The sequence below is a fragment of the Bubalus bubalis genome, chromosome 5 (genome assembly GCF_019923935.1).
Source record: "Bubalus bubalis isolate 160015118507 breed Murrah chromosome 5, NDDB_SH_1, whole genome shotgun sequence".
NCBI lineage: Eukaryota > Metazoa > Chordata > Mammalia > Artiodactyla > Bovidae > Bubalus > Bubalus bubalis.
Window position 1 is genome coordinate 118,333,484 of NC_059161.1, and position 72,089 is coordinate 118,405,572.

General features: G+C 42.1%; 1 pseudogene; it reads right to left on the bottom strand.

Annotated features, from left to right (window-relative positions):
* Nucleotides 1-29,892: 29,892 nt before the first annotated feature.
* Nucleotides 29,893-39,500, bottom strand: LOC123465817 (annotated as a pseudogene).
* Between the last annotated feature and the right edge of the window lie 32,589 nt (nucleotides 39,501-72,089).

Here is a 72,089-nt window from a genome sequence, read left to right on the forward strand (position 1 = left end):
ATCCATGATACAGAATGCTCGGGGCTGGTGCACTGGGATGTCCCAGAGGGATGGGATGGGAAGGGAGGTGGGAAGGGGGTTTAGGATGGAGAACACATTTTAAATGAGGGTCTGTCTTGATTTTAAAAGGAACATCTGTGTAGTTGCTCTGTATTGAATTGTGTCTACCCCCAAACTCAAGGGCGTTCCTGGTGGCTCAGACTGTAATTTGCCTGCAATGCAGAAGAACTTAGTTCAATCCTTAGGTCAGTAGATCCACTGGAGAAGGGAATGGCTACCCACTCCAGTATTCTTGCCTGGAAAATTCCATGGACGGGGAGCCTGGCAGGCTACAGTCCATGGTTGCAAAGAGTAAGACACGATCAAGCAACCAACACACCAAATTCAAATGCTGTGTCCCTAACTCCTGATATGATGGCATTAGGAGGAGGGGCCTTTGGGAGGTGATTATCTTGAGATGGAGTCTTGATGGTGGGGCCCTCATGATGGGATTAGAGGTTTTAGAAGAGCCACCAGAGAGCTTCATCTATTTCTCTCTTTTCCCCTCTCTGATCCTCCCTCTCCTTCCCTCTAAGTCTCTCATTCTTTCTCTCTACCCCAGAGACATTGAGGATACAGCAAGATAGAACTGTCTGCTAGCCAAGAACAGTCCAATATTGAAGAACACTCTTCAGTAGAACACTCCACTAGGAACTCAGTTGACCAGTACCTTAATCTTGGACCTGTAGCCTCCAGTCTATGACAGCCTGGGCTAACTAACAGATTAGAGTTGTATTAATGGTTCTTGATGCCAAGTCTTGAAATACAGGGTTCACAATATTATTCTTTTATATTTTTGTTATCTTTGTTTTTTTTTTTATTTTTTTAAATTTTATATTATTTTTAAACTTTACATAATTGTATTAGTTTTGCCAAATATCAAAATGAATCCGCCACAGGTATACATGTATTCCCCATCCTGAACCCTCCTCCCTCCCCATACCATCCCTCTGGGTTGTCCCAGTGCACTGGCCCCAAGCATCCAGTATCATGCATCGAACCTGGATTGGCAACTCATTTCGTACATGATATTTTACATGTTTCAATGCCATTCTCTCAAATCTTCCCACCCTCTCCCTCTCCCACAGAGTCCAAAAGACTGTTCTATACATCAGTGTCTCTTTTACTGTCTCGTACACAGGGTTATTGTTACCATCTTTCTAAATTCCATATATATGCGTTAATATACTGTATTGGTGTTTTTCTTTCTGGCTTACTTCACTCTGTAAAATAGGCTCCAGTTTCATCCACCTCATTAGAACTGATTCAAATGTGTTCTTTTTAATGGCTGAGTAGTACTCCATTGTGTATATGTACCACAGCTTTCTTATCCATTCATCTGCTGATGGGCATCTAGGTTGCTTCCATGTCCTGGCTATTATAAACAGTGCTGCGATGAACATTGGGGTACATGTGTCTCTTTCCCTTCTGGTTTCCTCAGTGTGTATGCCCAGCAGTGGGATTGCTGGATCATAAGGCAGTTCTATTTCCAGTTCTTTAAGGAATCTCCACACTGTTCTCCAGAGTGGCTGTACTAGTTTGCATTCCCACCAACAGTGTAAGAGGGTTCCCTTTTCTCCACACCCTCTCCAGCATTTATTACTTGTAGACTTTTGGATCGCAGCCATTCTGACTGGTGTGAAATGGTACCTCATAGTGGTTTTGATTTGCATTTCTCTGATAATGAGTGATGTTGAGCATCTTTTCATGTGTTTGTTAGCCATCTGTATGTCTTCTTTGGAGAAATGTCTATTTAGTTCTTTGGCCTATTTTTTGATTTGGTCATTTATTTTTCTGGAGTTGAGCTGTAGGGGTTGCTTGTATATTTTTGAGATTAGTTGTTTGTCAGCTGCTTCATTTGCTATTATTTTCTCCCATTCTGAAGGCTGCCTTTTCACCTTGCTAATAGTTTCCTTTGATGTGCAGAAGCTTTTAAGGTTAATTAGGTCCCATTTGTTTATTTTTGCTTTTATTCCCAATACTTTGGGAGGTGGGTCATAGAGGATCCTGCTGTGATGTATGTCAGAGAGTGTTTTGCCTATGTTCTCCTCTAGTAGTTTTATAGTTTCTGGTCTTACGTTTAGATCTTTAATCCATTTTGAGTTTATTTTTGTGTATGGTGTTAGAAAGTGTTCTAGTTTCATTCTTTTACAAGTGATTGACCAGATTTCCCAGTTGCCGGGAGCTGGCGAGAGACATTCCACTCATGACAAAGGTCATGAGGAAGGAGGCTCGGCATACGCAAAGGCAGGATCGAGCCTAGGAAGTCCCCCCGGATATTCTCGAGCATCTACCCCCAAAAACCAGAGTCTGCCTACTTTATTGCTTTGTGCTCTCACCTCTGACTTTACTGGGGGCTGTCCCCTACCACGATCTCGCTCTCTCTGTCAAAGAGTTAACTTACAGCTCCAATTAATAAAGTTCCTGGGCAATTAGGAGTGTTTAAATCCAAACCCCTCAGATGGCTCTCTAACTCGCCTGACAAGTTTACCCGGACACCTACAGCTATGCATATGATTGTTTACAGTCTCCCAGCCTCGAGAGGCATGGGAAGCTTAAGATATTCAAATAGCTTAGAGCCTCTCAGAGAGTTAGAAACTGTCAGAATGAAACTAGTAAAAGATTTCATTGATGAGCCAATGCTTGTTGCCAAGTTTCCACATCCCCTGTATTGTATCCTTGAATGTGTATTAATTAATATAGTTGCTATGTAGAAAAAATAAGTAGTGGCCTTGGTGTTAGTAACTTTAGACCCTTAAGGTAATAAATTCTTTCCTTTGTTGTAAAGCCATTACACATCCGCCCTATAGGAATGTAATTTTATCTTTGAAAGATGGCGCCAAACCTTAAAATAATTACTCTTAGAGAAAATAAGTCTTTGTTGATAAGTCCTTGTCAAGAGTCATAAAATGTTAATAGGCCTTCTGGCCAGAAGATGATGTAAATCACCTAAACCATTTGTATAAGATAAATTTACAGAAAAGAAACCCTGGTTTTTGATAAGGATCAAAAACTGCTGACTTTGCATCCCCTATTATCCTCTATGTGTAACTTAGTGTATAAAAGCCCCTGTTGAAAATAAAGCTACGGGCCTTGCTCACCAACGCTTGGTCTCCCCATGTCATTCTTCCCCTAAACCTTCAGCTGAGTATCCATCTGGAGCGCGGATATCCTCTGTGACCACTTATTTGCCTGGGCTTCTAAGACCCACTCGAGAAGGTGTCTAAGGTGGGGCACCTTCCACTATTTGAGAGGGCGCCTGTGGCCTCTGTGGTCAGAGCTAACCTGGTGTCACGGGTTATATTGATTTTCCGCGTAAACCAAGCTACTCAGCTTCTTTTCTCCACTGAATTTTACTACTGAGCTATCCTCATTCTATTATTCTTTATATCTCTGAATAAATAAATAAATAGGTCGCCTACTCCGTCTCCCCTTCGAATACCCTGGATCAGCCGGGGCTGGACCTCGGCACCCAGCACCACTTGTTAAAGAGATTGTCTTTAATCCATTGTATATTCTTGCCTCCTTTGTCAAATAAGGTGTCCATATGTGCGTGGATTTATCTCTGGGCTTTCTATTTTGTTCCATTGATCTATATTTCTGTCTTTGTGCCAGTACCATACTGTCTTGATAACTGTGGCTTTGTAGTAGAGCCTGAAGTCAGGTAGGTTGATTCCTCCAGTTCCATTCTTCTTTCTCAAGATAGCTTTGGCTATTCGAGGTTTTTTGTATTTCCATACAAATTGTGAAATTGTTTGTTCTAGCTCTGTGAAGAATACTGTTGGTAGCTTGATAGGGATTGCATTGAATCTATAAATTGCTTAGGGTAGTATAATCATTTTCACTATATTGATTCTTCCAATCCATGAACGTGGTATATTTCCTCCATCTATTGGTGTCGTCTTTGATTTCTTTCACCAGTGTTTTATAGTTTCCTATATATAGGTCTTTAGTTTCTTTAGGTAGATATATTCCTAAGTATTTTATTCTTTCCGTTGCAATGGTGAATGGAATTGTTTCCTTAATTTCTCTTTCTGTTTTCTCATTATTAGTGTATAGGAATGCAAGGGATTTCTGTGTGTTGATTTTATATCCTACAACTTTACTATAGTCATTGATTAGTTCTAGTAATTTTCTGGAGGAGTCTTTAGGGTTTTCTATGTAGAGGATCATGTCATCTGCAAATAGTGAGAGTTTTACTTCTTCTTTTCCAATTTGGATTCCTTTTATTTCTTTTTCTGCTCTGATTGCTGTGGCCAAAACTTCCAAAACTATGTTGAATAGTAATGGTGAAAGTGGGCACCCTTGTCTTGTTCCTGACTTTAGAGGAAATGCTTTCAATTTTTCACCACTGAGGATAATGTTTGCTGTGGGTTTGTCATATATAGCTTTTATTATGTTGAGGTATGTTCCTTCTATTCCTGCTTTCTGGAGAGTTTTCATCATAAATGGATGTTGAATTTTGTCAAAGGCTTTCTCTGCATCTATTGAGATAATCATATGGTTTTTATTTTTCAATTTGTTAATGTGGTGTATTACATTGATCGATTTGCAGATATTGAAGAATCCTTGCATCCCTGGGATAAAGCCCACTTGGTCATGGTGTATGATCTTTTTAATGTGTTGTTGGATTCTCATTGCTAGAATTTTGTCAAGGATTTTTGCATCTATGTTCATCAGTGATATTGGCCTGTAGTTTTCTTTTTTTGTGGCATCTTTGGCAGGTTTTGGTATTAGGGTGATGGTGGCCTCATAGAATGAGTTTGGAAGTTTACCTTCCTCTGCAATTGTCTGGAAGAGTTTGAGCAGGATAGGTGTTAGCTCCTCTCTAAATTTTTGGTAGAATTCAGCTGTGAAGCCATCTGGACCTGGGCTTTTGTTTGCTGGAAGATTTCTGATTACAGTTTCAATTTCCGTGCTTGTGATGGGTCTGTTAAGATTTTCTATTTCTTCCTGGTCGAGTTTTGGAAAGTTGTACTCTTCTAAGAATTTGTCCATTTCTTCCACGTTGTCGATCTTATTGGCATATAATTGTTGATAGTAGTCTCTTACGATCCTTTGTATTTCTGTGTTGTCTGTTGTGATCTTTCCATTTTCATTTCTAATTTTATTGATTTGATTTTTCTCCCTTTGTTTCTTGATGAGTCTGGCTAATGGTTTGTCAATTTTATTTATCCTTTCAAAGAACCAGCTTTTAGCTTTGTTGATTTTTGCTATGATCTCTTTTGTTTCTTTTGCATTTATTTCTGCTCTAATTTTTAAGATTTCTTTCCTTCTACTAACCCTGGGGTTCTTCATTTCTTCCTTTTCTAGTTGCTTTAGGTGTAGAGTTAGGTTATTTATTTGACTTTTTTCTTGTTTCTTGAGGTGTGCCTGTATTGCTATGAACTTTCCCCTTAGGACTGCTTTTACCGTGTCCCACAGGTTTTGGGTTGTTGTGTTTTCATTTTCATTCATTTATATGCAAATTTTGATTTCTTTTTTGATTTCTTCTGTGATTTGTTGGTTATTCAGCAGCGTGTTGTTCAGCCTCCATATGTTGGAATTTTTAATAGTTTTTCTCCTGTAATTGAGATCTAATCTTACTGCACTGTGGTCAGAAAAGATGCTTGGAATGATTTCTATTTTTTTGAATTTACCAAGGCTAGCTTTATGGCCCAGGATGTGATCTATCCTGGAGAAGGTTCCATGTGCGCTTGAGAAAAAGGTGAAATTCATTGTTTTGGGATGAAATGTCCTATAGATATCAGTTAGGTCTAACTGGTCTATTGTATCATTTAAAGTTTGTGTTTTCTTGTTAATTTTCTGTTTAGTTGATCTATCCATAGGTGTGAGTGGGGTATTAAAGTCTCCCACTATTATTGTGTTATTGTTAATTTCTCCTTTCATACTTGTTAGCATTTGTCTTACACACTGCGGTGCTCCCGTGTTGGGTGCATATATATTTATAATTGTTATATCTTCTTCTTGGATTGATGCTTTGATCATTATGTAGTGACCGTCTTTGTCTCTTTTCACAGCCTTTGTTTTAAAGTCTATTTTATCTGATATGAGTATTGCTACTCCTGCTTTCTTTTGGTCCCTATTTGCATGGAAAATCTTTTTCCAGCCCTTCACTTTCAGTCTGTATGTGTCCCCTGTTTTGAGGTGGGTCTCTTGTAGACAACATATGTAGGGGTCTTGTTTTTGTATCCATTCAGCCAGTCTTTGTCTTTTGGTTGGGGCATTCAACGCATATATGTTTAAGGTAATTACTGATAAGTATGATCCCGTTGCCATTTACTTTATTGTTTTGGGTTTGAATTTATACACCGTTTTTGTGTTTCCTGTCTAGAGAATATCCTTTAGTATTTGTTGGAGAGCTGGTTTGGTGGTGCAGAATTCTCTCAGCTTTTGCTTGTCTGAAAAGCTTTTGATTTCTCCTTCATACTTGAATGAGATCCTTGCTGGGTACAATAATCTGGGCTGTAGGTTATTTTCTTTCATCACTTTAAGTATGTCTTGCCATTCCCTCCTGGCTTGAAGAGTTTCTATTGAAAGATCAACTGTTATCCTTATGGGAATTCCCTTGTGTGTTATTGTTGTTTTTCCTTTGCTGCTTTTAATATTTGTTCTTTGTGTTTGATCTTTGTTAATTTGATTAATATGTGTCTTGGAGTGTTTCGTCTTGGGTTTATCCTGTTTGGGACTCTCTGGGTTTCTTGGACTTGGGTGATTATTTCCTTCCCAATTTTAGGGAAGTTTTCAACTATTATCTTCTCAAGTATTTTCTCATGGTCTTTCTTTTTGTCTTCTTCTGGGACCCCTATGATTCGAATGTTGTAGTGTTTAGTATTGTCCTGGAGGTCTCTGAGATTGTCCTCATTTCTTTTTATTTGCTTTTCTTTTATCCTCTCTGATTCATTTATTTCTACCATTCTATCTTTTAATTCACTAATCCTATCTTCTGCCTCTGTTATTCTACTATTTGTTGCCTCCAGAGTGTTTTTAATTTCATTTATTGCATTATTCATTATATATTGACTCTTCTTCTAGGTCCTTGTTAAACCTTTCTTGCATCTTCTCAATCCTTGTCTCCAGGCTATTTATCTGTGATTCCATTTGGATTTCAAGATTTTGGATCAATTTCACTATCATTATTCGGGATTCTTTATCAGGTAGATTCCCTATCTCTTCCTCTTTTGTTTGGTTTGGTGGGCATTTATCCTGTTCCTTTATCTGCTGGGTATTCCTCTATCTCTTCATCTTGTTTATATTGCTGCGTTTGGGGTGTCCTTTCTGTATTCTGGCAGTTGGTGTCCTTTCTGTATTCTGGCAGTTGGTGGAGTTCTCTTTATTGTGGCTTTTCCTCGCTGTGTGTGGGTTTGTACAGGTGGCTTGTCAAGGTTTCCTGGTTAGGGAAGCTTGTGTCGGTGTTCTAGTGGGTGGAGCTGTATTTCTTCTCTCTGGAGTGCAATGAAATGTCCAGTAATGAGTTATGAGATGTCTATGGTTTTGAGGTGACTTTGGGCAGCCTGTATCTTGGAGCTCAGGGCTGTGTTCCTTTGTTGCTGGAGAATTTGCTTGGTATGTCTTGCCCTGGAACTTGTTGGCCCTTGTGTGGTGCTTGGTTTCAGTGTCTGTATGGAGGCGTTTGATGAGCTCCTGTCAATTAATGTTCTTTGGATTCAGGAGTACCCTGGAGTCAGGGTTTGGACTTAAGCCTCCTGCTTCCAGTTATCGGTCTTATTTTTATGGTAGTTTCAAAACTTCTCCTTCTATACAGTACCATTGATGAAACATCTACGTTAAAGATGAAAAGTTTCTCTACTGTGAGGGTCACTCAGAGAGGTTCACAGAGTTACATGGAGAAGAGAAGAGGGAGGAGGGAGTTAGAGGTGACCCAAATGAGATGAGGTGGAATCAATAGAGGAGAGAGTGGGCTAGCCAGTAATCACTTTCTTATGTGTACTCCACAACTGGACCGCTCAGAGATGTTCACGGAGTTATACAGAGAATAGAAAAGGGAGGAAGGAGACAGAGGTGGCCAGGAGGCTAAAAGGGGGGAATGAAAAGGAGGGAGACAGATCCAGCCAGTAATCAGTTCCCTAAGTGTTCTCCACCGTCTGGAACACACAGAAATTCACAGAGTTGGGTAAAGTAGAGAGAGGTTAGGGAGGAGACACAGGCGACCTGGTGGAGAAAAGGAGAGTCCAAAGAGAGAGAGAGCAGTCAAGCCAGTAATCTCGCTCCCTAGTGAAAAATGGGTCCTGAAGATTGGGTTCTTAAAGGTACAAAATTGGTAACAAATACATAAAAGCAAAAATTAAAAATCTAGAGTAGAGTTTGGAATTTCAAAAATACAATGTTAAAAAAAAGAAGAAAAACAAAGAGAGAAAACAAACAAACAAACAAAAACAAACAATGTCACAAAAATTATAAAGAAAATACAGGTACAAAATTGATATCAAATACCAAAAAGCATAAATTAAAAATCTAGAGTAGAGTTTGGAATTTCAGATATACTATGTTATATAAAAGAAGAAGAGAAAGAAACAGAGAAAAAAAAAGTCACAGAAATTATAAAAAAAAACTAAAGGTACAAAATTGATAACATATACCAAAAACCTAAAATTAAAAATCTAGAGTAGAGTCTGGAATTTCAAAAATACAATGTTAAAGAAAAGAAGAAAGAAAAAAAAAACAAGGTCAAAAAATTATAAAATATATATATATGAAGTTTGCTGAAGAAGAAAAAAATAGGGGTTTTTTTTTTTTCAAAGTAATAGGTTATAAAAGTGAAAATTAAAGGAACAATAGAGGACTTAAAATTTTTTAAAAAAAAATTAAAAAAGAAAAAAAAAAGAAAGAAAGAATGATCGTAAAAATAGTAAAAATATACCTAGGACTTTCTCTGGTTTTGTTGTGAGTATTGTGGGTTCAGTTCATTTTTGGCTACAATCTTGGTCCTACTTATATTTCTCAAGATCTATAGGCCCCTTCCTTTGTAGTCCGTAGTAACCACAGGGTTTTAATCTATTGCCTGTAGCTTCCAAGGTGTTTCCCTCTGTTATAGCTTCTTCTGTTTGCTGGTCTCTTCAGTGTCTGGTTTCCGCCCTAACACAAAGGGGACGGTGGAGGACACTTTTTTTTTTAATTTTTTTTATTTAAGCTCACTTGTTCAGTTGTGCTGTGGGGAGGGAGGGAGGGATGCTGCAAACAAATAACACTGGCGTGTGCTTGCAGTGCCTCAGCCACACTGGGTCTGCCCCCGCTCACGGCGCGTGTAGCCTCCCTGCCCACACTGCTCGGGTTCTAGGTTGTTCTGCTGGGAACAATCCGAGGCCGACCTTGGGCTGCATGCACCTCCCAGGTCCAAGCCACTCAGGTTCAGGCACTCGGGTAGTCCTCAGAGGTGCAGACTCAGTTGGGCCTGCGTTTTGTGCTTTTCCCAGGTCCAAGCAGCTCAGGTGATGAGGTGTTTGGCAAGTGCCAATGCTGCTACTTATCGCCTCCCTGCCACTCGGTTATCTGGGTGTAAAACCGGCGCACCTTCTCAGGCAGATATTGACTGTCCAGACCCCCAAGAAGTTTTAGTTAGCAAAGAAGCCTGCTTACAGTTTTATAGATAATGTCTCTCTGGGGCTGGGATTGCTCCCTTCCGGCTCTGGCTGCCTGTCACCAGAGGGGGAAGGTCTGCAGCCGGCTATCTCTGTTCAGTCCTTTGTTCCATGCGCGGGCCTGGCGGTGTCTTAGGTTAGGGCTGGCTTTTCGCGTGGTAGATATCCCACAGTCTGGTTTGCTAGCCCAAATTATTTCACTCAGATAGCTCTCAGGATATTCAGGCCAGATTCTTACTCTAAGCGATGCAGCCCATGCGGTGCCTCCCTGTCCAACCCCCGCTTGCTAATGGCGTGTGCAGGTGTCCGCGCTGCTTCTCTGCTGGGGGAGTTACTGTAGGGCTTGCAATCTGTGAGTTTTAATTGTGTATTTATTTTTTCCTCCATGTTATGTTGCCCTCTGTGCTTCCAAAGCTCGGCACAGATTCGGCAGTGAGAAGGTTTCCTGGTGTTTGGAAACTTCTCTCTTTTTAAGTCTCCCTTCCCGGGACGGAACTCCATCCCTCCCTCTTTTGTCTCTTTTTTTAATCTTTTATATTTTTTCCTACCTCCTTTAGAAGAGTTGGGCTGCTTTTCTGCGTGCCTGATGTCCTCTGCCGGCATTCAGAAGTTGTTTTGTGGAATTTACTCGACGTTTAAATGCTCTTTTGATGAATTTGTGGGGGAGAAAGTGTTCTCCCCGTCCTACTCCTCTGCCATCTTGGCTCCTCCCCAGGGACATCTTTAGAAAGAATGAACTGGGCATTACTTTCCCTAGTTTTCTCCTCTTTAGTGCCATCTGCAGGTGAGGGATAGGCCTGTGTAGGGAGGGAGCCATGGCGTGGGGCTTTGGGGATATTTGTAAGGGAAGGGAGGAGGAGTTCACTAGCCAGGAACCAACATGTGGGAAGATTGCTCAGGATCCAGGAGGGAAGGAAGACATACTGGGGAAAGAATGGTACCTGCCAGAGGTCTAGACCCACCTGGGTCTTCCAGTAAACCTTGCTAGAGTTCCTGTCCTTTCTGCTGGAATTCTTGCTCTAGATGCAGAGGGGACAGAGCTGGCCAGAGGAAGAGTCACACTCAGGGGCTTTTTGATTCTAGCTAACTGTGGGCATCATCCCAAGCTGGACAGCAACATGGCAGGTCATGTAAAGCATTTAAAATACTATCTAGGGGGCGGTTCTAAGATGGCAGAGCGATAGAACGGGGGGACCTCTTTTTCCCCTACAAATTCTTCAAAAGAATATTTAAATGTGGAGCAAATTCCACAAAACAACTTATGAACGCTGGCAGAGGACACCAGACACCCAGAAAGGCAGCACATTTCTTTGAAAGGAGGTAGGACAAAATATAAAAGATAAAAAGAGAGAGAAAAGAGCTAGGGACGGAGACCCATCCTGGGAGGGAGTGTAAAAGAGGAGAAGTTTCCAAACACCAAGAAACCCTCTCACTGGTGGGTCTGTGGGGAATTTTGGAATCTCAGAGGGCAACATAACTGGAAGTAGGAAAAATAAATAAATAAATAAACCCACAGATTACATGCTTAATGGCAACTCCCAGTGGAGAAGTAGCCCAGATGCTGGCCTTTTCATGGGCTGCCTTGCTTAGGGCTAGGACGGGGCCTCAATGCCCTGAGGGCAATCTGAGGGAACTAAGGTGACATAGCAACTCAAACTGTGGGACAGCCAGAGAGAGACAAAAAAAAAAAAAAAAAAAAAAAAAAAAAAAAGAGAGAGAGAGAGAGAGAGAGCAAGAGAGAACTTTCCCTTGAAAAGCCTTAAGCTAAGGCACTGCTGGCAGGCTCACAGAACAAAGGACTGAGCAAATACCAGAGGACAGCAAGCCAGCTTGGACTGGCCCATCCCCTGCCAGAAGCAGGGAGGAAGATGGTGGCAGCCAGAGATGGAAAGGGGTGATTTTAGCCACAGAGATGACATCATCTACCAAACTGTGAGCAGGCTCCCAGTTGCTAACCAAGTCTTCTTAGTCTTCTTGGGATCCTGGATGGTTGACATCAGCTGGGAGGGTCACAGCCAGATACCAGCTCCCCAGAGGAGACAACGGCATACCTGAGACGGCGCTCCCACTGTGCACCCAGGAAATCGAGTGGCTGGGATAGGGGAGGTGATAAGATGCAGCGCACCTTATCGGGGAAAGGGCACTCGTCAAGCACATGGTTGTCTGAGCTGCTGGGACCTGGGAAGGGCACAAAAGGCAGGCCCAATCACATCTGCATCTTTGTGGACTATCTGAGAACCTGAACCTGAGTGGCTTAGACCTGGGAAGTGCACACAACCCAGGGCCCACTTTAGACAGTTCCCCTGCAGAGCAACCTGGAACCTGAGCAGTGTAGTCTGGGAAAGCTCACATGCCGTGAGCGGGGCAAACCCAGTGTGGCCAAACACTGCAAGCACTCCCCACACATGCCAGTGATATTTGTTTGCAGTGCTGCTCCCTCCACAAAGCACAACTGAATAAGTGAGCCTAAATAAATGACCACCTTCACCTCCTTGTGTCAGGGCGGAAATTAGACATGGAAGAGACTTGCAAATAGAAGAAGCCGAAACAAAGAGAGGGATCCATTTTGGAAAGGCAGGTGCAAGAGTAAAACCCTGTAGTTAGCACTGACTACGTTGGAAGGGGCCTATAGATCTTGAAAAGTATAAGCTGGAACAAGGAACTATCTGAAACTGAACTGACCCCACACCACCCACAACATCTTCAGAGAAATTCCTAGATATATTTTTACTATTATCATTTTTTAAATTATTTAAAAATTTTAAGTCCTGTATTACTCCTTTAATTTTTATTTTTATAACCTACTATTACCTTACAAAAAAAGACCCTATTTTAAAAGCAAACTTCATATATATATTTATATTTTTTATTTTTAATTTTTTTAATATTGTATTTTTGAGAGTCTAACCTCTACTCTTGAGCTATATAAAATTAAGCTATACCAGTTGAGCTATATCAAATCCTGAAAGATGATGCTGTGAAAGTGCTGCACTCAATATGCCAGCAAATCTGGAAAATTCAGCAGTGGCCACAGGACTGGAAAATGTCAGTTTTCATTCCAATCCTAAAGAAAGGCAATGCCAAAGAATGCTCAAACTACTGCACAATTGCATTCATGTCACATGCTAGCAAAGTAATGCTCAAAATTCTCCAAGGCAGGCTTCAACAGTACATGAACCATGAAATTCCAGATGTTCAAGCTGGTTTTAGAAAAGGCAGAGGAACCAGAGATACAATTGCCACCATCTGCTGGATCATTGAAAAAGCAAGAGAGTTCCAGAAAAACATCTATTTCTGCTTTATTGACTATGCCAAACTTTGACTGTGTGGATCACAATAAACCGTGGAAAATTCCTAAAGAGATGGGAATACCAGACTACCTGAACTGCCTCCTGAGAAATCTGTATACAGGTCAGGAAGCAACGGTTAGAACTGGATATGGTACAACAGACTGGTTCCAAATCCAGAAAGGCGTACATCAAGGCTGTATATTGTCATCCTACTTATTTAACTTATATGCAGAGTACATCATGAGAAATGCCGGGCTGGATGAAGCACAAGCTGGAATCAAGATTGCTGGGAGAAATATCAGCATCTCAGATACCACCCTTATGGCAGAAAGTGAAGAACTAAAAAGCCTCTTGAGGAAAGTGAAAGAGGAGAGTGAAAAAGTTGGCTTAAAGCTCAACATTCAGAAAACTAAGATCATGGCATCTGGTCCCATCACTTCATGGCAAATAGGTGGGTAAAATATGGAAACAGAAAGAGACTTTATTTTGGGGGGCTCCAAAATCACTGCAGATGGTCACTTCAACCATGAAACTAAAAGACACTTGTTCTTTGGAAGAAAGGTTATGGCCAACCTAGATAGCATATTAAAAAGCAGAGACATTACTTTGCCAACAAAGGTTCATCTAATCAAGGCTTTGGTTTTTCCAGTAGTCATGTATGGATGTGAGAGATGGACTATAAAGACAGCTGAGCAGTATAGAATTGATGCTTTTGAACTGTGGTGTTGGAGAAGACTCTTGAGACTCCCCTGGACTGCAAGGAGATACAACCGATCCATCCTAAGGGAGAACAGTCCTGAATATTCATTAGAAGGACTGATGCTGAGGCTGAAACTCCAATACCTTGGTCACCTGATGCGAAGAACCAACTCATTGGAAAAGACCCTAATGCTGGGAAATATTGAAGGCGGGAGGAGAAGGGGATGACAGAGGATGAGATAGTTTGATGGCATCACCGATGTGATGGGCATGAGTTTGAGTAGGCTCCAGGAGTTGGTGATAGACAGGGAAGCCTGGTGTACTGCAATCCATGGGGTCTCAAAGAGTTGGACACAACTGAGCAACTGAACTGAGTTTCTGAAGCCCATGCTAGACCACACGTTCTGGAGGACATGGCTCTCACTTAACCTACTTGTAGTCCATGTGAGAAGATCTAGTCTCTATCTGTGTGGTGTGCTAAGTCTCTTCAGTTGTGTCCAAGTTTTTGCGACCCCATGGACTGCAGCCCTTCCAGGCTCCTCTGTCTTTGAGATTCTCCAAGCAAAAGTACTGGAGTGAGTCACCATGCCCTACTCCAGGGGATCTTCCAGACCTGGGGATCGAACTCACAACTCTTATGTTTCCAGCATTGGACAGGCGGGTTCTTTATCACTATTGGCATCTGGGAATGCCAGTCTCTGTCCACCAGACTCTGATGTCAAAACAAGGCTAACACACAGATTTGTTACTAGGCTATGGGTGTTAGGTTACAGGCTCAACTTCTGTACTCAAAATCTAAATAACCTTGTCTTAAATACATTTTCATTTCTTTTCCTGTAATAAAAGTAGAGATTGCTCCACAATGATGTGGACCCAGTTTTTTCTGGTTGCTTTGCCTTAATGAATATGTGATACTCACCTCTGGTCTTACATGGCTGCTCCAGCTCCTGCCATTACATCTGCATCCCAGCTAGCGGGAGAAAGAAGGGGACTCAGGATATGTCCACTTCCTTTAAGGGCATAACCAGAAGTCATAAAATTACTTTCACTCATTTCTCAGTGGCTGCAATGAAGTCAGAGAGGCATTTTTAACAGAAAGATAGGCTAGGAAATGAACTATCAGCTGGGTGGCCCTAGACTAGGAATTTAGTTAAGTTTAGTTATTAAATGAAGAAGGAGACAAATAGGAGTTCTTGTTATAGTCACCTCTTTCAGTGAAGAGAAAGTTACTTACAGGATGAAAACATAAAATGCCCAAATTTTAAAGTCTTTTTTTTTTTTCTTTTTCATTTTACCTGTATTATTTTATTTTCTTCATGTTTTCCACCGCTTTCTAAATTATCTGCAATGAATATGTATTACTTATATATTTGGGGGAAAAAACCAACATTATTTAAAAATACTTCTGCCCTTGGCTTTTAATTTTTATTTATTTATTTTAATGAATTTATGTTTTTTTAAATTTTTATTTATTTTATTTTATTTTTAAACCTGAAACACTGTATTAGTATTGCCAAACATCAAAACGAATCCGCCACAGGTATACATGTGCTCCCCATCCTGAACCCTCCTCCCTCCTCCCTCCCCACACCATCCCTCTGGGTGATCCCAGTGCACCAGCCCCAAGCATCCAGTATCGTGCATTGAACCTGGACTGGCAACTCGTTTCATACATGATATTACACATGTTTCAATGCCATTCTCCCAAATCTTCCCACCCTCTCCCTCTCCAACAGAGTCCATAAGACTGTTCTATACATCAGTGTCTCTTTTGCTGTCTCGTACATAGGGTTATTGTTACCATCTTTCTAAATTCCATATATATGCATTAGTATACTGTATTGGTGTTTTTCTTTCTGGCTTACTTCACTCTGTAAAATAGGCTCCGGTTTCATCCACCTCATTAGAACTGATTCAAATGTGTTCTTTTTAATGGCTGAGTAGTACTCCATTGTGTATATGTACCATAGCTTTCTTATCCATTCATCTGCTGATGGACATCTAGGTTGCTTCCATGTCCTGGCTATTATAAACATTGCTGCGATGGACATTGGGGTACACGTGTCTCTTTCCCTTCTGGTTTCCTCAGTGTGTATGCCCAGCAGTGGGATTGCTGGATCATAAGGCAGGTCTATTTCCAGTTCTTTAAGGAATCTCCACACTGTTCTCCAGAGTGGCTGTGCTAGTTTGCATTCCCACCAACAGTGTAAGAGGGTTCCCTTTTTCTCCACACCCTCTCCAGCATTTATTGCTTGTAGACTTTTGGATTGCAGCCATTCTGACTGGTGTGAAATGGTATCTCATAGTGGTTTTGATTTGCATTTCTCTGATAATGAGTGATGTTGAGCATCTTTTCATGTGTTTGTTAGCCATCTGTATGTCTTCTTTGGAGAAATGTCTATTTAGTTCTTTGGCCTATTTTTTGATTTGGTCATTTATTTTTCTGGAGTTGAGCTGTAGGAGTTGCTTGTATATTTTTGAGATTAGTTGTTTGTCAGTTGCTTCATTTGCTATTATTTTCTCCCATTCTGAAGGCTGCCTTTTCACCTTGCTAATAGTTTCCTTTGATGTGCAGAAGCTTTTAAGGTTAATTAGGTCCCATTTGTTTATTTTTGCTTTTATTTCCAATATTCTGGGAGATGGGTCATAGAGGATCCTGCTGTGATGAATGTCGGAGAGTGTTTTGCCTATGTTCTCCTCTAGTAGTTTTATAGTTTCTGGTCTTACATTGAGATCTTTAATCCATTTTGAGTTTATTTTTGTGTATGGTGTTAGAAAGTGTTCTAGTTTCATTCTTTTACAAGTGATTGACCAGATTTCCCAGCACCACTTGTTAAAGAGATTGTCTTTAATCCATTGTATATTCTTGCCTCCTTTGTCAAAGATAAGGTGTCCATATGTGTGTGGATTTATCTCTGGGCTTTCTATTTTGTTCCATTGATCTATATTTCTGTCTTTGTGCAGAAATGCTTTCTATTTTGTTTCATTGATCTATATTTCTGTCTTTGTGCCAGTACCATACTGTCTTGATGACTGTGGCTTTGTAGTAGAGCCTGAAGTCAGGTAGGTTGATTCCTGCAGTTCCATTCTTCTTTCTCAAGATAGATTTGGTTATTCCAGGTTTTTTGTATTTCCATACAAATTGGGAAATTATTTGTTCTAGCTCTGTGAAGAACACCGTTGGTAGCTTGATAGGGATTGCATTGAATCTATAAGTTGCTTAGGGTAGTATACTCATTTTCACTATATTGATTCTTCCAATCCATGAACATGGTATATTTCTCCATCTATTAGTGTCCTCTTTGATTTCTTTCACCAGTGTTTTATAGTTTCCTATATATAGGTCTTTAGTTTCTTTAGGTAGATATATTCCTAAGTATTTTATTCTTTCCGTTGCAATGGTGAATGGAATTGTTTCCTTAATTTCTCTTTCTGTTTTCTCATTATTAGTGTATAGGAATGCAAGGGATTTCTGTATGTTGATTTTATATCCTGCAACTTTACTATAGTCATTGATTAGTTCTAGTAATTTTCTGGAGGAGTCTTTAGGGTTTTCTATGTAGAGGATCATGTCATCTGCAAATAGTGAGAGTTTTACTTCTTCTTTTCCAATTTGGATTCCTTTTATTTCTTTTTCTGCTCTGATTGCTGTGGCCAAAACTTCCAAAACTATGTTGAATAGTAATGGTGAAAGTGGGCACCCTTGTCTTGTTCCTGACTTTAGAGGAAATGCTTTCAGTTTTTCACCACTGAGGATAATGTTTGCTGTGGGTTTGTCATATATAGCTTTTATTATGTTGAGGTATGTTCCTTCTATTCCTGCTTTCTGGAGACTTTTTATCATAAATGGATGTTGAATTTTGTCAAAGGCTTTCTCTGCATCTATTGAGATAATCATATGGTTTTTATTTTTCAATTTGTTAATGTGGTGTATTACATTGATCGATTTGCAGATATTGAAGAATCCTTGCATCCCTGGGATAAAGCCCACTTGGTCATGGTGTATGATCTTTTTAATGTGTTGTTGGATTCTCATTGCTAGAATTTTGTCAAGGATTTTTGCATCTATGTTCATCAGTGATATTGGCCTGTAGTTTTCTTTTTTTGTGGCATCTTTGTCAGGTTTTAGTATTAGGGTGATGGTGGCCTCATAGAATGAGTTTGGAAGTTTACCTTCCTCTGCAATTGTCTGGAAGAGTTTGAGCAGGATAGGTGTTAGCTCCTCTCTAAATTTTTGGTAGAATTCAGCTGTGAAGCCGTCTGGACCTGGGCTTTTGTTTGCTGGAAGATTTCTGATTACAGTTTCAATTTCCGTGCTTGTGATGGGTCTGTTAAGATTTTCTATTTCTTCCTAGTCGAGTTTTGGAAAGTTGTACTCTTCTAAGAATTTGTCCATTTCTTCCACGTTGTCGATCTTATTGGCATATAATTGTTGATAGTAGTCTCTTACGATCCTTTGTATTTCTGTGTTGTCTGTTGTGATCTTTCCATTTTCATTTCTAATTTTATTGATTTGATTTTTCTCCCTTTGTTTCTTGATGAGTCTGGCTAATGGTTTGTCAATTTTATTTATCCTTTCAAAGAACCAGCTTTTAGCTTTGTTGATTTTTGCTATGATCTCTTTTGTTTCTTTTGCATTTATTTCTGCTCTAATTTTTAAGATTTCTTTCCTTCTACTAACCCTGGGGTTCTTCATTTCTTCCTTTTCTAGTTCTTTAGGTGTAGAGTTAGGTTATTTATTTGACTTTTTTCTTGTTTCTTGAGGTATGCCTGTATTGCTATGAACTTTCCCCTTAGAACTGCTTTTACAGTGTCCCACAGGTTTTGGTCAAAGTCTTAATAACAGATTTATTTCTCACTCACATCTGAGTTTAGTAGACAAGGGGCTCTGTTCAACACTTACTTTCAGGGAGGTAAGTAGATGGAGCTTTCCTCCGGATGTAGGGGAAGGGAGTGTGAGGCCAATTAGACTCTGGTTCTTAAAAGCCTCCATTTTGAAATCATATGTCACTACTACTCAAACTCCGCTGGCCAATGTAACTTCCATGGTCATGGCAAACCTGGGGCTGGTGGGTACACAGAGGGCAGGATAATGTGATCCGACTGCAGAACATTCATGGTGAGTAACAAGGGCTACCACCCTTCATTCATGTCCCTGTGCTGTGTTCTTCTTTGGTTCTGCACACCCTGCTCCTTCATCACTTTTGGCTGGTAATAGGATTCAGACAAGATTAAAAGAGAGGACATATGCTAGGCTATACAAATGTGGGGAAAACAAGAAAGGAAAGAAGAAAAGAAAGCATAAAAATTCAAAATCTGTAAGAATAATTTTTTAACAATAATTTTGCATTTATACTATTTAGGTATATGTGCACTTTATGAACCAATCCTTAAAATAAAAAATAAGACAAATTTAAAATACAAATGTAATCACTAAACCCAACAAAATAATAAGGCTAAACATATTAGTATCAAGATTAAGTTGGATGCACATTGCAAAAAACTAAAACAACCATACCTTTAACAAGATAAACTTGATTTTTTTCTCCCACTGGAATAAATCTGGAGGTGGGCCAGTCAGACCTTGACTGGTATCCAACTTCAAGGTTACCTATTGGTCCAAATCAGATGCAAGAGTTCCAGCCATCACATCTGAAAACAAGACAGCACTGAGGAAGAAGGTAGGGAAGGAAAGAGACTCATGTTCCAGCTGAATCAGCTCCTTGAAAAAGCAGCCTTCCAAGAAATGGCTCTTACATGTCTGCTATATCACAAAGTCACCAGTCATGACTAAGAGCACTGGCAGGTAGGAAATGCAGTCTTTTAGCTACTAGGCACGTTGCCTAATAACAAAATACATTTGGTTTTGTAAGAAAACAGAGAACAGAGTTGTATGAAGTTTCCGGCTCCTGCCTAAAAGAACAAAACCTTTATGGATGGATCAGCCTGAACTGCTGGGCACAATTTAGGAGACAAGAGGAAGGAGCAGCAGTAAAAAACTGCTTGATGATCCAAGCTGTGTTCCAGGAAACAACAACAAAAAAGGCAAACTCATCACTAGAGCTCTTCTAAGGATTGAATTAGATAGTATACATATCACATGAACCAATTTGTTTTGAAAACTGCTTTTCCAACTCAGGGCCAAATATCTCTCATTTCTTCAGCTTCTTAAATATCTTACTTTTGTTACCTTACATTCTGACCTACCTATCTCACCTTCCCTACTCCTGTTCACATCACTTCTCCATCCAGTCCACCAGCATAACAAGATCCAGTACTGAGCAGCTAAACAACACTTTTTAGAAGCAGGTAAAAACAAGATAATTATTGCTATTTTAATATTTTTTGTTCCTGATCAAGGTCATCTGAAGGACTGAGATGTATTGGAGTAGGGAGAGCTCATATTTCCTCTAATTTCCCAACCAGGAATGTAACTTCCTTGGACCTGGAGATGGTGTGTTCACTTTTGTATCCACACATCTTAGCAGAACAGTAAGTCCCCTATATATGAACAAGTTCTATTTCAAAGGGTGTTCAAAACTGGTCTTTCAGACATTGTAGGTTTGAAATAAAGATACTGTACTACTCTACTCCATATAGTTCTATACAATAAAGTATGTAAAAACACAATCACTTGCCAGGGATGTAACCAAAATGATGTGTGTCAGACCTGTGAACTAACTGATGTGTTTGGGCATGCAAATGCACTTTTACATCTTTGAAAGTCCTCAACTTGAAGGTGTGTAAGTAACAGACTTGCTACACAGGCTTTCAGTGAATGTATGTCATGAAGGAACAAGAGAAGAGAGTGAGGAGCTGCCTGCTCTTTCACTTTTTGCATGTATTATGGCCACTCTGAAAAGAAATGCCACTGGGTGTAATGGAGGCCTGGTGTATAGGAACATAGCTGCAAGTGACAGAGGACCAGGATTCCAGGAGGTGGGACAAGAGCCAGGGTTGGCAGAAAAGAGTCAGAAGTACAAAATAGGAAGAAACAAGGTTCACCGATTTATTGGAAACTCAGCAAACACCATACAAATTTGTTTGTAGCGACGTAGCTGTGGCTTAGAAGACCCTGCGGCTTAAGATGGGGCAGACAGGAGAGGAGAAAGGAGACTGAAACATGAAAATTAAACAAATAACACCAATCAGGTATGTCTAGTACTGGAGACATGTAAGTCTTGCCAATTTATCTGCTCCCTCCTGGGCAGAATTAAAGTAGTAAGAGAGGGAAGGTCGGCACTATGCTATCATCTTATTACTCTGCTGTCCAGTGAACATTGATTTCTAATTTCTTTATAAACAGAGAATATACTTTATATGATTGAGTCCTTCTAAAGTACTGTTCCATATAAACTTGTGGGGCTGTTCTGTGCCCAGGCACATGGGCCCCGGAGCCTGGCAATTTCTGTTTCCGCAGTAGAGTGCAGCCTATGGGGATCTGCTGTCATCTGCAGCCTGGGTTATGTCTTCAATCAGTGTTCACATCTCAGGGGCTAACTTTAGTTGGGTTTAATTCTATTATCTTGCTGTTTGTTTTCAATCTGTACCATGTTCTTTCTTCCCATTTTCCATTTTTCCCCTGACTTCTTTGCTTTGAGTAGTTTTTATGATTCCCTTTTATATCCCTTGTCAGTTTATTAGCTGTAACTCTTCTTTATGAAGTGGCTGTATTAAGATTCATGGTATGCATCTTTACCTTGCTAGTTGACCATCAAGTGATTTTCTATTGCTTTACAGGTAGAATAAGAACCTAACCATGCTATACTCTCATTCCCTCCCTCCTGGCCTTTTTGCTGTTATTGTCACACATTTCACTTCTACATCCGTTATAAATCACATGATATATTGTTACAACTTTTGCTTTAAACAGTCAATTATTTTCTAAAGAAATTAAAAAGAATGGAAATGATGTTTCTGTGGGGCTCCAGTTACATGTAGTTTAGCATTAAAATTATTTCAAAGCTTTCTTGACGCACAATTTATTTTCCACCCCATCAATTTTTCTTTTAATTTGGGGTTGATTTTGCATAGTTTCTGCTGCTACTTCTTCAAGTACACTGATTTTTTTTTCTTCTGTAGTGTCTAATCTGCTGTTCTTTCCATGCAGCATACTTTTTATTTTCTATGCATTTCTTAAAATAATTTTATATACTTATTTTTGTCTTCTTGAGTTGCAATGAGCCAGGGCTACTCTTCATTGCAGCATGTAAGCTTCTTATTGCTTTGGCTTTTCCTGTTGGGAACCATGGGCTCTAGGGTACATGGACTCAGTAGTTGCAGTCCCCAGATTCTAGAGCAGAGGCTCAATAGCTGTGGTAAATGGGTTTAACTGCTCCACTGCAGGTGGGATCTACGAGGATCAGGAATGGAACTCATGTATCCAACATTGGCAGGCAGATTTTTACCACTGAGTTACCTGGGAAGTTCCTCGTACACTTTTATATACTTTATCAGTTAATGAGCTGTAACTTTTTTTTGATGGTAGTTTTAACATTCATGCTATTCATCTGATGGCTCAGTTCAGTTCAGTTCCGTCTCTCAGTCGTGTCTGCCTCTTTGAGACCCCATGGACTGCCGCATGCCAGTCTTCCCTACCATAACCAACTCCTGGAGCCTAATCAAACTCATATCCAATGTGTCAGTGATGCCATCCAACCATCTCATCCTTGGTCATCCCTTTCCCCTCCCGACTTCAATCTTGCCAGTATCAGGGTCTTTTCCAATTAGTTGGTTCTTTGCATCAGGTGGCCAAAGTGTTGGCATTTCAGCTTCAGTATCAGTCCTTCCAATGAATATTCAGGACTGATTTCCTTTAGGATGGAGTGATTGGACCTCCTTGCAGTCCAAAGGACTATCAGGAGTCTTCAACATCACAGTTCAAAAGCATCAATTCTTTAGTGCTCAGCTTTCTTTATAATCAAACTCTCACATCCATACATGAATACTGGAAAAACCATAGCCTTGAGTTCAGTTCAGTTAAGTTCAGTCGCTCAGTCATGTCTGACTCTTTGCGACCCCATGAATCACAGCACACCAGGCCTCCCTGTCCATCACCAACTCCTGGAGTCTACCTAAACCCATGTCCATCAAGTCGGTGATGCCATCCAGCCATCTCATCACCTGTCATCCCCTTCTCCTCCTGCCCCCAATCCGCCCGAGCATTAGGATCTTTTCCAATGAGTCAACTCTTCGCATGAGGTGGCCCAAGTATTCGAGTTTCAGCTTCAGCATCAGTCCTTCCACTGAACACCCAGGACTGATCTCCTTTAGGATGGACTGGTTGGATCTCTTTGCAGTCAAAGGGACTCTCAAGAGTCTTCTCCAACACCACAGTTCAAAAGCATCAATTCTTCGGTGCTCAGCTTTCTTCACAGTTCAACTCTCCCTACCATACATGACTACTGGAAAAACCATAGCCCGACTAGATGGACCTTTGTTGCAAAGTAATGTCTCTGCTTTTAAATATGCTATCTAGGTTGGTCATAACTTTCCTTCCAAGGACTAAGCGTCTTTTAATTTCATGGCTACAATCACCATTTGCAGTTTTTTGGAGCCCCCCAAAATAAAGTCTGACACTGTTTCCACTGTTTCCCCATCTATTTGCCATGAAGTGATGGGACCAGATGCCATGACCTTAGTTTCCTGAATGTTGAGCTTTAAGCCAACTTTTTCCTTTTCATCAAGAGGCTCTTTAGGTCTACTCACTTTCTGCCATAAGGGTGCTGTCATCTGCATATCTGAGGTTATTGATATTTCTCCTGGTAATCTTGATTCCAGCTTGTGCTTCTTCCAGCCCAGAGTTTTTCATGATGTCCTCTGCATAGAAGTTAAATAAGCAGGGTGACAATATAGAGCCTTGTTGTTCTCCTTCCCTATTTGGAACCTGTCTGTTGTTTCATGTCCAGTTCTAACTGTTGCTTCCTGACCTGCATACACATTTCTCAAGAGGCAGGTCAAGTGATCTGGTAATTCCATCTCTTGAAGAATTTTCCACAGATTGTGGTGATCCACACGGTCAAATGCAGAGTTCCAAAGAAAAGCAAGAAGAGATAAGAAAGCCTTCCTCAGTGATTATTGCAAAGAAATAGAGGAAAACAACAGAATGGGAAAGACTAGAGATCTCTTCAAGAAAATTAGAGATACCAAGGGAACATTTCATGCAAAGATGGGCTCGATAAAGGACAGAAATGGTATGGACCTAACAGAAACAGAAGATATCAAGAAGAGGTGGCAAGAATACACAGAAGAACTGTACAAAAAAGATCTTCACGTCCCAGATAATCACGATGGTGTGATCACTGACCTAGAGCCAGGCATCCTGGAATGTGAAGTCAAGTGGGCCTTAGAAAGCATCACTATGAACAAAGCCAGTGGAGGTGATGGAATTCCAGTTGAGCTATTTTAAATCTTGAAAGATGATGCTGTGAAAGTGCTGCATTCAATATGCCAGCAAATTTGGAAAACTCAGCAGTGGCCACAGGACAGAAAACGGTCAGTTTTCATTCCAATCCCAAAGAAAGGCAATGCCAAAGAATGCTCAAACTACTGCACAATTGCACTCATCTCACACACTAGTAAAGTAATGCTGAAAATTCTCCAAGCCAGGCTTCAGCAATATGTGAACCATGAACTTCCTGATGTTCAAGCTGATTTTAGAAAAGGCAGAGGAACCAGAGATCAAATTGCCAACATCCGCTGGATCATGGAAAAAGCAAGAGAGTTCCAGAAAAGCATATATTTCTGCTTTATTGACTATGCCAAAGCTTTTGACTGTGTGGATCCCAATAAACTGTGGAAAATTCTGAAAGAGATGGGAATACCAGACCATCTGACCTGCCTCTTGAGAAATCTGTATGCAGGTCAGGAAGCAACAGTTAGAACTGGACATGGAACAACAGACTGGTTCCAAATAGGAAAAGGAGTATGTCAAGGTTGTATATTGTCACCCTGCTTATTTAACTTATATACAGAGTACATCATGAGAAATGCTGGGCTGGAATCAGCACAAGCTGGAATCAAGATTGCTGGGAGAAATATCAATAACCTCAGATATGCAGATGACACCACCCTTAATGCAGAAAGCAAAGAGGAAATAAAAAGCCTGTTGATGAAAGTGAAAGTGGAGAGTGAAAAAGTTGGCTTAAAGCTTAACATTTAGAAAACTAAGATCATGGCATCTGGTCCCATCACTTCATGGGAAATAGATGGGGAAACAGTGGAATCAGTGTCAAACTTTATTTTTTGGGGCTCCAAAATCACTGCAGATGGTGATTGTAGCCATGAAATTAAAAGATGCTTAGTCCTTGGAAGGAAAGTTATGACCAACCTAGATAGCATATTTAAAAACAGAGACATTACTTTGCAACAAAGGTCTATCTAGTCAAGGTTATGGTTTTTTCCCGTGGTCATGTATAGATGTGAGAGTTGGACTGTGAAGAAAGCTGAGCGCTGAAGAATTGATGCTTTTGAACTGTGGTGTTGGAGAAGACTCTTGAGAGTCCCTTTGACTGCAAGGAGATCCAACCAGTCCATCCTAAAGGCTATCAGTCCTGGGTGTTCCTTGGAAGGACTGATGCTGAAGCTGAAACTCCAATACTTGGGCCACCTCATGCAAAGTGTTGACTCACTGGAAAAAACCCTGATGCTGGGAGGGATTGGGGGCAGGAGGAGAAGGTGATGACAGATGATGAGATGGCTGGATGGCATCACCGACTGGATGCATATGAGTTTGGGTGAACTCTGGGAGTTGGTGTTGGACAGGGAGGCCAGGCTTGTTGTGATTCATGGGATCACAAGGAGTCGGACACGACTGAGTGACTGAACTGAACTGAACTGAAAGTTGGTTCAAAGCTCTCTGACAGACAATTACTTTTTTTTTCCACCGTCTTTTAAAATAAATTTATGGTTTGTTTTGCATGATTTTTGTTGCTATTGCTTTAAGTTCACTGTACTATCAACAGTCAGTTGAAAACTGGAGAGCTATATCCTACAAACTCATACTGTTCTCTATGTGTAGCTCTCTATGTGAATTCTAACTAATTAGAGTCACAACTCTTTCTTTCCAAATCTGGGGAGATTGTTTGGCTCTTCCTGGATACTCCCTCCCTGTGCCATGTGTTGGAAACTCTGTCTAGAGTTGCAACAATTTTAAGGCTCACCTCTGTTTCTTCCCCCTCTCAGGAATCCATTCTCTGGTGCCTGATGTTTGATGTACAAAAGCTAATGCTTCATTTATTTTGTCTGGTTTGGAGTTGTTTGAGGCAGGAGGATAAATATGGTCTTTGCTCCTGTAAGTCTGCCAAAATGGAGGTCCCCTTGCAGCCAGCACTCACTGAGTTCCTTGTGCATGCTAGGCACTGACCTCCATGCAGGGGTGCAGACATGATGGGGAATGTGTGTTGGGTCCTTGGGGAGTCCCTGTCTTTCTGGAGAAACATGCTGATTCCTACATAGTAATCGGAATGTGGTATGCACAGAGGACCATCAGGGAGCAGGAAGAAGTCTGTGGGGAATGAGGAAGGAACAATTCCTGGATAGCTAACAGGGATGGGTCAGCAGGCCATTTCAACCTGAATAATGTACCAGGAAGAAATTCTAGGCCAAGGCATGGAATGGCAATAGTAAAGGCAGGAGCAGTAGTGTTGGGAGTTCCCAGAGGACAAGATCCCATTTCTATTTATCTTTATCAATGTTTAATGTTTGTTAAGTGATTGGAAACATGATTTCTGTTTTCGGAGTTGTAGAACAATATTCAGTGGAAGGACTGATGCTGAAGATGAAGCTCTAGTGCTTTGGCCACCTGATGCACGAGCCAGCTCATTGGAAGAGACCCTGATGCTGGGAAAGATTGAGAGCAGGAGGAGAAGGGGGTGACAGGATGAGATGGTTGGATGGATTCACCAGTTCAATGGATATGAGTCTGAGGAAACTATGGGAGATAGTGAAGGACAGAGAAGCTTGGCGTGCTGCAGTCCATGGAATCACGATGAGTTCGACATGGCTTAGTGAATGAACAGCAACAATGAGAAGAGAGGGTCCAGTGAAGCCTGTGGTTCATGTGGGAATGGAGAAAGATTTAGCTGGAAGGGGAGGTTCCTGATTCTCTGGTGCAGATCCTTCAGTCCCAAGACAAAGAACTCAAGATTTTGAACATGTTACCAAAAGCTGTTTAAAAAACAAACAAACCAACAAACTGCTTTCAGCAGGATACGAGAGTTTTGACTGTGTTTGTTCTTTAGACTTTACTATGGGATGTGGAAGAGACCTGGAGAGGGATGAGTCTGTAAAAACCAGGAAGGCAGCTGCTGGAGGGCCTGGCTCCAGGTGGACATTCTGCACTAGGAAGGAAATGAATCCAGAGCTCACTGTGGCAGTAAAAGTGAACTGCCACATTTCACCTGTGTGGTGATGGCCTCTGTAGATTCCTGCCAGAGTCACAAGTAGATTTGAGGAAAGTGGCCTGGCTTCTTGTTTTCTGTGGTGTGATTAGTTGTTACAAACTTCTTGGTGTCACATCTTTTGTTCTTGAGATCAGGTCTTGGTAAGGTAATGATGTCCCTACAAATCTCTGCCAAACAAATTTTCTCTGTTCTGACAAGAAAGGGCAAGGTCCCAAGGCGCAGTTTTCTCCTTCTAAGGTCCTGGTCTTAGTTAAGGGGAACAAGATCTTAATTTTCCGCTCTTTCAGGGCTACATCCCCATACCTTGCCCAGCTGCTACTGCTGACAGAGCCAGGCTCCCAGGACCCAAATGCCCCTCAAGCTCCACAGCCTGCCCATTGCAGGATGGGCAAGTCCTGCAGACTGTGACCCAGGCAGACTGCCACTGCTCTTCCCGAGACAGGAAGTGGGGAGATGTTCACCACTGTCTTATGGCCAGACTCAGGACGAGGGGTGACCTTGGTGAGGGCTCTGGAGCCCTGTAGGATACCCCCAAGCTGGTTCCCTGTGTACCCCAGCTAACCCATTGGCCCAAGGCCAGCTAAGCTGGAGGGCCCCACGTAAAAAAATGGGATTCAACTCTTATTTCAGTTTAGCCTGAGAACCAAGTCTCCACCTACTGTAGGCTGAATGGGCCTCTAAGCGATGCTCATAGACAGCTTGTTGTTTGGGGAAGGGGCCACTTGCAGCACCAACCAATGGCAGAGCAAGATCACTAATGGTCTTGGGGTAACAGTTGCCTGGTAACACGGTAAGGACCAATGGTGCACAGCAATGACCACCTGCTAAGGTCTGTGAAAGAGCAAACTCTGTTACAGAATTAATCCCATTTTATCAATAAGAAACAAATTAAGAGGATGAATAATTTGTTCAAGGTCCTGCAGCTAGTAAAAGGCCAACCTGGGATTTCAATCCAGAATATGGTTTCTTAAGCCTTGAAAGCAATTCTTTCTTTCATGCCATGTTAACTATTTAGGACTGGGGGGTGGTGAGATCTCCTACTGCAATCTCATCCCCAGAAACTGCTTAGAAAGAAAGAAATCTGAAACATCTTCCTTATGAAGTGTACATGCCAATGTTGCAGCAGATTGTTGCAGCAGATCACTTCAATGGTGTTTTGAGGCAAGTCACAAATGCGTGATGGGTGCTTTGATTTTGTTAAGTCCTGTGGGTAGTTAGATGACTAAATATCTGGTTACTGCTTTGCATGGTTGGAATCACCCTTGGAAAAGAAAGCTAGTTCAGGTTCACATGTATTTCCTCACTAAATAGCAGGCATAGGAAGGTTTCTAAGACAACTGCCGGTGTTCTAGACATGAGGGCCCGAATGGGGACAGTTCCATTTAACAGGTTGAGATTGGACTGTGCAGGTTGCCATAGTAACAGCTTCCTGTGCTACCTAGGAGATGTGGGGAACTGACAAGAGACCAAAAGCCTTTACAACTCTCCTTGCAGTGTGATTTTAGGAGAGAAGTGTTTGGAAAGGAAAGGTTGGCTTATAAGTGTGAGGAGGGAAGTAAGTGAAGCCAGCTCTTTAGCTCCTGGTGGATCCAGGAAAAAGAAGTGCTGCTCAGTGAGAGTTCCCTGTCATGGTTCAGAAACAAACGTCATTTTGCTTGACTCATATTGAGCCCTAAGCATGGTGAGAGTTGTCTCTAAACAGAAGATTGCCACCTGAAGAGGCAGAATAATTCACATTTGCTCCAGACTCAGGAATTCAAAAAGCCTTCTCAGGGCTACTTGCTCCTCCCAGGCACATATACAATCTCCAAGTTGGAATTATCATCATGAGGCCCACTTTCCTGATGAGGAAACTGAGGTTAAGGGACTTGATCAAGCTCACACAACTAGGGATATGAGGAGCCAAAGTGCAAACTCAGGATATCAGATCCCAAATTGTGTGGTTTTGCTCTGCTCCTACCAGGGACGGAGGGTGGTGACCTGCCACTAATTGTGTAGGCAGAAGCAAGCCATATCCAGGCTTAAAATGAAGAAAGGAGGGAAAACAACTAGACCATTCATGTATCACCTAAATCAAACCCCTTATGATTATACAGCAGAGGTGACAAATAGATTCAAGGGATTAAATCTGGTAGACAGGGTGCCTGAAGAACTAATGATGGAGGTTTGTAACATTGTACAGAAGGTGGTGATCAAACCATCTCCAAGAAACAGAAATGCAAGAAGGCAAAGTGGTTATCTGAGGATGGCTACAAATAGCAGAGAAAAGAAGAGAAGTGAAAGCAAACACAAAAGAGAAAGTTAAAATCAAAGGAATGCAGACTTCCAGAGAAGAGCAAGGAGGGATAAGAAAGCCTTCTTAAGTGAACAGTGCAAGAAATAGAGAAAAACAATAGAATTGCAAAGACAAGACATCTCTTCAAGAAAATTGGAGATACCATACGGACATGTGATCTGAGGTGGACTAGTCAGAGCACTCCCTTGAACCCTCAAGACTCTGAGCTTCTTTCCTTATGGGTTAGACGCCTTAGGGATAAAAACCCTAAGGCATGTAGCTCTGGACTCCCTCACTAGGTGTAGGAGCCTTAAGGAAGAAAGCTGTCAGGCTAGACATACAAAGGAGAGAGGGGAAAGAGCGAGGGTGAGAAAGAGAGAACTGATGACTTCTGATTTCTTGGGTCCAGTCACTGAGATCTTTCTATCTGCTCTGGTTCCTACGTACAAGATCTCCAGTGTTCTTATGAAAAGTCTCCCCTTTCCTTGAAACCAGTTGGAGTTGAGCTCCTCTCCCTAGTGGTTCAGACTTGGTTCTAGATCCTTCCTGATTATAATGCACCTCCCAGACCCAAAAAGAGGCACCCATTTGTTTTAGCACCATTAAGAGTGAAACATTTTATTCTTTACTGAGAATAGAGTTTGCAGAGCACCAAACACAGTTCACCAGCATCGCTGGGCAGGAGTGCCCTAGTGTGAGCGAGTGTGTGTTAGGAGTGGCCTGCTTAATTCCTGAAACAGTCCAAGCATTTACACTGCCAGAGCCAGGCCAATCCTTTCATTTTTTTGATCAAAAACTGCAAAGTACTGCCTCAGAAAGACGTCACCCAAGAGCCAGTTGTCTGGAGAGATATTTTCTAGGCCCCCTTGAAAGACACTAATGCAGGAGTTTTTATCCTGCGGGAGTTAGAGACACACACCAGTCAGCCTGTGCGCTTACCTGCTACTCCCTCCTCAATATCCAGACCTGACACACTTCTTCATTTTATTTCCTTTTTTTGGTAAGTATCAGGTGATTTTCTCAGCAGCTGGGGATATGAGGGTTCATCCAAAACCAAAAAGGGCCAAGTCGTGTGACTGACATATTCGGGAGTGTGGGGAGGGGAGGATTGGAAGTTTGGAGTTATCAGATGCAAAATAATATACAGAAAAGTAACAAAGTCCTACTTATAGTGCAAGGAACTATATTCAATATTTACTGATTAACTAATAAAAATATATTTAAATATGTACAGCTAAATCACTTAGCTGTGCAGCATAACTTAAGGCAACACTGAAGATCAGCTATACTGCAATACAGTTTTTTTAGGAAAGAACAAGAGTGTCCCTTGGTTCTCCTCCCACTCTCTGTTTCTTTCCTTCTGACTCCTGCTCCTTGTTTTCTCTGCAGAGAATGCCTGTTCATCTCCTGGGTCCCCAAAACCAGCTCTTTTTTTAAACTTTTAATTTTGTTTTGGAGTATAGCTGATTAACAGTATTTGAAGTTTTAGGTGGACATTAAAGGGACTCAGTCATACATATACATGTATCCTTGTCCCAAAGACACCCTTTCCATCCAGGCTGCCACCTTATGTTGAGCAGTGTTGCCTGTGCTATACAGTAGCTCACTGTTGGTTATGCATGTTAAATACATTCAAAGCAGTGCTCACAACATGTTCTTTAAGACTTCGCTCAGACCCTCTGAGAAGCCTCTTTGGACCCACACTCAGCGTTTGGCCACTCCAGGCTTGGCTGGGTGAGTTATTCTGGTCTCCATCCCAACCCGTCGGTCTATAGCCCTCAACACCCCTAATAAGTCCCAGGGTCCCTTTGCAGAGCACCACGGGGTGCCATTTGCATGGAACCCAGGGTAGATTTGCCTAGACCCAAGCAGGCCTCCCTATGGTGCCATGAGTCAGGGGTTTCAGAATTACTGCAATTCCCTCTCTTCCTCAAAGCCTTCTTTGAGCCCAACAGCCTGCTCTGAACTCCCACAGGGAGCTGACATGAGGCCTCCACCCTGTGTCAGGGCTGAGCAGTCACTGTGAATCCTTTAATCACCTTAGCATCCAACCTCCCCACAGAGGGGTCGGGTAGCCCGACTCACAGGGGAAACTGGGACTTAGCAAGGGGAAGTTGCAGCCGAGGTCTAAGGTAGCCATGTAATTTATTGTAACCGGGTTAATTTCAAGAAGGAAAGGGAGACTGTTAATCATTATGGTGGGAGCACACACAGGGACTGCCACCAGCCAACCCCCCTTGTCACATGTCCTATTTTAGGGATCCCTAGAGCTGACTTTCTGTATTTCTGCATCTGAGGGCTCTAGTAGAACTGAAGATCTATGAGGGCAGAGGCCCTTAGTGTTCCCCTCTCCTTGTGACTCCCACCATGCCATCACGGAGTGGTGTCTCCATGTTTATTTCAGGAGGATGGATGTCCCAGACTGTCTTCTACTCTCAAGTGGTTGATTTTGTGGGAGGTGCTGGCCCAGCCATAGGGTTTTCAGCAGCATCTGCAAGTTGTGGCTTGGCCTGAGGAGCATGCCCTCCTCCCAGCAGTAGCCCAAGGGTTCCTGCAAACCCCAATTTAGAGAACCAACCCTTAGGGATGGCCCCTCACCTTGATGATGTAGGCTTGAGGGGGCAGTGGATAGTCAATGCCATTGATGTTGAAGATGACAGGAGGCAGGGTCTTGACGGCATCACATGAAACTGCATACTGTTAGAGAGAAGGAGAGAGGTTGGGCCAGAGAATCCTTATCATGTGGGGAGACTGGGAGTGACCTTGTGGCATGACACTTCACCTCAGAATTCTCAAGCCTGGCGTTCATGAGCTTGTTGATGTTGGTGACTAGGTCTGTTGGGCCATAGATCAATGATGTCCCAGTGTCCACAAAGGCTTGACATCCATGAGAACAAGCAACAATATTCCCATTCATGCTGATGCTGAGACAGTAGACAAAGCGGGCCTCAGGGTCAAGTGGAAGGCTCCCTCCTTGAGGGACTGTGAGCCCCCTCCCTCACAGCTGCCCCCTCCCTGACTGTCTCTAGAACAGTGAGTCATCTCTTGCCCTGACTTTTCTTTTGCTTTGATCACAGCAACTTCCTTGACATCCTTGAGCAGTACTTGAATACACCTTTTGTACCTTGGCTCTTTTATACCTTGCCACATGCTGGGCTTCCTTGCTGGAAGTGTCCCCTCCCCTTTGACTAGCTAATTTCTCCTCATTTTCCAGATTTCAGCTTAACTGTCATGGTTTCAGGGAAATCTTTCTCCCGGTGTATATCAGTCTCCTGTCTTGGTCACTCTCTGTAGACACTTCCTCATGTCTAGCATGTACCAAAGTGACAATTCCCTCTGTGTGTGTGTCATTTCTTGTACATTTACCTTCTTAGATGTGAGGGTGAGCTTTATTCTCATTGCCTCCCTAAATTGCTTGGCACACAGTGAATGCAAAATGCTTGTCTGTTGAATGAGTGAATGAAGACTGTGAAAATAATGAAGACCGTCCAGAGAGGTATATCTGATATCTCACCAACAATGGGACAAACACACTGTGAAGATGGAGGTCCCTGTGGCAGCAGATTCTCATAGGGGTGGGAGAGACTGGCTGCCCTGGGAGAGGGTGTCTCTGAGCAGCATCCCCTCACTGGGCTCAGACACTGAGACCCTGACCAGGCGATATCTGACTAGACACAGAACCTCAAAGGACAGGTAAGCTTTTATCTGAGGGTCAAACACAGAATCTCATCAATTATTGCCTCTTCTTATCAAACCACTCCTGGATCCTACCTTCCTGATTCTCTCAGTTATAGCCCCTGCCCCACTGTGTGCCAGGGATGTGGGGTGTCTCTTTTTAATGAGTCATTTTTGAGTCCCAAGACTGTGGCCAACCTCTCTCCACTGCTGGCTAGCTTCTCCCTAAGGAGACCAGTTTTCCCCATTTCTTCAGGACTTTCCCTGTTTTTAAACTGACATTTATCTTGCTGAGAACTTCCTTGGTCCCTTGTAGCCCTGGACAGTGGGTCATCTTATCACAGCTCTGTTCAGGCTGAGGTAATTCTCCCTGATCCTCTTTTCACCACACTGTAAAGTCCTATAACCATGCTCCCCACCTCACACTCAGGGGTGCAGTCCTCCCGCAGCTGCACAGGCCTCTCTGGACCCTGTGATGGACCCTGTTCAGAGCCCTGGTCAGGAGGCCTGGGGTGATTATTAACCCGTGGGTGGTTTGTGTATTTATGTGTTTCTGTGTTTGTTTATGTGTGTGTTCATATGTGGCTCTGTGCGTGTACTTGTGTGTCTCTGGCTGGCTATTCATGTTTATATGTGCCAGCTTGTATGTTTGCACAAGTGCCTTGTGTCTGTCTGTGTCATAGTGTTGGTGTGTATGTCTGTTGCCTGTGTCTGGGAGTGGATTTGTGTGTCTGCCTGTGTCTGTGTACAGCTGTGGGAGCATCACTTGTGGTGACCCTTAGAGGGAGAGGCTTACTGGTTCATGCTTATCAGCCAGTGGCGAGGTTGGGACTGGTACCCAGCTGAGTTCTCCCTTGTAGTAGTGGTGGTCCACCCCACCAAATATCACTGCACTGCCCTGCATTTTGTATCTGTAGAGAGAGGAGAGGGGGAGATCCTTGGAGGAGATTCTGTCTGAGAGCTGTGCTTGTCTACTCATCAAGGCCCTAATAAGGTCCCCATCTACAGATGCAGAATTCGAGGCTAGGAGCAATTGAGAACCAGACTGAGGTTGGTTGCTGGCTAATGAGTGGCACAAAGGAGGTTAGAAGCCTGGCCACCTGGCAAGGCTCTATCCATTCAGTCTTTAGAAGAGGCCCTGGATCTCCTGTGACCTGAGTGCTTAGCGATACCCTCAGAGGTCAGTGTGCTGAAGGGTTTTGTCTTTCCCCTTGTCCAGCCTGTATTTTTTTCAGAAAAATCAAGGCCTGAAGCACTAGGGTGTGGATTCAAGTCACCCAGGGTTGGCTTCACTGGCCCATGACCTGTGCTGTCCATTGGGCCCCACACTCAGCAGGGCCCCCACCTCTGCTCTCCCTGTCTTGAAATTCCCAATACTTGTTGAAAAAGGAGCCTGACACTTTTGTTTTGGGTCCCACCTTTCTTTGTGTAGCTGGTCCTGGGTGCTCAGTGAAATGTTAGTGAGAAGGGAAAGATTTCCACCTTCCCTCTCTTCCCTTCCATGTCAAATTCATCAGCAAATCCTGTTGTCTTTTCTTACAACTCATATCTTGATACCTTGTATTAGTCTTCCTTTTCGCTCACCCCCTACACCAAGCACCAGCCCTTGCGCCCAGGAGCATGGTTGTGTTCTAATAGAACTTTATTATAAAAGCCAGAGGTGAAGCCAGGTGGGGCCCTGGGGCCATAGTTATCTTGGGTTAGATTATCTCTCAGGATACTTTTGTATCAATTGTTGCATAATTTTCATGCAACTGAAAGCATCTTACAACTAATTTGGAGCAGGCTTGTCCAGCTCAGACTTACTTGCTCAAGTAGAAGGCAAAGACAGGCTCAGAAAAGGCACCTTGCGACCACAAGTTGTCAAAGATGGGGATGGCACCTTTGGAAGGCCAAGCCCGGGACACCATCAAAGGGTGCACCATCAAACCCGTATTCCTCCTGGCTTAGGCCAAATGACTGTTTAAGGCTAACAAGGTTCCCGATCTGTGGGTGAGAAGAGTGTTCCCATATAAACGTTTGTTAAGTGGGTCTATGGCACTCCACTCCAGTACTTTTGCCTGGAAAATCCTATGGATGGAGAAGCCTGGTAGGCTGCTGTCCATGGGGTCGCTAAGAGTCAGATATGACTGAGTGACTTGACTTTCGCTTTTCACTTTCATGCACTGGAGAAGGAAATGGCAACCCACTCCAGTGTTCTTGCCTGGAGAATCCCAAGGACGGGGGAGCCTGGTGGGCTGCTGTCTATGGGGTCGCACAGAGTCGGACACGACTGAAGCGACTTAGCAGCAGCAGCAGCAAGTGGGTCTAGGCTTGGGCTGAGGAAGAGATTGCAGTAGCTCTGCAGAGAAGAACTGAGGTCTTTCTATGTTCTAGGTAGACCTCAGATGGTTAGACCGAGACTGGATGGGAATTTGGGTTCCATTTAGGTGGGTCTGTGCATTTTACAACATCTGCCCCTCTGAAAAACACCTTCTGAATGAATCAAACTGGCCTCATGGCTTCCGTACAGGTGGGGCAATCAAGAGTCAGGCCAGGATCCAATGCTGTCCCCTTATGGACAGAATGAGTAAAGAGCAGGAGAGCCTTCTCTGGTGTCTCTATGAACTGATGAGAGAAATGGACTGAATTGATGGTAATGTATTTTGGGTTCTGCATCTGCCCAGAAAGACAGAAGTCCATTATACAATGTTGCTGGCAGGGTTCTAATGAAATTACTGCCTGGGAAATACCCTTTTGGGGTATCTGTGTGTTTGTGTGAGTGTGTATGAGAGAGAGAGTAAGAGAGAGAGGCGAACTACTCAGGTACTTTGCGGTAGGGAGGCTATAGGTTTTATTAGACTCCCAAAGGCCCCATACATTGAGAACATACTTATTAGGCCCCCCTACATCTCAGTCCTCCTTCTTATCCACTCTGGATATCTGAAGTGCTTGATTTCCCCCAGGGTCCCCTGATCCTTTCCCCAAACACCCACCACCAGCTTCACCAATCCAGCCCAGCTCCATCGCTTACCACACGTGTGACCTCAGCAAGGCCCTTGCTGTCTGCACCTCAGTTTCCTCATCTGTGAAGTTGCTCAGTCATGTCCAACTCTTTGCGACCCCGTGGACTGTAGCCCACCAGGTTCCTCCATCCATGGGATTCTCCAGGCAAGAATACTGGAGTGGGTTGCCATTTCCTTCTCCAGGGGATCTTCCCAACCCAGGGATCGAACCCAGGTCCTCCTACATTGCTGGCAGATGCTTTAACCTCTGAGCCACTGGGGAAGCCAGTGTATCCTCATCTGTATCATTAGCTAATTAATGCACCTGCTGTGTGGGGTTGTTGCAGGTTTAAGCAAGTTATTACCATGGCAGTGTCCAGCACAGTCTGAGAATATAAAAGTCGCTGCTTTTTTCCCCCCTCTTCTGGCTCCCAGCAAAATGAACCCTGAGCTGCTCATGGGCAGAGGAGCTGCAAGTCCACAGCCCAAGCCCCTCTCTGAGTTAGCTAATCCATTTGTTTGTGTGTCACTACAGAGACTGTCTCCCCAGGGACAGCATCCTGCAGTTAAGATGGCCAGTATCTATGGGAGTTAGGGTAGGATGGTCCTGCCAGCTTGTCCTATATCTATTTTGTAAGCAGTGGTCACTCCATAGTCAGTCCTGACTCAGCTTTTGTTTCCACGTTACCCTAACGGTGTCAGAGCCAAGAAATCCCCAAATTATCCAGGATCCATAGTAGATGGTGATAGGCTGGCCTGTTTCCTCAAAGGTGGAAGAATTTTGATGATTGAAGGTGATGTGTGTTCCTGCAAACCCAAGAGATGAGTGTCAGTCAGGTGCCAAGGGTGGAGAAGGGAGTTCAGGGCAAGTAAAAGATGCATGGGATGAAGGGTGTTTGTACTCACTACAGGCTGGACTGACACAGCTGATGGAAGGTGCCCACAAGTCAGCTGAGCCTGTGTCAAAGATGACCCGGAATTCCTGAGGGGGTGTTCCAATGGTGATGTTACCCACGTAGGCAGTCTGTGGGGACCAGGAGGGGCGGGTTAGTGCAGATCTGGCTCCCCTCGATTCCCACACTGCTGCCTCCCGCTGGGTATCACATGTCTCCTGAGATCACTTTCCAACCACCATTGAGCCCATAGCCTTTGTTCTCAGAGGTGCCTGAATTTGATATTTTTTCCTGTGTTACGCAGTACGTGGGATATTCACTCTATGACCAGGAGTTGAAAAAGTATCTCCTGCATTTGAACCCAGAGTCATAAGCATTGGGCGTGCAGGGAAGTAAGTCTTGGTGCCTTCATTTGAGGATCTCTCTAGTCTCCTCTTCTAACCCAGCCTGAGCACTTCCTTCTCCAGGTCCTCCTTGATCAATCCCAGCCACTCCCTCTAAACTCAGACCACATCCAATCAACACCACACAGGTGATCCTTGCATTTCACATATATTTACTCTTTGCCTATCTCTCAGGCGAACCTGCACAACCTTGAAGACAAAATGTGCCCTTTTCTTCTAATCTGATAACAATGACCACAGTGTTAGATTCTCATGCCTTACATGGAATAGGGATTCAGTAACTTTTTAGTGCTGTGATTCTTGCATCTGTGGAAGCTGAATTCTTCTGCCTGGAGGTTCACTCTTGCTTTGCAGTTGGCTTTGTCTTTTGACTGGAGATGGCTCACCCTTCATCTGTAACTGAGTGGCTCACTTAGTTCAGAAGAGACAATCTCCCTCAAACTTATGACACATCTTTGACACAGAAATGGACGTTTACCTGTCCCCTGGTCGTTGCTGGGCTCAGTCAACACAGACCAAGAGTTGAGGATGACAATGCCTTCTCCTCTGGAACGGGGTCCCTGTGCCCCAGTGTTTCTGACTCCTGCAGGAGTCCCAGCCCCAACATCCCACATGCTACCTCCAGAAGAACCACAGTGCTAGGCCAGAGCACCAGGGGACGCTGTGGAGAGCCATTCTCCCAACAAACTCACATCCAGATAGTTCCTCAGTGGGTGAGTGGCTGTTTTGGAGTCACTATTGGACAGTCTGTAAGTTTGTTCCTCCAGGAAATTGTTCAGCAAGTTTTTTTCCCTCAGGGTTTCTCGCAAGGTCTTCATTTTCTTTAGAGGCAAACTTTCACCAAGGATTAGGAAAAGAAACAAAGGAGAAGATACAATTAGCTGTCTGTGTTAAGGTATAACTGTCATTGTAACACACTGTGTATTTTCCAAGCGTTTTTATGAGTGTCACCTTATTATCAGAATGCCATGCAAATACCATGGCAAGGGCGTAGGTTTGAATACAGGTTCAGTTGTGTAACATTGGGTAAGACCATTTGGATTCTCAGCTTACCCCTGGATAAAACGGTGGAATATAATGATTCCCATCCTCCATATAGAAAATTTGGGACATAAGTGAAGTGATGGATATAATGTATCTGATATATAGTAAATCTCAACAATGACAGCCGTTAGTATTGCTATTGCTATCCCACTGTATTGTTCTCAAGGAAGCTCAGGGAAGAAGGTTGTAGAAGGGGATCATTATCCTAATTTTATGGGGAAAGAATCTGAAATTCAAGGAGTTTGTCACTTGGCTGTGGTCACACTGTTTTTCAGATGTAAAACAGCGTAGAAGTAGCTCTCCCAATCTTTCTCCAAATAGAAATGGAACAGAGGGTTGAGAGAAGAATCCAGGAGATAGGAAACAAGTTAGGGAAATTAAGAGGCTAAAGAAGCAAGAATGAGTCAAAACTGAAAAATTAAAAGAAGAGAAAACAACCCGGAGAAATCTGCACTCACAGAGACTTCCAAGGAGATGGAGAGATAAATTAGAGAGATACAGAGATGCAGACATAGACATATACACACTGAAGTAGAGAGAGAACAGAGAGGACACCTAGAACAAAATGTAGAAAAATGCTATTCCACAGGACCACACATACATTTGTACAGGTTGTGCACTAAACAATTGCAAGGTCTTCCATTTTCAACAGGTCACCACATGATGGGGTCCCAAGAGTTATGCAACCATGCAAACCTACACCTCGACCCTTGGGACCCACAGTTTCTCTAGCAAGGTGCATGCATGCGTGCTAAGCTGCTTCAGTCGTGTCCAACTCTATATGACCCTATGGACCACAGCCTGCCAGGCTCCTCTGCCCATGGGATTCTCCAGGCAAAAATATTGGAGTGGGTTGCCATGTCCTTCTCCAGGGGATCTTCCCGACCCAGGGATCAAACCTGCATCTCTTACATCTCCTATATTTGCACGTGGGTCATTTACCAATAGCACCACCTGGAAAGCCTAAGGCTAAAGAAGCAAGGATATGTACCTGTAGAAAGGTACTTATCAATAAGTAAGAGTTGAACTTTAAGACTATCAGGGAAATATTCCATTTCTTTCTAACCCAGAAAGGAAGATGATGCCACTTACAGTCCCCATACTTACATGACTATGCACTCTGAGAGGGCCACCAGCCCGAGGAGCACAAGCCACTTCATGCTTCTTTCCTGGCACCAAGTACTTAGGGAAGCTTTAGTTCCTTAGCATGCAGTGGTGACCAGGAGCTTCTAGTTATATGTGCTCTAACCTGCCCTAATTTTCCGCTTAGGGCACTAATGGATCTGATAAAAATACAGAGCTCTCGATAAAATTTTTATCTCCATCCCTGACCTTGGTCTTAGAAAATTCTCAGAATTCAGAGAATTCTACTGTGATTTCTTCCTTGAGGCTTGGCTTGAAAACCAAAGTGAAGTGCTTGGACATCTAAGGCATGGAGAAACTTGCCAACTTGGAGAAAATAACTGCTAAGGACACCATAAAAGTGAATACGAGGGGCCATGCTAGACATTCATGATCTCATGTGGTCTGCCTAGCTACTTCATGAGGTATGGTTTGCTGTCTTTGTTTGAGAGCTGATTTCTAGGAGGCAAAGAGGTCAAAAGGAAAAGTGTAGACTTCAGAGGCAGCCCAGGGACATATGAGTGGTTTTAGGTAGTGGGTCTAAGAAAAGCTTAGGAATCCATATGCAGAAGCCAAAACTGGGATAATTTTAGCATTACATCCATTAATTAGAACAAATTAAATATATAAAAAGTCAGAAATTCAAAATACTAATAGACAACATCTCATTTGTCATTGTGACAGATTTCTAGGGCACTAACACCATTCTGAGAGCTGAGAAAGGAAAATAATCATCAATGTTTATGCCATTTTTTTTGGTATGTAGCAGATTCCATGTAACCACAAACAGTTTAAGGAATCTTATTTTTATTGAAGAATTCCAGAAATTAAAACAGAAAGAGTGGTATAAACAGGAAAGCACTATTTTGCAGCATCCTCATGAAACAATGGATCTGGGCAAAGGTCATCAATGGATGCTGAAACCATAAGTGGAAGTAAAAAGGGGAGTATATAATGGATGCATGAAGCTGGCAACATCAGGATCCACTGCATTTCAGCATCTCTCAAAGTGAGGCAACTAGAAATAGTGAGACTTTTTAAGTAGCACCATAAGAAATATATATCTGCATATGAAATACCCCAATAAAAATTTTTGAACTCAAGTGTAGATCTACCTGCCAGTCTCCAGGGAAAAACACAGATAAAGCTACAGAGAAGCAATCCTCCTAAATCTACACTCCCCCAACTTTTGTCACAAGGGGCTGGTTTCCTGGAAGACAATTTTTTCATAGGGAGATGATTTTGGGATGATTGAAGGATATTTCACTTATTGTGCACTTTATTTATTTTATTATTACATTGGGATATGTAATGAAATAATTATACAGATCATCATAATGCAGAATTTGTGGGAGCCCAGATCTTCTTTTCCTAAAACAAGACTGTCCCATCTCTGGGTGATGGGAGAGCGATGGGGAGCAGCTGTAAATCCAGAGGAAGCCTCACTCACTGGCCTGCTGCTCACCTCCTGCTCTGCAACCTGGTTCTACATAGATCAAGGAATGGTATTGATCCTGGTGCCAGTGTTGTGGATCCCTGCTCTAACCCAATACTTGGGACATTCTATAAGACAAATCATGCCACTTCCTCCCAGTTTTTTAACAAATAAATGGCTTTAAAATTGGGAGAGAGACAGTTATTTAGTCTTAAAAGAGAACAACTTAAAAGTGAAACATATGAGTACATTCTTTCAATAAACTGTGAAAAGACATCTGTTTTTAGAGAATCAGGGAAATTTGAACATGGACTGGATATTAGATGTTAATTTTATTTGGAACAAAATACATTGTGGTTATCTATATTTTGTGAGATGGTAACCTTTTCCTTGCTTATTTAATTTATATGCAGAGTACATCATGAGAAATGTGGGGCTGGAAGAAGCACAAGCTGGAATCAAGATTGCTGGGAGAAATATCAATAACCTCAGACATGCAGATGACACCACCCTTATGGCAGAAATTGAAGAGGAACTAAAAAGCCTCTTGATGAAAGTGAAAGAGGAGAGTGAAAAAGTTGCCTTAAAGCTCAACATTCAGAAAACTAAGATCATGGCATCTGGTCCCATCACTTCATGGGAAATAGATGGGGAAACAGTGGAAACAGTATCAGAATTTATTTATTTGGGCTCAAAAATCACTGCAGATGTTGATTGCAGCCATGAAATTAAAACATGCTTACTCCTTGGAAGGAAAGTCATGACCAACCTAGACAGCATATTTAAAAGCAGAGACATTACTTTGCCAACAAAGGTCCATCTAGTCAAGGCTATGGTTTTCCAGTGGTCATGTATGAATGTCAGAGTTGGACTGTGAAGAAAGCTGAGCACCGAAGAATTGATGCTTTTGAACTGTCGTGTTGGAGAAGACTCTTGAGAGTCCCTTGGACTGGAAGGAGATCCAACCAGTCCATCTTAAAGGAGATCAGTCCTGGGTGTTCATTGGAAGGACTGATGCTGAAGCTGAAACTCCAATACTTTGGCTATCTGATGCAAAGAGCTGACTCATTAGAAAAGACCCTGATGCTGGGAGGGATTGGGGGTGGGAGAAGGGGATGACAGAGGATGAGATGGTTGGATGGCATCACTGACTCGATGTACAGGAGTTTGAGTGAACTCCGGGAGTTGGTGATCAACAGGGAGGCCTGGTGTGCTGCGATTCATGGGATTGCAAAGAATAGGACACAACTGAGTGACTGAACTGAATTGAACTGACTGATAGATCAGACATCCTGGAGTGTGAAGTCAAGTGGGCCTTAGGAACTACCAAAGATAATGGAGGTAATGGAATCCCAGCTGAGTTATTTCAAATCCTAAAAGATGATGCTGTAAAAGTGCTTCACTCAATATGCCAGCAAATTTGGAAAACTCAGCAGTGGCCACAGGACTAGAAAGGTCAGTTTTCATTCCAGTCCCAAAGAAAGGCACTGCCAAAGAATCTTCAAACTATTGCACAATTGCTCATTTCACATGTTAGCAAAGTAATGCTCAAAATCCTCCAAGCTAGGCTTCAACAGCACTTGAACTGAGAAATTCCAGATGTTCAAGCTGGATCTAGAAAAGGCAGAGGAACCAGATATCCAGTTGCCAACATCCGTTGGGTCATAGAAAAAACAAGAGAATTCTGGAAAAATACCCACTTCTTCACTGACTACACTAAACCTTTGAACATGTGTATCACAACAAACAGGAAAATTCTTAAAGATAATGAAATAACAGACCTACTTAACTGCCCCTGAAAAACCTGTAGGCAGGTCAAGCAACAGTACAGTTGGATGTGGAACAATGGATTGGTTCTAAATAGGAAAGGAGTACATCAAGGCAGTATATTGTCACCCTGCTTATTTAACTTATATGCAGAATACAACACAATATGCTGGGCTGGATGAAGAAAAAGGTGGTATCGAGACTTCAGGGAATAATATCAATAAGCTCAGATATGCAGATGACATCACTCTTATGGCAGAAAGTGAAGAGGAACTAAAGAGCCACTTGATGAAGGTGAAAGCAGAGAGTGAAAACAATGGCTTAAAACTCAGCATTCAAAAAGCTAAGATCATGGTATCTGGTCCCATCAGTTCATGGCTAATAGATGGGGAAACGATGGAAACAGTGACAGACTTTCTTTTCTTGGGCTCCAAAATCACTGCAGATGGTGACTGCATCCATGTAATTAAAAAACACTTGCTTCTTGGAAGAAAAGCTATGACAAACCTAGATAGCATATTAAAAGGCAGAGACGTTACTTTGCCACAAAGGTCCACATAGTTAAAGCTATGGTTTTTCCAGTAGTCATGTATGGATGTAAGAGTTGTACCATAAAGAAGGCTGAGCACCAATGAATTGGTGCTTTTGAACTGTGGTGTTGGAGTAGATTCTTGAGAGTCCCTTGAACTACAAGGTGATCAAACCAGTCAGTCCTAAAGGAAGTCAATCATGAACATTCATTGGAAGGACTGATGCTGAAGCTGAAGCTTCAATACTTTGGCCACCTGATGTGAAGAAATGACTCATCTGAAAAGATTCTGATGCCGGGAAAAATTGAAGTTGGGATGAGAAGGGGACAACACAGGATAAGATGGTTGGATGGCATCACCAACTCAATGGGCAGGAGTTTGAGTAAACTCCAGAAGTTGGTGATGGACAGGGAGGCCTGGTGTGCTACAGTCCGTGGGGGTAACAAAGAGTTGGACATGACTAAGTGGCTGAACTCAACTGAAATGAACTGAATGTGTCCTGCTTGAGGACTGTTTCTCCTTCCTGATTCTGACTAATCTTGCTATCTTGCTGCTGCTGCTACTGCTGCTAAGTCGCTTCAGTCATGTCTGACTCTGTGCGACCCCATAGACAGCAGCCCACCAGGCTCCCCCATCTCTGGGATTCTCCAGGCAAGAACACTGGAGTGGGTTGCCATTTCCTTCTCCAATGTGTGAAAGCGAAAAGTGAATGTGAAGTTGTTCAGTCGTTTCCAACTCTTAGTGACCCATGGACTGCAGCCTACCGGGCTCCTCTGTCCATGGGATTTTCCAGGCAAGAGTACTGGAGTGGGGTGCCATTGCCTTCTTCACTTGCTATCTTAGAATGTATATTATGGGAGTGGGTCTGGTAGGATCTTTCTATTAAGTCCTAATCCTATTATCCTAAATGTAAATTGTGGGAGTGGGTCTGGTAAAATTTTTACAACCTTGAGACATTCTTTTAATTTATTGTAATCACTAAATTAAAAAAGTATATAATTCCCTTGCTGAAGACTAGCAAGTGGTGCACTCTCTGTCCCCCTTTTGATGTCTGTGTCAGAAACTTTCCCTGTCTCTTACTTATTTTAAAAAACTCTCTTACACAAAAGCCCTTGAATGATCAAGCTTGATCCCTGGTCCTAAAGCTAAATCTTCTTCTTCAGAGATCACAAATCTGACATCGTTCACCATAAGCTATCAATATGAGATGTTTATTTTCTTTGGAACAAAATACTGTATTTTGTACATAATAGCATTTTCCCACAAATACTCATTATGTATATTTTGTGAAATGGTCATCTCTTCCCTAAAATACTTCAGGAAAAATGAATAAAAAGTAAAAACAGGAAATTAAATGAGGGTCTGTCTTGATTTAAAAGCAGATTTGCATAGCTGCAATGGATTGAATTGTGTCCACCCCCAAATTCTGATCCTTAAATCTTGATGTGATGGTATTAGGAGGTATTGCCTTTAGGAGGCACTAAGTTGACATGGGGTTTAAATGGTGGGGACCCCATGATTGGATTAGCCTCTACCTCTTTTTCTCTCTTCTCCCTCTTCCTCCTTCCCCTCCGACACCACATGTGAGAACATAGTAAGAAGAGAACTGATGCAAGTCAAGAATATCTTCACCAGGAACCCAACTGCCCACCACCTTGATCTTGCATAGTCTCCAGTCTATGACAATCTGTGGGACTAAGAGTAGCTTTGTAGTTATTGATGCCAAATGATGAAATACAGGGTTCATGACACTATTCTTTCTTGTATTTGTTATCTTTGAAACTATTTTGTAATAAGAAATTTATGAAATCCATTTTGAAGTTTCTGTCTTTAGTGATACACTGTGGAGCTCAAGGTAGCGTATTCAGGCAGGTCCCCAGTGAGACAGTGGTTGGAGAAACACATGCTCATTATTCCAGGTCTTCTCCTGTCATCTGAAAACTGCCCACCACACCTTAACAACTCTACCCCCACCACTATCTGCATCTCTACTCCTGTGTTAAGCTGCTTAGTTATCCAGCTGGAAATATTGATGATTCAGGACAGGGTCTGGAGAAAGAAGGAATGTGGTCATTATTAGAAAGAATTAACTGGACGACCCCCTCCCTGGTTTTCTCTTCTTTAGTGCTATCTGCAGGTGATAGGCACGGAGAAGGCAATGGCAACCCACTCCAGTACTCTTTTCTGGAGAATCCCATGGACGGAGGAGCCTGGTAGGCTATAATCCATGGGGTTGCTAAGAGTCAGACACGATTGAGAGACTTCACTTTCACTTTTCACGTTCATGCATTGGAGAAGGAAATGGCAACCCACTCCAGTATTCTTGCCTGGAGAATCCCAGGGACAGAGGAGCCTGTTGGGCTGCAGTCTATGGGGTCTCACAGAGTTGGACACGACTGATGTGACTTAGCAGCAGCAGCAGCAGGTGATAGGCAGGGCCTGGGTAGGGAGGAAGCCAAAGTGGGGCTGTGGGGATAGATTGAAGGGAAGGGTGGAGGAGTTCACAACCTAGTCACCAAGAGGTGGGCAGGTTGCTCAGGACATATGAAGGAAGAAGCACTGGGAAAAAAATGGTTCCTACCAAAGGGCAAGACTTACCTGGGTCTTCCGGTTAAACTTGCTGGAGGACACTTCCTTCCTGCTTGAATTCCTGCTCCAGACATGGAGGGGATAGAGCTGTACTCACTGCTAATGAGTCACAGGGAGAGGGACAGCCTCCCCCCAGGGGCCCTTTGATTCCACTCTTACTGTGGGCATCATCCCCAGGCAGTCAGCAACATGGAAGGTCATCCAAAAGATGACCTATTCAAAAAACTATTTAAAATACTATGAAATTTATCCAAGAGTCTTCTTGCATCTTATTTCCATAATTCTTTTAGGGAGATGATTCATCGGCCCAACGTTGAGTTTCTGCTGAAATCTACAACCTTCCCATTTGATAACTTCTGACTTATAACTACCTGATCTCATCCCACAGGACCCAAGTGGCAGAAAATTCCGGGGGGCAAGGCCTCTAGGGTCCTCCATGTCACAGCAGCTGTGTCCAAGTGGTCTACCACTCCCTGTTCTGAGCTCTGGATCCGTGGACATCACCAAGCAGTCACGCCCCCCTGCATACCAGATGCAGCCTCAGCATCCTCGGTGACATGCACCTCTGAGCCACTTGTTCACTGATTGACATTGAACTTCAGTCTGGAGCAAGTCCAGTCTCCCTCATTCAAGAGCTGGGAAACCAAACCCTGGGGTGTATTACTCACCTTAATGCTCTAGGTGGGATGGGGAAGTGCTGGGACTCAGGTCCTCTGGTTCTCAGGGTGGGAGAGAGAGCTCCAGGAAGGGAAATATCATCAATTGTATCCATGGCTGGGCCATTCTCAGAGGTCTGCAGGCACCAGAGTGAAAGTTCCTTTTCCCTTGACCCACAAATCTGGCTCTGATTCTATCATCAGACATGCCTTCTTGTAGAAGCAGGAAAGCACTACTTAGAGCTGGTTCTGCTGGGTTCCAGGCACAGTGGGGGCAGCCCCAGCTGGAGTGGCCCTTGGAAGCTGTCACACAGGTGGTGCCTGACTGACTCCCAGCTCAGCAGCCCCAGAGCTCTGGCTCCTCATTCACACAACACAGACCTTTGGGAAACTGGGTCAAATCGACCTGGGTTCACATCAAGGAACATTTTCTTCTCAGACTTCTGGCAGCTTAGATGCAGTGTCTTCCTCCTTCCTCAGGGAACCTTTGGCTGAGTGAGATTCAGGGGGCTGCGGCTAACCTGGATTTAAGGGATGTGTTCCCTCTTTGATGCTGAAAAAAGACCTTGGCGCTTTGAAGGCTTTGAAAAGGGGTGAACCAGTCATGTTCTTTGGGGACTTTGATTTATGGATCTGGTTGGGTAAAAAGAGACAAAATTCAAGGCTGGGCTTTGCTGGGTCTGACGATTGTGAGTTATATACCAGCCACCAGGCTTCAGGGTCAGTTGCTAATGTTAGTCACAGGCCACCTTTGGAGAAGGAATAGAGGAAAGAGATTTTGGGCAGAGAGCAGTGTGGTCAGGGGGCCGCAGGATCACGCAGGGCAAGATGAGACAAGAGCAATTCCTTGTTTCTTGGCTCTATCAGTTCCCTGGAATTTCCACCCCTGAGGACAAGCACACATAGAGTCACTGGTGGTGACCCTGGCACCTGATTCCCCTGGTGATAACCAGTTTGTGTACACAATCCTGAGTCCAGCAGCCCTGTGACAGCCCCAGTCTCCCTTCTGGGGAGGATGAGATGGTGCATTGCTGGTAACTCACAACTGAAGTATGTAATGAGGTGCCGGTGGGTGAGCTGTGACCATCTTCCAAGTGTGGAAGGAAGATTGCAGGTGGAAGGGTAGTCATTTATTAAGCTTTGTTACCTTGGGCCTTTGCAGTGGCTATTTCCTGCATCTAGAATGTTCTTCTCCTGGCTTTCTGCATGGCTGGTTCCTTCTTAACATTTAGCATCATCTCAAATGATTCTCTCTCATGCTTACCTTCCCAAGCCACTCCACTCTCACAAGCACAGAGCCTGATCCATTAAAGAGTCCATAGACACTGACTTCACTTCCCTCCTTCAAGAACAGAATTATAATTAGCAAAGTGGAAGGTGGGAGAGTGATAAATTGAGAGTTTGAGATTAATATAAACACACCACTACATATAAAATAGGTAATCAACAAGGACCTACTATATAGCACAGAAATTCTACTCAATATTCTATAACAGATATGGGAAAAGAATCTAAAAAAGAATGGATGCATGTGTATGTAGAATGGAGTCAATTCCCCATAAAATTAATACTAACACAATACAGTAAATCAACTGTACTCCTATATAAATTAAAGCCACTTAAAAAAAAAAGATGACCTCTAGAGACCCGTGGGGCTCTTTAGACTCACAGGTTTCCAAATATGATGCTGCAGAGGGCAGAGTGGGTGTAGAAATCTTGACATTATCTGAGATTGCATTTTGCTGAGCTTTGGTATCCTTTTGCTTATAGTGTCATCTTTGATTTGTCTTTAGAGGATCTAATACAATGGCCTGTAGACATGAGCTAGGTGTTAGTTGAAGAATGAGAGGTAGGTGTTGGAGGGAATATGAAATATCAGCTCCCTAGCCTTGGCTTGGAGCACAACTTATGTTTCAGAGTTCCTTGTGGGAACAGGCTGCAGCTTCCCTCTTCAAGACTTGCAAGAAATCAGACCAGGGCTGGTTTCATCCTTTTTCCTGTCCTCCTTCCCCTGTGACCTCACTGGTTTCTTTTGCAGAAATTAAAAAAAAAGTTTTGGCTGCACTGGGTCTTCACTGCTCAAGTCTTCTCTATTAGCAGTGACAGGAGCTACCCTGTAGTTGCTGTGCTTGGGCGTTTCATTCCGGTGTTTTCTCATGTTGCACATCACAGATACTAGGACACACAGGCTCAGTAATTGTGGCCCACTGGCTTAATTTGCCTGCAGCATCTGGAATCTTCCTCAACCAGATCTCCGATGCATATTCCAAGCACCCAGCAGATGGACTCCTAACCACTGGATTTCCTTCTGGGAGGAACTTCGAAATAAATCTCTTTTACATGAAACTTGGAACCATGGCCTATTTTTGAGGAGACTGATATAGGATTGTCCCCTTCTTCAGGCAACCTCCTGAGATCAGGACTGATTTAGGTTCCCCTCCCAAGTGTTCCTACAGCATCTTGAAGCTGTCCCCACCATGTGGCTTTATCCAACTGTTTCACTCTCCTCTTTCACTTTCATTCAAGAGGCTCTTTTGTTTTTCTTCACTTTCAGACACAAGGGTAGTGTCATCTGCATATATGAGGTTATTGATATTTCTCCTGGCAGTCTTTATTCCAGTTTGTGCTTAATCCACCCTGGCATTTCACATGATGTACTCTGCACATAAGTTAAATAAGCAGTTTGAAAATATACAGCCTTGATGTACTCCTTTTCATATTTGGAACCAGTCTATTGTTCCATGTCCAGTTCTAATCTTGACCTGCAAACGGATTTTTCAGGAGGCAGGTCAGGTGGTCTGGTATGCCCATCTCTTTCAGAATTTTCCACAGTTTATAGTGATCCACACAGTCAAAGGCTTTGAGGTAGTCAATAAAGTAAAAGTAGATGTTTTTCTACAACTCTCTTGCTTTTTCAATGATCCAATGGATGTTGGCAATTTGATCTCTGGTTCCTCTGCATTTTCTAAATCCAACTTGAACATCTGGAATTCATGGTTCACATACTGTTGAAGTCTGGCTTGGAGAATTTTGAGTATTACTTTGCTAGCATGTGAGTTAGTGCAATTGTGTGGTAGTTTGAACATTCTTTGCCATTGCCCTTGGGATTGGAATGAAAACTGACCTTTCCAGTCCTGTGGCCACTGCTGAGTTTTCTAGATTCGCTGGCATATTGAATGCAGCACTTTGACAGAATCTTCTTCTATGACTTGAAACAGCTCAGCAGAAACTCCATCACCTGGACTAGCTTTGCTCATAGTAATGTTTCCTAAGGCCCACTTCACTTCACATTCCAGGATGTCTGGCTCTAGGTGAGGGATCACACCATTGTGGTTATCTGGATCATGAAGATCTTTTTGTACAGTTCTTCTGTGTATTCTTGCCACCTCTTCTTTTTTATTTTATTTTATTTTATTTTTAAACTTTACATAATTGTATTAGTTTTGCCAAATATCAAAATGAATCTGCCACAGGTATACATGTATTCCCCATCCTGAACCCTCCTCTCTCCCCATACCATCCCTCTGGGTCGTCCCTGTGCACCAGCCCCAAGCATCCAGTATCGTGCATCGAACCTGGACTGGCAACTCGTTTCATACATGATATTTTACATGTTTCAATGCCATTCTCCCAAATCTTCCCACCCTCTCCCTCTCCAACAGAGTCCATAAGACTGTTCTATACATCAGTGTCTCTTTTGCTGTCTCGTACATAGGGTTATTGTTACCATCTTTCTAAATTCCATATATATGCGTTAGTATACTGTATTGGTGTTTTTCTTTCTGGCTTACTTCACTCTGTATAATAGGCTCCAGTTTCATCCACCTCATTAGAACTGATTCAAATGTATTCTTATTATTGGCTGAGTAATACTCCATTGTATATATGTACCATGGCTTTCTTACCCATTCATCTGCTGATGGACATCTAGGTTGCTTCCATGTCCTGGCTATTATAAACAGTGCTGCGACGAACATTGGGGTACAAGTGTCTCTTTCCCTTCTGGTTTCCTCAGTGTGTATGCCCAGCAGTGGGATTGCTGGATCATAAGGCAGTTCTATTTCCAGTTTCTTAAGGAATCTCCACACTGTTCTCCATAGTGGCTGTATTAGTTTGCATTCCCACTAACAGTGTAAGAGGGTTCCCTTTTCTCCACACCCTCTCCAGCATTTATTGCTTGTAGACTTTTGGGTCACAGCCATTCTGACTGGTGTGAAATGGTAACTCATAGTGGTTTTGATTTGCATTTCTCTGATAATGAGTGATGTTGAGCATCTTTTCATGTGTTTGTTAGCCATCTGTATGTCTTCTTTGGAGAAATGTCTATTTAGTTCTTTGGCCCATTTTTTGATTTGGTCATTTATTTTTCTGGAGTTGAGCTGTAGGAGTTGCTTGTATATTCTCGAGATTAGTTGTTTGTCAGTTGCTTCATTTGCTATTATTTTCTCCCATTCTGAAGGCTGCCTTTTCACCTTGCTAATAGTTTCCTTTGATGTGCAGAAGCTTTTAGGGTTAATGAGGTCCCATTTGTTTATTTTTGCTTTTATTTCCAATATTCTGGGAGGTGGGTCATAGAGGATCCTGCTGTGATGTATGTCAGAGAGTGTTTTGCCTATGTTCTCCTCTAGTAGTTTTATAGTTTCTGGTCTTACATTGAGATCTTTAATCCATTTTGAGTTTATTTTTGTGTATGGTGTTAGAAAGTGTTCTAGTTTCATTCTTTTACAAGTGGTTGACCAGATTTCCCAGCACCACTTGTTAAAGAGATTGTCTTTAATCCATTGTATATTCTTACCTCCTTTGTCAAAGATAAGGTGTCCATATGTGTGTGGATTTATCTCTGGGCTTTCTATTTTGTTCCATTGATCTATATTTCTGTCTTTGTGCCAGTACCATACTGTCTTGATAACTGTGGCTTTGTAGTAGAGCCTGAAGTCAGGTAGGTTGATTCCTCCAGTTCCATTCTTCTTTCTCAAGATTGCTTTGGCTATTCGAGGTTTTTTTGTATTTCCATACAAATTGGAAAATTATTTGTTCTAGCTCTGTGAAGAATATTGTTGGTAGCTTGATAGGGATTGCACTGAATCTATAAATTGCTTTGGGTAATATACTCATTTTCACTATATTGATTTTCCAATCCATGAACATGGTATATTTCTCCATCTATTAGTGTCCTCTTTGATTTCTTTCACCAGTGTTTTATAGTTTTCTATATATAGGTCTTTAGTTTCTTTAGGTAGATATGTTCCTAAGTATTTTATTCTTTCCGTTGCAATGGTGAATGGAATTGTTTCCTGAATTTCTCTTTCTGTTTTCTCATTATTAGTGTATAGGAATGCAAGGGATTTCTGGGTGTTGATTTTATATCCTGAAACTTTACTATAGTCATTGATTAGTTCTACTAATTTTCTGGTGGAGTCTTTAGGGTTTTCTATGTAGAGGATCATGTCATCTGCAAATAGTGAGAGCTTTACTTCTTCTTTTCCAATTTGGATTCCTTTTATTTCTTTTTCTGCTCTGATTGCTGTGGCCACACCTCTTCTTAATATCTTCTGCTTCTGTTAGGTCCATACCATTTCTGTCCTTTATTGTGTCCATGTTTGCATGAAATGTTCCCTTGGTGTCTCTAGTTTCCTTGAAGAGATCTCTAGTGCAGGCTTGAATTAAAGATACTGTACTACTCTATACAGTTCTGTACATTAAAGTACACAAGAACACTATCACTTGTCAGAGATGTAACCAAAATAATGTATGCCAGACCTGTGAACAAACTAATGTGATTGGGCATGCAGATGCACTTTTACATCTTTGAAAGTTTTCAGCTTGAAAGTGTATAAATAACAGACTTGCTATACAGGTATTCTGTGAATGTATATGGAGTAAGTGAACAAAAGAAAAGAGTTAGTAGCTGCCTTCTCTTTTTGCATGTATTATGACCACTCTGAATATGAATGTCATTGGATATAATCAAGGCCTAGTGCATGGGAACATCACTGCAAGTGACAGAGAACCAGGATCCCAGGAGAAGGGACAAGATCCAGGGTTGGCTGAAAAGAACCAGAAGTACAAAATAGGAAGAAACAAGTTTTCACAGGTTTATGTGAAAGACTTAGCAAATACCATCCCAATTTGTGTGTAGTGATTGGTCTTTGGTTTAGAAGAGTAGCCCCTGTGGCTTAGGATGAGCCAGATAGGAGTGGAGAGGAGACTGAACCATGAAAATCAAACATGTATCCCAGGTCAAGTATGTCTAGTATTGAATAGATTTAAGTCCTGTCAATTTATTTGCTCCCTCTTGGGCAGAATTAGAGTAGTAAAAGAAGGAAAGTCATCACTTTATTCCTCTTTCTGTCCAGTGAACATTGATTTCTAATGTAATTTCTTTATAAACAGAGGATGTACTTTGTATTATTGAAGTCTTCTAACTTACTGTTCCATATAAACTTTGGGGCTTTTCTGTGCCCAGGCACATGGGGCCCTGGGGCCTGGCAAGCTCTATTTCTGCTGTAGACTGCCATGCATGGGGATCTGCTGTCATTTGGGGCCTGAGTTATATCTTCAATCTGGGTTCACATCTGAGGGGTTAACTCTAGTCAGATTTAATTCTATCATCGTGCTGTTGTTTTTCAATATGTCCTATGTTCTTTCTTCCCATGTCTCTTTTTATCCCTGACTTCTTTGTGACTGAGTAGTTTTTACAATCCCCTTTATTAACTATAACTCTTTTTTTAAACGGTAGGTTTAAGATTCATGGTATGCATCTTTAACATCCACAGTCTATCATCAAGTGATCTTTTGTACCTTTACATGTAGAATAAGAACCTAATCATACTATACTCTCATTTCCTCCATCCTGTACTTTTTGCTATTGTTGTTAAACATTTTACTTCTACATCTGGTATAAATTACACAATACATTGTTACTATCCTTGTTGTACACAGTCAATTATTTTCTAAAGCAATTAATTAGAAAGAAAAAGCTATTTTATTTAAAAATTATTTATTTATCATTTCGATGACAGTTGACCACCTCACGTGAAGAGTTGACTCATTGGAAAAGACTCTGAGGCTGAGAGGGATTGGGGGCAGGAGGAGAAGGGGACGACAGAGGATGAGATGGCTGGATGGCATCACCGACTCGATGGACGTGAGTTTGAGTGAACTCTGGGAGTTGGTTATGGACAGGGAGGCCTAGCATGCTGCAGTTCATGGGGTTGCAAAGAGTCGGACACGACTGAGCGACTGAACTGATGACAGTGTTGGGTCTTAGTGTGGCATGCAGGATCTTCCTTGTGGTAGGGACTCTCTATTTGAGGAGGGCAAGCTCAGTACTTTCAGCATGTAAATTCTATTCGAGACATGCAAGCTTAATTACTCAGTGGCATGTAGGACCTTAGTTCTCTGGCAAAGGAACAAACCAGCATCCCCTGCATTGCAAAACAGATCCTTAACCACTGGACGACTGTGGAAGTCCATTTATTTACCTTTTAATATACATTACATGTTAATCATTTTGGGTACTGTTCATTCCTCCTATAGATCCAGATTTACACTTCCTTTAAATTTCCTTCTGACTTGAGGCCTTTTAAAAAACATTTCTTGTTACATTGGTCTGTTGGTGGTGATGCAGTCTTATAGTTGTTGTATGTCTTAGAAAGTATTTTATCTTGTTTTTGATATGTATTTTTCTTGGGTATAGAATTGTGAGTCAATTATAGTTCTCTCAGCATTTTAAGCAGAGAAGGCAATGGCACCCCACTCTAGTAATCTTGCCTGGAAATTCCCATGGACGGAGGAACCTGGTAGGCTGCAGTCCATGGGGTCGCTAAGGGTTGGACATGACTGAACGACTTCACTTTCACTTTTCACACTTTCCTGCATTGGAGAAGGAAATGGCAACCCACTCCAGTGTTCTTGTCTGGAGAATCCCAGGGACGGGGGAGCCTGGTGGGCCGCCGTCAATGGGGTTGCACAGAGTCGGACACGACTGAAGCAACTTAGCAGTAGCAGCAGCATTTTAAGATGTGGTACCAGCGTCTTCTGGCTAACATTGTTTCATATGTTTAATCTGCTGTCATTCTTATTTTTGTTCTGTGTCTCTTTTTCCTTCTGGCTACATTTCTCTGGTTGATTGTTTTAAACGATGAATTATGACATGCCTTTGTGAAGTTGTACTTGAGTTGAGTTTCTATGTTTATGGGTTTAAGTTTTCATCATTTATAGAAAATTTTCAGCCAGTAATTTTGCAGTTCTTTTCTCTATTCTCCTGTCTTTCACTTCCTGTAACATATGACCTGCCTCTTGAGAAATCTGTATGCAGGTCAGGAAGCAACAGTTAGAACTGGACATGGAACAACAGACTGGTTCCAAATAGGAAAAGGAGTACATCAAGGCTGTATATAGTCACCCTGCTTATTTAACTTATATGCAGAGTACATCATGAGAAACCCTGGGCTGGAAGAAGCACAAGCTGAAATCAAGATTGCCGGGAGAAATATCAATAACCTCAGATATGCAGATGACATCACCCTTATGGCAGAAAGTGAAGAGGAACTAAAAAGCCTCTCGATGAAAGTGAAGGAGGAGAGTGAAAAAGTTGGCTTAAAGCTCAACATTCAGAAAATGAAGATCATAGCATCTGGCCCCATCACTTCATGGGAAATAGATGGGGAAACAGTGGAAACAGTGTCAGACTTTATTTATTTGGGCTCCAAAATCACTGCAGATGGTGACTGCAGCCATGAATTTAAAAGATGCTTACTCCTTGGAAGGAAAGTCATGACCAACCTAGATAGCATATTCAAAAACAGAGACATTACTTTGCCAACAAAGGTCCTTCTAGTCAAGGCTGTGGTTTTTCCTGTGGTCATGTATGGATGTGAGAGTTGGACTGTGAAGAAAACTGAGCGCCGAAGATTTGATGTTTTTGAACTGTGGTGTTGGAGAAGACTCTTGAGAGTCCCTTGGACTACAAGGAGATCCAACCAGTCCATTCTGAAGGAGATCAGCCCTGGGATTTCTTTGGAAGGAATGATGCTAAAGCTGAAACTCCAGTACTTTGGCCACCTCATTCGAAGAGTTGACTCATTGGAAAAGACTCTGATGCTGGGAGGAATTGGAGGCAGGAGGAGAAGGGGACGACAGAGGATGAGATGGCTGGATGGCATCACTGACTCGATGGATGTGAGCCTGAGTGAACTCTGGGAGTTGGTGATGGACAGGGAGACCTGGCATGCTGTGATTCATGGGGTCGCAAAGAGTCAGACATGACTGAGCAACTGAACTGAACTGAGCATATATTCCAGTTTCATTTATTTTGGTATGCTTAAAGTTGTTTCAAAGCTCTCTGATGCACAATTAATTTTTTCCCCACAGTCTTTCCTTTACTATTTTACATATATCTATTTAATATGCTCAATATTTTTTACCTAATGAGTATAAGGATTACAATTGAAGTAAGATTTTAATGTCTATCCATGCTAATTCTGTAACCTATATTTTTAAGTGTGTTTCTACTAATTGATTTTCCCCTCATTCTTAATATTCTCTTGCTTCTTTGCACATATGGAATTTAAAAATTTGCACATCTTTTAAAATTTACTTATTTATCTTAATAAGTAATAAATGGAATTCCAGCTGAGCTAGTTCAGGGAAGCTATCCTACTTCCCTGGCACTTCAGTGGCTAAAGAATCCAGCTGCAATGCAGGACACCTGGATTCGACTGCTGGGTTGGGAAGATCCCCTGAAAAAGGGAATGGCTACCCACTCTAGTATTCTGGCCTGGAGTATTCCTTGGACAGTATAGTTCATGGGGTCACAAAGAGTCAGATACAACTGAGAGACTTTCAATTCAGTTCACTTACTACTCAATATGCCAGCAAACCTGGGAAACTCAGCAGTGGCCACAGGACTGGAAAAGGTCAGTTTTCATTCCAAATCAAAGAAAGTTAGGGCCAAACAACGTTCAAACTGCTGCACAATTTCACTCATCTCACACACTAGCAAAGTAATATTCAAAATTCTCCAAACTAGGCTACAAACAGTACATGAACCGAGAATGTCCAGATGTTCAAGTCAGATTTACAAAAGGCAAAGGAACCAGGCATCAAAATGCCAACATCATTGGATCTAGAAAAAGCAAGAAAATTCCTGAAAAACATCTACTTCTTCATTGACTACACTAAAGCCATTGACTGTGTGGATCACAACAAACTGCAAAATTTTTAAGGAGATGGGAATACCAGACCATCTTACCTGCTTCCTGAGAAACCTATATGCAGGTCAAGAAGCAACAATTAGAACCAGACTGGTTCCAAATTGGGAAAGAGTATGTCAAAGCTGTATTTTGTCACCCTTTTAATTTAACTTATATGCATAGTACATCAGGGGAAATGCTCACCTGGATGAAGTGCAAGCTGGAATCAAGATGGCTTGGAGAAATATCAATAACCTCAGATATGCAGATGACACCAGCCTTATAGCAGAAATTGAAGAACTAAAGAGCCTCTTGAAAGTGAAAGAGGAGAGTGAAAAAGTTGGTGTAAAACTCAGCATTCAAAAACCTTAGATCACATCATCTAGTCCAATCACTTCATAGCAAATAGATGGGGAAACAATGGAAACAGTGAAAGACTTTATTTTGGGGCGCTCCAAAATCACTGCACATAGTGTTGCAGCCATGAAATTAAAAGACTCTTGCTCCTTGGAAGAAAAGCTATGACAAACCTAGATAGCATAAAATAAGCAGAGACATTACTTTGCTGACAAAGGTCCATCTAGTCAAAGCTATCACTTTTCTGGTAGTCATGGATGGATGTAAGAATTGCACCATAACGAAAGCTCAGTGCCAAAGAAATGATGCTTTTGAACTGTGATGTTGGACAAGATGCTTGAGAGCCCTTTTGCCTGCAAGGTCTAACCAGTCAATCCTAAAGGAAATTAGTCCCAAATATCCATTCTAAGGACTGATGATGAAGCTCCAATAGTTTTGCCACCTGATGAGAAGAACTAACTCATTTGAAAAGTCCCTGATACTTGGAAAGATTGAAGGTAGGAGGAGAAGGAGACAACAGAGGATGAGATGACTGGATATGATCACCGACTCCATGGACATGAGTTTGAGCAAACCCCAGGAGTTGGTATGAACATTGAAGCCTGACCTGCCCCAGTCCAAGGGATTGCAAAAAGTCAGACACAACTGAGTGGCTGAACTAAACTGAATTTGTCTTAATTGGAGAACAATTAATTTACAATATTATCATGGAATTATGACAAATCATTTCACAGTTTGTACAGAAATTTTAAATTGGATGTTCAATGTTATAAATTTTACCCTGTCTGATGCTGGATATTTTTAAATTTTGATAAGTATTCTGGCACTGTTTTGGACCACTCTTAATTTTGTGGAGACAACTGTACTTCTGAAGGCTTTCCTATCAGCTTTGTTAGCTGAGATGAGACCAGTCTTTATACCAGGTTTAATTTTCCCTACTTGCAAGGCAATACTGTTTTCAGTCCCCTACTGATGTCCTGTGAATTGAATAATTTTCATTCTGGTGGTTGGGGACACAATTAGACTTGGCTCAATTTGAAACTCAATGATTGTTCCCTCTAATTATGATCAATACTCTCAACTCTCAACTGAAAACTGGAGGGCTATCTCTTGCAGACTCCCACAGTTCTCTGTGTGTAGCTCTCTCCTGTGAACTCTAGAGTTCCACCTCTTTCTTTCCCAGCTTGGGGAGACTATTTGGATCTGCCTGCATGCCCCCTCCCTGTGCCATGTGTTGCAAACTCGGTCTAGAGTTGGGACAATTGTAGAGCTCACCTTGCTTGCTGCACCCTCTCAGGAATTCATTCTCAGCTGCTTAATGTTTGATGTACAAAAAACTGCTGTTTCAATTATTTTGTCTAGTTGGGAATTGTTTGAGGTAGGAAGATAAATGTGGTCTTTGCTCCTCTCTGTCTGCCAAAATAGAGGCTGCACTCACTGAGCACCTTGTGCATGCTAGGCACTGACCTCCATGAAGGGGTGCAGACATGATGGGGAACATGTGTTGGGTCCTTGGGGAGCCCCCGTCTTGCTGAAGTAACATGCTGATTCATACATAATAATTGCTATGTGGTATGTACAGAGGACCATCAGGGAGCAGGAAGAAGTCTTTGGAGAAGGAGAAAAGAACAACTCCTGGATAGTTGACAGTAATGGGTTGGCAGGCCTTTTCAAGCTGGAGAAGCTGTAGGGAAGAAATTCTAAGCCAGGTGGAGGTAATGGTAAGAGCAAAGGCAGGGTGGCAGTGCTGGGAGCTCCCAGAGAACAAGATCCCAGCTCTATTAAACTTTATTGATGCCCAATATTGTCAGATGATAGAAAAACGAGTTTTGTTTTGGAAGTGGTAGAGCAATATTCAATAGAAGGAGTGATATTGAAGATGAAGCTCCAAAACTTAGGCCACCTGATATGAAGAGTCAGCTCATTGGAAGAGACTCTAATGCTGGGAAATATTGTGGGAAGGAAGAGAAGGGGATGACAGGATGAGACGGTGGGATGGTATCACTGACTCTATGGACATGAGTTTGAGGAAACTCTGGGAAATAGTGAAGGACATGGAAGCCTGGCTTGCTGCAGTCCAAGTAATCACAAAAAGTCAGACTTGACTTAACAACTGAAGAACAACAGCAAGAACATAGGATCCAGAGAAGCTGGTGTTCTGGTGGGAATGGAGAAAGATTTAGAAGCAAGTGGAGACTGCTGGGCGCTGATGCAAGTCCTTTAATTGCAAGCTAAGGAGCACAAGATTTTGAATGTGTTACCAAATGTAAAAAAAAAGACTGTTTTCTTCAGGAGTAAGAGCTTTGACTGAGTTTGTTCTCTAGATTTTGTTGGGGGATGTGGAAGAGACCTGGAGTGGACTGAGTCTGCAGAAACCAGGTGACCAACTGCTGGATGACCAGGCTCATGGTAGATATTCTGCACTGGGTGGAAAACAAATCCAGAGAAAAAGTCTCCCTTCTGAAATGTACATGCCAATGTATGAGGTTGTTGCAGCAGATCACTTAAATGGTATTTTGAGGCAAGCAAGAAATGTACGATGGGTTGTTTGCTTTGGTCAATCCTGTGTACAGTTAGATGACTGAAAGTCTGGTTAATTCATTTCATGGCTGGAATCATCCTTGGAAAAGAAAGCTAGATCAGATCCACACATATTTCTTCATTAGACAGAAAGCGTAGGAAGATTTATAAGGCAACTGCAAATGTTTTAGACATGAGGGACCGAATGGGGCAGTTCCATTTAAGAGATTGAGATTGGACTGTGCAGGCTGCCATAGTAACAGCTTCTTGTGCTATACTAGAGATGTGGGAAACTGTCAAGAGACCAAAAGCCTTTACAACTCTCCTTGTAGTGTGATTTCAGGCTAGAAATAGTTGGCAAGAAAAGGCTGACTGGTAAGGCTAAGGAAGGGAGTAATCTGAGCCAGTGTTTTAGCTCCTGTTGGAGCACCAAAACAGAAACATCAGCTCAGTCAGTGTTCTGTGTCGTGGTTCAGAAATAGATGTTATTTTGCTTGACTCAATATTTAGTTTTGGGGATTGCAGCCATAACCTCTAAACAAAAGATTGCCCCATCCCAGGAGGCAGAATAATTCATATTTAATTCAGAGTCAGGAACTCAGAAAGCCTCTCTGGACCATGCACACATGCACATTGTGTGCACACATGCAATCTAAAAGGTGAAATTATCATCATGGTGCCCATTTTCTAGATGAGGAAACTGAAGTTAAGGGACTTGATCAAGGTTACACAACTAAGCATGTGAAAAGCCAAGCACAAACCCAGTACCCAAATTGTGCATTTTTGCTCCATACCCACTGTGGGTGGAGAGAGGTGATCTAGCATTGTTTAGGCAGAAGCAAGAAATATTCAGGTTTAAATTGAAGAAAGTAAAGCAAACCACTAGAACATTCATGTATGACCTAAAGCCTTACAGTTATAGATTGGAGATGACAAATAGATTCAAGGGGTTAGATCTGGTAGGCAGAATGCCTGAAGACCTATGGGTGGAAGTTTGTAACATTGTACAGGAGGTGGTGACCACAATAATTCCCAAGAAAAATAAATGGGAGAAGTCAAAGTGGTCGTCTGAGGAGGGCTTACAAACAGCTGAGAAAAGAACAGAAGTCAAAGTCAAATGAGAAAGAGAAAGATATACCCAATGGAGTGCAGACTTCCAGAGGATAGCAGAGAGACAAGAAAATCTAGAAATAGAGGAAAACAATGAAATTGTAAAGACTAGAGAGCTCTTCAAGAAAATTGGAGATACCATGGTAACATTTCATGCAGTTATGGACACAAAGGACAGAAAAGGCAAGGACCCAGCAGAAGCAGGAGAGATTAAGACAAGGTGGCAAAAATACACAGAACTACACAAAAAAGGTCTTAATGATCCAGATAGGCATGATGCTGGGGTCACTTATGTAAAGCAAGACATCCTGGAGTATGAAGTCAAGTGGCCCTTAGGAAGCATTACTCAGAACAAGTTAGTGGAGGTGATGGAATTCCAGCTGAGCTGTTAAAAGTCGTAAGAGATGATGCTCTAAAAGTGTTGTACTCAATATGTCAGCAAATTTGGAAAACTCAGCAGTGGCCACAGCCCTGGAAAAGGTCAGCTTTTATTCCAATCCTTAAGAATGATAACTCCAAAGAATTTTTAAACTACCAAACAATTGTGCTCATCTCACATGCTAGGAGGTAATGCTCAAAATTCTTCAAGCTAAGCTTCAACAGTATGTGAAATGAGAGATTCCAGATGCAGAAGTTGGAATTAGAAAAGGTAGAGGAAACAGAGAGCAAATTGCCAACATCCATTGAATCATACAAAGAGTAAGGGAATTCCAGAAAAACATATACATCTGCTTCACTGACTATGCTAAAGCCTTTCACTGTGTGGACAATAACCAACTATGGAATATTCTTAAAGAAGTGGGAGTCCCAGATCACTTATCTGTTTCCTGAAAAATCTGTATTCAGTTCAAAAAGTGATGGAACCAGACATGGAACAGCAGCTGAATGATTCAAAATTGGGAAAGGAGCACGACAAGGTTTATTTGTCAGTCTGTAATTTAACCTATATGTAGGACATATCTTCAAGAAAATTAGAGATACCAAGGGAACATTCATGCAATCATTGGCACAATAAAGGACAGAAATGGTATGGACTTAACAGAAGCAGAAGATATTAAGAAGAGGTGGCATGAATATACATAAGAACTATACAAAAAAGATGACCCAGATAACCACAATGGTGTGAACACTCATCTAGCCCCAGACATCCTGGAATGTGAACTCAGTGGGCCTTAGGAAGCATCACTATGAGTAAAGCTAGTGGAGGTGATAGAATTCCAGTTGAGATACTTCAGATCCTAAAAGATGATGTTGTTAATGTGCTGCACTCAATATGGCAACAAATTTGGAAAACTCAGCAGTGGCTACAGGACTAGAAAAAGTCAGTTTCATTCCAATTCCAATGAAGGGCAATGTGAAAGAATTTCCCTCTCAATTTCACTCATCTAATATGCTAGCAAAGTAATACTCAAAATTCTCCAAGCTAAGCTTCAACAGTACATAAATTATGAACTTTCAGAAGTTCAAGCTGGATTAAGAAAAGGCAGAGGAGCCAGATACCAAATTGCCAACGTCCATTGCATCATAGAAAAAACAAGAGCATTCCAGAAAAACATCTTCTTTTGTTTTGCTGACTGAGCTAAAGCCTTTGTGTAGATCACAACAAACTGGAAAATTCTTCAAGAGGTGGGAATATGAAACCATCTTACCAGCCTCTTGAGAAATCTGTATGCAGGTCAAGAAGCAAGAGTTAGAACCAGACATGGAAAAATAGACTGGTTCCAAATCGGGAAAGGAGTACGTCAAGGCTGTATATTGTAACTCTGCTTATTTAACTTATATGCAGAGTACATCATATGAAATGCCAGGCTGGATGAAGCACAAGCTGGAATCAAGATTGCCGGAGAAATATCAATAACCTCAGATACACAGATGACACAACCCTTATGGCAGAAAGTGAAGAGGAAATAAAGAGCCTCTTGAAGGAAGTGAAAGAGGAGAGTGAAAAAGCTGACTTAATACTCAACATTCAGAAAACTGAGATCATGGAATCTGGTCCCATCACTTTATGGCAAATAGATGGGGAAACAGTGGAAATAGTGGCGGACTTTATTTTCTTGGGTTCCAAAATCACTGCAGATGGGTACGGGACCCATGAAATTAGAAGACACTTACTCCTTGAAAGAAAAGCTATGACCAACCTAGACAGCATATTAAAAAGCAGAGACATTACATTGCTGACAAAGGTCTGTCTAGTCAAAACTATGATTTTTCTAGTAATCATGTATGAATGTGAGAGATGGACTATAAAAAAGGCTGAGCACTGAAAAAACGATGCTTTTGAACTGTGGTGTGAGAGAAGACTCTTGAGAGTCCCTTGGACTGCAAAGAGACCAACCAGTCATTCCTAAATGTAATCAATCTTGAATATTCATTGGAAGGACTGATGTTGATGCTGAAACTCCAATATTTTGGCCACATGATGGGAATAACCGATTCATTGGAAAAGACCCTGATGCTGGGAAAGAGTGAAGGCAGGAGGAGAAGGGGGTGACAGAGGATGAGACGGTTGGATAGCATCAGCGACTCGATGGACATGAGTTTTAGTAGGTTCTGGGAGTTGGTGATGGACAGGCAAGCATGGAGTGCTGCAGTTCATGGGGTTGCAAAGAGTCGGACACAAATGAGTCACTGAACTGAACTGAACTGAGGACACATCATTCAAAGTGCTGGGCTGGATAATCCCAAGCTGAAATCAAGATTGCTAGGGGAAATAACAACAGCAGATATGAAGATGTTACCACCCTAATGGCAGAAAGGGAAGAGGAACTAAAGAGCCTCTTGATTAGGGTGAAAGAGAAAAGGAAAAGTTGCCTTAAAAACTCAACATTCAAAAAACTAAGATCATGGCACTCAGCCCCAGCATTTAATGATAGTAGTTGGAGGAAAAGTGGAAACAGTGGCAGATTTTATTTTCTTGGGCTCCAAAATCACAATGGGCCTTGACCACAGCCATGAAATTAAAAGACACTTGCTCCTTGGAAGTAAAGCTATGACAAACCTGGACAATGTATTAAAAAGCAGAGATATCACTTGGCTGACAAAGGTCTGTAGTGTCATAGCCATGGCTTTTTCCAGTAGTCTTATACAGATGTGAGATTAGAGAATGGGGAGCACCTAAGAATTGGTGTTTTTGAATAGTGGTGCTGGAGAAGATTCTTGAGAGTCCCTTATAGAGCAAGGAAATGAAACTAGTCAATTCTAAAGGTAATCAATCTCTGACCCCTGCTGTCCCAGATGAGGTCTCTGTTGAAGGTGTTCAGGTGGGAAGAACTGATGCTTTCACTGCAAAAGTGCTTAACCATGGCAGCTCTAACCAAATGGCTTGTAGCACCACCCATGGAGGAAGCTCAGAAAGGCTGAAGCCTCTGTGTACCCTGGGTGCCCTGATATACGAGTTACATTCTCCCCAGCAGAGTTGGAGGCCAAGGAAGGGGCATTTGAGCCCTGCAGAAGGAGGATGGCTCAGAGATCCACAGGGGCCATCACTTGCCAAGTGGAACTGGACAGGACACAGCAAGTGTGTGTGGCAGAGGGCTGGTGACTGGGGTGGGGGGACAAAAACAAACACTTTCAGTATGATGGACTCACACAGAACCCCTGGAGCAGAAGCCCACTGCCAATGTTCACCTGAGATGGGATGATTAGAATATTTTCATTACCCCTTATAATTCCTCTGAATGGGAGGTTGTGGAGTTGGTGGTGGAAGAGTCATAAACTCTTCCATGATCTAGACCATCCCCCAGCCACTATCTTTGATGCTACAAGTACCCAGCTCCAGTCATGTGGTTCTGCAGGAAATTGACAATCATGTTTGCTGCTGGGTCAGGGCCACATGACCATGTAAAGCCACTCATAGAACCCCATGGCACTGCCAGGATGGTTGGTGTCCAGTTGGACATGTGATCTGAGGTGGGCCATTCAGAGCACTCCCTAGAATCCTGATGTCTTTGAGCTTCTTTTCTTATGGGGTAGATGACTTCAGGATATAAAACCCTAGGGCAGGTAGCTCTGGAGTTCTTCACTAGGTGTAGAAGCCTTAGGGAAGAAAGCTGTCAGGCTAAGACAGTCAAAGAAGAGAGAGGGGAAAGAGCGAGGATGAAAAGGAGAAAACTGATGACTTCTGATTTCTTGGGTCCAGTCACTGAGATCTTTGAATCTGCTCTGGTTCCTATGTCCCAGATCCCTGGAATCCATCCAATAAGTTCCCCCTTTCCCTGAAGCCAGTTGGAGTTGGGCTCCTCTCAATTGTGCCTCAGACTTGGTACCAGATCCTTCTTGATCATTATGCACCTCCAAGACACAAACAGAGGCACTCATTTGTTTTAGCACCATTAAGAGTGAAACCTTTTATTCTTTACTGAGAATAGGGTTTGCAGAGCACCAAATGCAGTTCACCAGCATCCTTGGGCAAGAGTGCCCTAAGTGTGAACCAGTGTGTGTTTGGAGCAGCCTGATTGATTCCTAAACTAGTCCAAGCATTTACGTTGCCTGAGCCAGGCCAATCCTGTTATTTCCTCAATCATAAACTGAGAAATACAGCCTCAGGAAGACGTCACCCAGGACTCAGGTCTCTGCGTGTTTAAAAATTTCTGTGCCTCCTTTAAAGGTGCTAAAGCAGCCGCCTTGAGAATCCTAGGGGAGTCAGAGACACATACCAGTCAGCCTGAGCCCTTACCTGAAACTCCCCCCAGTATCCAGACTCAGCACACTTCTTTGTTTTATTTCCCTCTTTTGGTAAGTATCAGGTGATTTTCTCAGCAGCTGGGGATATGACGGTTCATCCAAAACAAAAAGGGCCAAAACATATGGTTGCCAGAAGGAAAGGTGTGGGTGAGGGGAGGGCAGGGAGTAGGGGATTATCAGATGCAAAGTAATATACAGAGGAATGATAAACAACAAAGTCCTACTGAGAGCACATGGAAATATATTCAATATCCAGTGACAAACTGTAATGAAAAAGAATAAGAAAAAAAAATTTTTTGAATGTGTATAACTGAGTCAGTTTGCCGTGCAGCAGAACTTAGGGCAACATTGAAGATTAGTCATACATCAATACAAATTTTTTAGAAAAAAACAAGAGTTTCCCATAGTTCTCTTCACACTCTATTGTTTCTTTCCTACTGACTCCTGATTCTTGTTTTCGCTGCAGAGATTGCTGGTTCTTCTTCGTCCCCACAACCTATTCTTTATTAAAAACCTTCATTTTTGTATTCGAGTATAGGTGTTAACAATATTCTGAGTTTCAGGTGGATGATGAAGTGATTCAGTCATACATATACATGTATCCTTGTCCAAAAGAAACCCCTCCCATCCCGGCTGCCACCTAACATTGAGCAGATTTCCCTGTGCTATACAGCAGCTCATTGCTGGTTATGCATGTTAAATACATTAATAGCAGTTCTCACAACACGTTCTTTAAGTCTTCACTCAGGCCCTCTGGGAAAACTCCTTGGAGCCACACTAGCCTTCTTTGGCCGCTCCAGGAATGGCTGGGTGATTCCCTCTCATACTCCACCCACACTGGTCTGTCTGTAGCCCTCATCATCCCTAGTAAGTCTCCAGTGCTCCTTTGCAGAGCACCTTTGGTGCCATTTGCATGAAATCCAGTGTAGATTTGCCTAGAGACAAGCAAGCCCCCTTATTGAGCTATGAGTCTGTGGGGTTAGAATTACTGAAACTCCCTTTCTTCCTCAAAGCCTTCTTTGAGCCCATCAGCCTACTCTGAACTCCCACAGGGAGCTGACATGAAGCCTCCACCCTGTGTCAGGGCTGTACAGTCACTGTGCACCCTTTAGTCACCTTAGCATCCAACTTACCCACAGAGGGCTTAGGTATCCCAACTCACAAAGGGGGCACATGGGCATAGCAACAGAAAGATGCAGCTGAGACTAGGGTAACTATGTAATTTATCATCCAAACAAGGAAAACTTCGAGAAGGGAAGGGAGACTGTTAATCCCTATAGTGGGACAGCACACTGGGACTATCCCCAGCCATTCTCCTCGTCACATGGCCTATTTCAGGGATTGCTAGAGCTGGCTTTCCGTATTCATGCATCTGAGGGCCCTGATTGAACTGAAGTTCTCTGAGGCTGAGGTCCTTAGTGTTCCCCTCTTCTTGTGATTCATACCAGGCCAGCATGGGGTGGTGTCTCCATATCTATTTCAGGAAGATCAGTGCCCCAGACTGACCTTTACTCTCAAGTGGTTGGTTTTGTGGGAGGCACTGGCCCAGCTACAGGGGCTCAGGAGCACCTGCCATGGTGTGACATGGCCTGCAGAGGGCGCCTTCCTCCCTGAACCAGGTCAAGGATTTCTGCAAGTTCCTATTTGAGAACCAACCCTCGGGATTGTCCCCTCACCTTGAGGATGTAGGCTCGAGCTGGCAGCGGGTAGTTGATGCCATAGAACACGAAACGTAGTGCTGTTAGGGAGAGAGGGAGAGAGGTTGGCCCTGGAGATCCTTGTTGTGTGTGGAGACTGGGGGTGACCCTGTGGCATGACTCTTCATCTTGGGACCCAGGGGCGTGGCACAGATGAGCCTCTGAATGTTAGTGACCAGTCTTGTTGGGCCATTGATCAGTGATGTCCCTAATTCAGGGAATCTCAGAGATCAGGACTGATTTAGGTTCCCCTCCCAAGTGTTTCTACAGCATCTTGAAGCTGTCCATGCCATGTGGCTTTGTATTTGCTTTGTAATTTCTGAAACCCACACTAGACCACAGCTTCCAGAGGGCAGGGCTGTCACTTGACTCACTTGTAGGTATACGTCAGTAGATCTTTTCTCATTATACCAGACTCTAATGTCAAAACAAGGCTAATACAAAGATCAGTTATTCTGAGTGCTAGGTTACAGGTTCAACTACTGTAATCAAACTCTAAATAACATTGTCTTAAATACAATAAAATTTCAATTCACTTTCATATAATGTTAGTGCAGGTCTCTCCCCATAGATGGAGATCCACTTCTTTCTTATCAATTCTTCCACCTCTGCTAATTACCTTTGGTTTAATATGGCTGCTCCAGCTCCTGTCATTACATCTGCATTTCAGATAGTGGGACAGAAAATAATACTTCCTTTTGAAAGTGACATATCACCTCTACTCAAATTCCACTGGCTGAAGAATCTTCTATGGTCATGGTAAACCTGGAGGGTGGTGGGTACACAGAAGGGCAGGGGAATGTGATCCTACTACAGAACATTCATGATGAGTAACAAGGGCCACCACCCTTCATTCATGTCCCTGTAATTCATTATTCTTTGGTTCTCCCCACACAGCTCTCAGCCTGTTTTGGCCTGCAGATATGCATATGGATGAGGTTATAAGAGAGGACATGGCCCAGGCTGTAAAAATATGGAGAAAACAAGAAGGAAAGAAGATAAGAAAGTATAAAAATTCAAAATCTATAGAAAGCATGCTTTACTCATAATTTTGCAGTTATACAATTTAGATATACCTGTGGTTTATGAATCAATTTATAAAATAAAAAATAAGACAAATGTAAAATATAAATATATTCACTAAACCCAACAAAATAACAAAGCTATATAATATTAATCACATAGTAGTATCAGGATTAAGTTTGGATGCATATTGCTAAAAACTAAAACAACCATAACTTTAGCAATAAACTTGATTTTTCTCTCCCACTGAAACAAAGCTGGAGGTGGGCCAGCCAGAGCTTGGGTGGTATCCATCTTCAAGGTTACATGATTTTCCAATACAACTGCAGGAGTTCCAGCCATCACAACTAAAATCCAGGCAACAGTTAGGGAGAAGAGGGGAAAGGAGAGCGTCTCTTCTCTTAGCTAAATCAGCTCCTTGAAAGCAGTCTTCCAAGAAATCCCACTTGAGATGTGCTTGCATCTCAAAGTCACCAGTCATGACTAAGAACATGGGTGGGTAGGAAATGCAGTTCTGTGGCTACTGAGCTCATGGTATATAACAAACTATTTTCAGTTTTGAAAGAGAAGCAGAGGATAGATCATTTTGTAGGCAGCCTGCAGTGCCTACCTTAAAGAACAGACCTTTTCTGAATGGTTTAGGCTGAATGGCTGGGCACAGTGTGGGAGCCAGGAGGAAGGAGCAGCAATGAGAAACAGCTAGATGAATCTGAACTGTGCTCCAGAAAAAAGAGGCAGACTGGTCAGTAGTTCAGCCTAAGGACTGAAGTGAGGATTATACATACCACATGGCCCAGTTTGGTTTGAAAACTGCTTTTCCAACTCAGGTCCCAAATTTCTCTCAATTCTTCAGCTTCCAAATACCTTGTCTTTGTTACCTCACATCCTGACCTACCTGTCTCACCTTCCTTATTTCTCTTCACATCACTTCTCCATCCAGTCAGCAGCATTACAAGATCCAGTACTGGGGAGTTAGCAACACTTTCTAGAAGTGGGTAGAAACACAATGACTATTTCTACTTTAGTATTTGTCCTGATCAAAGTTGTTTGAAAGGACTGAGATGGCTAGAATTATGGAGATCTCACGTTTCCTCTAAAATCCCAACCAAGAATGTGACTTCCTGGGACCTAGAGGGGATGCATTCACTTTTGGATCCACAGGTCTTAGCAGAACAGTAAGTCCCCTTGTATATGAACAAGTTAAATTTCAAAAGGGTGTTCAAAAATCCTAATTTCTTCATAAGTCCAGCAAAGTTACTTAGGTAGCCAGCTAAGACAATTGGCTATATATATTACTGTAGTTTAATAGCTTTATGATATTTTTCACACAAATAATACATAAAACAAACATAAACAATAAAAGAAACATTTTAAATCTTGCAGTACCTGGATAGGGCATGGCAACCCACTCCAGTATTCTTTTTTTTTTTGTAATAATCTTTTATTTTATTTTTAAACTTTACAATATTGTACTGGTTTTGCAAAATATCAAAATGAATCCACCACAGGTATACGTGCGTTCCCCATCCTGAACTCTCCTCCCTCCTCCCTCCCCATTCCATCCCTCTGGGTCGTCCCAGTGCACCAGCCTCAAGCATCCAGTATCGTGCATCGAACCTGGACTGGCAACTCGTTTCATACATGATATTCTACATGTTTCAATGCCACTCTCCCAAATCTTCCCACCCTCTCCCTCTCCCACAGAGTCCATAAGACTGTTCTATACATCAGTGTCTCTTTCGCTGTCTCGTACGCAGGGTTATTGTCACCATCTTTCTAAATTCCATATATATGTGTTCGTATACTGTATTGGTGTTTTTCTTTCTGGCTTACTTCACTCTGTATAATAGGCTCCAGTTTCATCCACCTCATTAGAACTGATTCAAATGTATTCTTATTATTGGCTGAGTAATACTCCATTGTGTATATGTGCCATAGCTTTCTTATCCATTCATCTGCTGATGGACATCTAGGTTGCTTCCATGTCCTGGCTATTATAAACAGTGCTTCGATGAACATTGGGGTACACATGTCCCTTTCCCTTCTGGTTTCCTCAGTGTGTATGCCCAGCAGTGGGATTGCAGGGTCATAAGGCAGTTCTATTTCCAGTTTTTTAAAGAATCTCCACACTGTTCTCCATAGTGGCTGTACTAGTTTGCATTCCCACTAACAGTGCAAGAGGGTTCCCTTTTCTCCACACCCTCTCCAGCATGTATTGCTTGTAGACTTTTGGATCACAGCCATTCTGACTGGTGTGAAATGGTACCTCATAGTGGTTTTGATTTGCATTTCTCTGATAATGAGTGATGTTGAGAACCTTTTCATTTGTTTGTTAGCCATCTGTATGTCTTCTTTGGAGAAATATCTATTTAGTTCTTTGGCCCATTTTTTGATTGGGTCATTTATTTTTCTGGAATTGAGCTGCAGGAGTTGCTTGTATGTTTTTGAGATTAGTTGTTTGTCAGTTGCTTCATTTGCTATTATTTTCTCCCATTCTGAAGGCTGTCTTTTCACCTTGCTTATAGTTTCCTTTGTTGTGCAGAAGCTTTTAAGTTTAATTAGGTCCCATTTGTTTATTTTTGCTTTTATTTCCAATATTCTGGGAGGTGGGTCATAGAGGATCCTGCTGTGATGTATCGGAGAGTGTTTTGCCTATGTTCTCCTCTAGGAGTTTTATAGTTTCTGGTCTTACATTGAGATCTTTAATCCATTTTGAGTTTATTTTTGTGTATGGTGTTAGAAAGTGTTCTAGTTTCATTCTTTTACAAGTGGTTGACCAGATTTCCCAGCACCACTTGTTAAAGAGATTGTCTTTAATCCATTGTATATTCTTACCTCCTTTGTCAAAGATAAGGTGTCCATATGTGCGTGGATTTATCTCTGGCTTTCTATTTTGTTCCATTGATCTATATTTCTGTCTTTGTGCCAGTACCATACTGTCTTGATGACTGTGGCTTTGTAGTACAGCCTGAAGTCAGGTAGATTGAGTCCTCCAGTTCCATTCTTCTTTCTCAAGATAGCTTTGGTTATTCGAGGTTTTTTGTATTTCCATACAAATTGGGAAATTATTTGTTCTAGCTCTGTGAAGAACACCGTTGGTAGCTTGATAGGGATTGCGTTGAATCTATAAATTGCTTTGGGTAGTATACTCATTTTCACTATATTGATTTCTCCAATCCATGAACATGGTATATTTCTCCATCTATTAGTGTCCTCTTTGATTTCTTTCACCAGTGTTTTATAGTTTCCTATATATAGGTCTTTAGTTTCTTTAGGTAGATATATTCCTAAGTATTTTATTCTTTTCGTTGCAATGGTGAATGGAATTGTTTCCTTAATTTCTCTTTCTGTTTTCTCATTTTTAGTGTATAGGAATGCAAGGGATTTCTGTGTGTTGATTTTATATCCTGCAACTTTACTATAATCATTGATTAGTTCTACTAATTTTCTGGTGGAGTCTTTAGGGTTTTCTATGTAGAGGATCATGTCATCTGCAAATAGTAAGAGTTTTACTTCTTTTTTTCCAATTTGCATTCCTTTTATTTCTTTTTCTGCTCTGATTGCTGTGGCCAAAACTTCCAAAGCTATGTTGAATAGTAATGGTGAAAGTGGGCATCCTTGTCTTGTTCCTGACTTTAGAGGAAACGCTTTCAATTTTTCACCATTGAGGATAATGTTTGCTGTGGATTTGTCATATATAGCTTTTATTATGTTGAGGTATGTTCCTTCTATTCCTGCTTTCTGGAGAGTTTTTATCATAAATGGATGTTGAATTTTGCCAAAGGCTTTCTCTGCATCTATTGAGATCATCATATGGTTTTTATTTTTCAATTTGTTAATCCGGTGTATTACACTGATTGATTTGCGGATATTGAAGCATCCTTACATCTGTGGGATAAAGCCCACTTGGTCATGGTGTATGATCTTTTTAATGTGTTGTTGGATTCTCATTGCTAGAATTTTGTTAAGGATTTTTTCATCTATGTTCATCAGTGATATTGGCCTGTAGTTTTCTTTTTTTGTGGGATCTTTGTCAGGTTTTGGTATTAGTGTGATGGTGGCCTCATAGAATGAATTTGGAAGTTTACCTTCCTCT